The sequence below is a fragment of the Peromyscus leucopus genome, chromosome 1 (assembly GCF_004664715.2).
Source record: "Peromyscus leucopus breed LL Stock chromosome 1, UCI_PerLeu_2.1, whole genome shotgun sequence".
Taxonomy (NCBI): Eukaryota; Metazoa; Chordata; class Mammalia; order Rodentia; family Cricetidae; genus Peromyscus; species Peromyscus leucopus.
In genome coordinates, this window is record NC_051063.1 from 87964959 (window position 1) to 88025906 (window position 60948).

Below are 60948 nucleotides of genomic sequence, written 5' to 3' on the forward strand. Positions count from 1 at the left end.
TGGAGTCAAGGTACTATACCTGGTGAATTTTGGGAAGTGGACTTCACTGAAATCAAGCCAGGACTGTATGGATAGAACCATCTGCTGGTCCTTGTTGATACTGTCATGGGATGGGTAGAGGCCTTTCCATCCCTGATGGTCCAGGTAGTAGCCGAGAAATTGATAATGGAGATTATCCTCAGATTTGGCCTCCTTCTGTCTCTAGGGTCTGGCAATAACCTAGCCTTCATGGCCAAGTTGTCTCAGTTGCTCTTTAAGGCTCTTAACACAGATTGGAAACTCCATTGTATGTATGAACCTCAGTGTTCAAGAAAGATAGAAAGGATGGATAGGACTTTAAAGGAGATTTTAAATATATATACTCTTGAGACTGGTGGTAACTAAATTACCTTATGATTTCCTGCCTTATGCCCTTCTCAGGGTCCTCTGCACCCCCTATAAAGAAGTTTACCCCATATGAAATAGTCTACGGAAGACCACTCCCCATGATTCCTCAGGTGCATGCTGGACTGTTATCAGATTGCCCCACTCCAATCTCTGAGTCTTTAAAAGGATTGCAGTTAACTTCGAATAAGATTTCCCCAAGTCCAGGCAGCTAAGCCTGTTGAATACCAGCCCGCTAATCACCAGCTCCAGCCCAGAGATGCTCTGCTGATTCACTACTTCAAAACTAACAGGCTTGAACCCTGGTGGTTCAATTCTCCAGATTCTCCACTTGCTGTCCAAGTCACTGATATTCCTACTTGGATTCATCACTCTCACTTTAAGAAGGCACCAGAAGATCAAGAAAATTCAAAAGAAAAAGGTAAAGAGGTGGACTGGGACTGAACCTGGCCCCTTAAAAGTAGAGTTACTTCTAAGATTTGAGATTGTTCCTACTTTCTTACAGCTGCCTTTAACTGTCACTATGATTGCTCTTGGCTAACAGTTATGCTCCTATTGCCTTAGGATTTGACCCTCACTGTCTTTTAATTGGGGGATTGAAGGTTCACCTGTTACAGGAAATGTCTTAATATTTAAGGCCAAGGACTATTCCCACCCACCAGATCCTATTATTTGGCTGAAGAAAGGAAAACAAATTTCTTCTTCACCCAAATGGAAAGAGGGCAATTGGGATGAACTAATTTGACTGGCCAATTCCAATATAACTGTGTTGGTCTGAATAGGAATGGCCTCCATTGACTCATGTGTTTGAATGGTTGGCCTATAGGAAGTGGCACTATTAGGAGGTGTGGCCTTGTTGGAGTAGATGTGAGCTTGTTGGAGGAAGTGTGTCATTGTGGGGGTGGGCTTTGAGGTCTCATATGCTCAAGCTATTTCCAGTACACAGTATCCTTCTGCTGTGCTGTGGAATAATCTTTTTTGACACTGTAAAGATGTGTCTTTGCCAAAGCACCTTCTGATTGGTTTGATAAAGAGCTAAATGGCCAATAGCTAGGCAGGGAAAGGGGTTAGGTGGGATTACTAGGGACAGAGCTGTGGGAAGAAGAAAGGCAGAGGCACCATGAGACACAGAGTGAGCAGAATGGGCAGTACATAGATGAAGTAAATGAGCCCTGGGGCAGCACATAGATGAATATAAATGGATTAATTTTAGTTATAAGAGCTAGCTAAAAGAAAGTCTAAGCTATCGGCCGAGCTTTCATAATCAGTAAGAAGTCTCCCTGTGGCTATTTGGGAGCTGGTGGGTGGGACAGAAAAGTCTGACTACAAATGCCATCCATCGTCTGGCCACATATATCCACATAAGACTTGCAAAAGCTTTAAAAGGGGTTTCTAAACACACAAAAATGGAGACAAATGTGGCTTCCCAGTCTCGTGTCTCTCAGGCCAGCCAGAGTGCAGAGACACATCTCCCAGCAGCTGCCTGTTTGCTTGAGCTGCCAGCACACCATGAGCTAAGCCACATGGTGGATTTAAGGCTTTGCTCATGCAGACAGAATAGGTTACAGATACACAGTAAAGCAGGTTCAGATGGGAAAAACCTCTAAGCAAGTTACAGTGTGTTTAACAATGTAGGTGGGCTTAAGAAAAAAATGGGTATAGACAATCATAGAAGAAAATAGTTTAAACATAATAAAGTCTTAGAGAGTAAAGTAATTTTAAAAAAAGAATAAGCCACATAGAGATGGGAAATACAGAGGGAGTCTAGATCCTGTATGTTATTGTGTTGTCTTTGAATTTTTTGATTGCTGATGAGCAAACAATAGCTGCTGAGAGACATTGGATAATGGAAACTGCTAAATTAAATCAACCTATGTATTTTTTAAATGTCTTAACTTCAAAATGGAATTCAGAAAATATGTTATGTTGGAGAAGAGGTTATGCTTTTTGTTTCCATAGAAAATGAAAGGCTGTGGATTCCTTCAAGGTTAAAGAGGATCAAGTTTGATCAAAAGAAAATCCTGAAAAAATCCCCTGAAAATCCTGGCTGCAGATATAAAGAAATAAACCTAGGAAAACCCGCAAGATGGGTGACATATGTTTTACCTGCTCAAACATAAAACAAAAAAACATCTTTGGCTGGCTTGTGTACAATATACAGTTTACACTTGCAATCACACACATATGTATGTTACCTTTGAAATTTTATGTGTTTTCAGAGCAAGGGGACCAGACACCAGTGAAAATGGGTGGCCCAGGTGATCCAGCCTCTCAGAGTGCCTCTCTTACAATTTCCTCAGAGTTCTGCATCCAGAACAGCTTCAAGGCTGCTGGCTGAGATGGTCCAGCCTCACAGACTATTTTAGCCAGGACTTGAACATTATCCTAATTTTCTCAGGATCCCCCCTCAAAGATTCCAGCATCCCAAGACAACAGGAAGCAGTCTATAGACCACAGTGCCTATATTCCCAAGAGATAGGGTGGGTGGTTTTAGGTCATTTGGGGGGTTATGGATGCTTGTCATTGTTATGGGGAGGTGTTGATTACAAATTGTTATTGGCCATGGCCAGAAAAAAAAACTGAACAAAGAAATTAGAATCAGGGATCTCTTCCTGAAGAAAAAAATGGGGGATAGAGTATAAACATGATGGGTTAAAAGAGTAGACTGTTGAGTCTACTTTTGAACAACCACTAGTCTCAAATATTTTACATTGGTATTTTTTTATATTGATACAAATTTAAGGTTATTTTTGTTAGAACATACTCTATATATGTTTCTGTTCTTATTTAAGGTATTGTACCTATGCAGCTCATTTAAAAATGTATTGTAAAGTTCTAGTCTTTAAAAGTTATTATTGCAAACTATTTAGGATATTAAAAAATACAGGTTAATAGTTAGTCATCTATAGCAATCAAACTTATAGTCATGTTAGGTATGTTTTCAAGGTCATACAGAGATATATTTTAGGTAGATAGATGGTATTCAAAAGGCCTGCAAAATATGGCATTTAAAATGTTTTAATAACAAAGCTTTTCTTGACAATGAGACATATCTGCTCTTGGCAGTACCAATTTACTTCAAAGGGGAATGATGTGCATCAAAGAACCTCCATATTGAGTTTGTTTTCTTTGTGGCAAGAGCTAGCCATTTGAGCAAGAAACTGTCCTTGCCTTGACTGCAGACAGTATGCTGTCCAAACTGGGATAGCAGGACACAAAGAAAAGTGACTGCTGACTTACAAAACAGACTTTAGACTTTCTATTGCTCAAACAATAGAAAAATGGTGTTGGAGTCAACAATTCCCTGGGATTCATTATTTTAATGTATCGTATTCCTTCCACACCATTGATAACCAAATCAATGACTTACATAGGGAAATAAACTCTCCCAGGCACAGGTTGACTGGCCCTCATGACTGAGATGGTTCTCTCCCTTCATCAGTCCCCTGAGAGTTTTCTTTTTCTTTCTTTTTTTTTCCCCCCCGGAGCTGAGGACCGAACCCAGGGCCTTGTGCTTGCTAGGCAAGCGCTCTACCACTGAGCTAAATCCCCAACCCCAGAGAGTTTTCTTATTAACCATAATATCTGGGCCCTGTGTTTCTCAATGTATTACTATTCTTATCACCTGCCGTATATCGAATGCCAGAGTCCTGTCCACGTGAAAACATCAAACCATGCTTGCTCCTTTGGCAAAGATTTGAAAGGGTTATGCACACCAAGGGGAGAATGTGAAACCAGAACAGGAGCCATGTTGGTGTTAAGTCTTCATACTTTGCAGGAATAGGGTTTCATTTTCTAAACCTAATGTACGTACAAAACTTGCATTTCAGGTTGCACTGAACTTGTTAACTTATGATGTATGACCACCCTTTGCCTTGCTGAAATCATGACTCCATGATGTATGATTGCCCTTTGCCTTACAAAATATGTTTTCAGGATACCTTGATCTATACTGATGACCATCTACTCCATAATGTATGACTACCCTTCCACATGACATATATTCTTGCTTTTATCCTTACCTTTCATTGTATTATCTTGCCCCTGTAAACATGCTTACAGCTGTTGTGTTTTTCTATCAACTTTAACTTTTCCCCATAAAAGGGACCTCAAAAACCCAGGGAGGGGCTGCTCTCTCAAATCCGGACTTAGGATGAGACAGCTGGCTGGCCAGTCCCAGGTGCACTTCTAAAATAAATCTTGCTTTAATTGTTTGTTTTTGGGGGTTTTTTGGTTTGGTTTGGTTTGGTTTGGTTTGGTTTGGTTTGGTTTGGTTTGGTTTGGTTTTTCAAGACGAGTTTTCTCTGTGTTATGTAGCTTTGTGCCTTTTCTGGAACTCACTCTGTACCCCAGGCTGGCCTCGAACTCACAGAGATCTGCCTGCCTCTGCCTCCCAAGTGCTGGGATTAAAGGCATGCGCCACCATGCCCGGCTATATCTTGCTTTAATTGTGTAGTCATGGATTTGGTCTTTCTACTCAAATATCCAGGTTTAACAACAGCGCCACTTGACAAAATGAAAACAAGACCTAATCCATCAACGTCCATAGTTCTGGGGAAGTCCCTAAAGGTGCTAACTTGCTCTTTGGCTTTTGTAGTTCTGTTTCTAGCTAACTGTTCTTGCTTACTGAGGTATGTCAACCCAGGATATGGTTTTTGTGCTTAAATGCTCACCCTGAGAAAGGCCAGGGCTACACTGGGATCCTAAACCACCCCGTGTAGTCACTCCCTAACTAGTAAGACTTTTTACTGGCTTAAACTTGTGTCCAAGTAGTCTTCTCTGGTAGATACGCTACATTTCTGGAGGTCCCACTGAGATTCAGAGAACAGACTTCAAGACACTGGGGGTCTCAGAGCCCCTCAAGGCAGGGAAGAATGTGGTGGTCTAAGGACTCCTAGGGAGTACACACCCTGAAGGCATTCCAGGGCCCCAGGAATTGCTCTCTTCAGAGCACTTGCTCTGGCACTTCCACCACAAAAGGAAACATATTCAAAAGTCATCTGGTCTGTCACCTCTGGAGGTAAGTTTGGTTAAGGTGGCTTCTGTTTAGGACACTAAAGAGAGGTTGACACAGTGTCCGGGATCTATGGATTCCCCTGGTCTGTTCAGGTTGATGGATATGTACTTCCCCCCACCCCACACCGGCCCCCGGTTGTCTTTGCTGTGTGTCTCTGTCAGTTCTGTCGGTGAGCAAAACAGAGAACTGAAAAGGTGAGTAAGCCATCCCAGACAGCAACTGCCCAGTGCTTCCCCTTGGGTGGCATCCCTCAGGCTCAAGGACAGCACTGAAGTAAACTCACCTTCTGGCTGTTGTTGCTATGGTGACACCAGCAACAGTGGCGTGCATGGGCGGCCATGTCCCAAAGGAGAGTTTTGTATAAGAGGATAGATATGATGTCTGTTTCTCATTCGGAAGAACTCCAGACCGTCTGTGAAATCAATTGGCCCTCCTTTGGAGTCGGGCGGCCCAGTGACAGTCCAGACTGTCTAAAACATGAAGACCCAGCCACTCCAACCAGTTTCCCTGTGTTGACCAGAGGACTGCCTCCTGGCTTAAGGCCTGGCCTCTTGTTGGGGACCTAAATCTTTTTAGCCAGATCTCCCAGAAGAACCTCAAACCTGTTCTCTTTGTGGATTGTACCCTAACTCTCTTTGGCAGATGGATGTTACTCAGGTTCCCTCTTTTGGATGCCAAAAATATGTCCATGGGATTATTAATACTCCTCCATTTTCCTGTCAAAAGAAAATTCAAAAATGGCCATCTTTGCTATGGAAACCACCATGTTAGTCATGGGGGTTCCTTATTCTATCAAAACAGATAATGGCCCCACCTACAAGCTCTCAATTTAAAGTCTTCTGTGCTGACTGGAACATTGCTCATAGTACAGGTATTCCTGACAATTCCTAAGGACAAGCAATTGTCCAGCATGTGAATGCTTCACTTTAAAAAAAAAATTACAAAAAGGGGGATATGGCACTCATACATGACCACAAGAAGAATTAACATCAGGCTTCTTTATGTTAATTTTTTTAAATTTTGATGAATCAGAATTAACCCCTGCTTATAAGCACTGGGGAGCCATGCTCCCTCCCACCATTACCACTAATCCTCTGGAGAGACCCACAGATAATCAGTGAGGGTCCTGCCCCACCACTAACAACAGGTTGAGGTTTTGCTTGTGTTTTCACAGAAGGAGCAGAACAACCCATTTGGGCTCCTGGCTGAGCCATCAAGCCACACATGGAGTATGGGGAGACTACAATGATGATGGACCGCCTGTCATTGGACGAGGGGTAAGAGGATTCAGTTCAGAGAGATAACACCTCCCCGGGGACACAAGAGCCAGGAGGAGAGGACCCTAGAGGCAGAGACATCACTGCTGTGGATGACCTACACCAGCTGCCCCTGTAACTTGGGGAGCCCTTTTAAACCTTAGTAACTCAGGCCCAAAACGTGTCACTGGAGGAACCGGAGACAGGACCTTATACCCTATTCCTGCTTATATCGCCATTGTTACTGCTAATTCTCAGGTCCAGCCACAGTTAGAGCCCCTCCATTTCTAAGGTCAGTCTCCTGGGACTCTCACTTGCCAATCACACAGTGACAACCCTAAAATAGACAATCCTCCTCTCTGGTTAATTCGTCTATGCTTTCTTCTTTAATGGCTCCTTTCATCTGGAGCCCAGTTTGGTTAGGTTTTGCCTCCATGAGGCTGCCTGTCCCTCCGATTTTTTCCTCTTAGCAAAGATAACCACAGGAGATTTGCAAATTGGATACCTAGACAATACTAGGGAGAAGAGTCCTTTGCAATACCACGCACCTCCCCGATGGCACCGAGGAAAATACGTTCAGAAATAGATGTATGGCGGGTATCAATTGTACTTTCTGGTACAATGCCAAAGCCTAAATGCTTTTCCGATCCCCGTTTTGACTTCTCACCCCGAATTCCACTGTTTATGTGATTACAATCTTTGTGGTAGTTGTGATGGCTGCCCCAATGGATTCCACAATTTCAAGGGTGTTTGTCTGTCCCCTGCCCTCTGCATCAATCCTTCCTCTCAGCTTTCTGGGGTCAATCCTGCCAAAACATCCACAGGAGAATACCTCCCGTGTTATCTGCGGGATCCAATGCCTGATTACAGTGGGCCACGCCGATCAGTTTGGGGCTTTCCGTGTATTTGTGGCCCATGGTCCTGTTTAGATTTCAGACCTTTTTTGGCGAAGCAGGGAGCTAATTTTTATGCCTCCACTTATAAAGGAAATAACTCACAGCCTTTCGAGAAAAGCTTCCACTCTGTCAATAGACCCTTTGGGGGCCTGCTATTAACCTCGTCTACACAGGACATGCCTGTGTCCAGTCACCCTTCTTTTTATTGTCTTGGTTCTCACACAATGGATCTACTCTCAACTGCTCTGAGGTAATGAATTGTACCCTCACCCCGTGCTAGGACCCTAATTATGGCAACACCTCCTCAACTATGCCACCCTCCACTCATATGGCTTCCTGTTAATACTACAGAGGGATAGCAAGGGGATATGACTTTTAATAACAACCTCCCCGCTGTGTTACAAAGACGTAAGAGGGATGCTGGTATTTGAGCCACAGTAACAGCTATAGCCTTGGGTTTGACTGCTGTGGCAGCAACAGCCACTGCAGTAATTTCCCTGCAAAATTCTGTACAGACAGCAGCGGCCTTAAACACTAAGTCAAAGTCAACAACCAAAGTGTCGGATACCCAACTCCAAGTTAATCAACTCCTCTAAGTAGGCCTACTAAACCTCCATCACCAGGTAGCTATTACACAGGATGAGGTGAACAGCCTCGGGATTCAGCTCAAGTGAACTTTGACCCCAATATACTTGTATTTGCCTCTCCCAATACCAAACACATCTTAACCATTCCTCAGCCCTTAAGCTCCAAAGACAGTACCTTACTGGGACATAGAGTGATCATTACTCACTCTTTTCCAACCATTACATCAAGAAATCACCCAAATTAATGCCACTGGGTGAACATCATAACTTTGATATGACGGACTTGTTTTTAAAAAGGTAGCTCAAGAACCTCATCTCCATGGTCTCTCCAGAAAAGCTTGTCATATATGTATTATTCCTTCTGCTTTGGGGGGTAGGTATTGCAATCTGGAAGGTCATATTACATACAAGAAAAAATCAAATACTCAAAAGTTGCCCCTCGTGGAACTATTTAACCTTGAAATAATAGAAAAGGGGGAACCAGAGGGAACAGTCTCTGTCCAGATGGTGTCACTAAAAGACAGGGAACGTGGGAGGCACAAACGACTCTGGCTACTTGAGCAAACCTAAGTCCCTAGCATACTAGACAACACATGATGGAGTCCCAGCACAGCAGAGACCCACAGAATGGTGCCAAACCCAGGGCGTTGTCTGCTTCCTGCCCATTGTCTCCAGACATACTGTCAAGACATGCCGCACCCCCCCACCCCCGCCATGTACACCCTCACATGACGTGGGTTGTATGCCATTCAGACTCATTGGATAACAGCACATTATTAATTAACTGACTAGATAAAAATGCATATATGCCAGTGAACGTCCGTATTAAACTAGAACTGCCACCCAATGCTGGTCTCTGGAGTCTGCTTCCTGGGTAACTTGTTGTGACTCTGTCCCCCTCACCTCACTGAACTGCCGGTGCAAACCCCCACACATATACTAGACAGTCACCACTGAGATGCCCCTCCTGCCTGGAATTCTCTCTCTCTACCTCCTAAAGACTGGATACTGCATATCACACTGCATGTGCGGATCATATTTTGTCTAACCAACCTACCCTCGGTGGGCATTCATTGGTTGCCTGCCCTCAGCTATGGGAAGCAGTGTGAATACTCACCCCATAAGTTTACCTAGCTCTCTGTGCTGCTATCCACCACACATGTGTTCACTAGTTCTTTGAGATTCTGCTTCCAGTGGCTCACATACTAGGAAGCATGATTTCTGACCCCTTTGGGACAGAACCATTACCTAGATAGACAGCTACAGTCTAATCCTCGCATCTGCAAAGGGCAAAATGTCTCCAGGGAAAGTGAAAGCCAAGCCCTCCATCTTTATATCAAAAACATGAGTCTCTGGAGGTCAGGGGTTTCTACATGAGCATGGAAAAAATCCAGAGATTTTTATCTCCACACAGCTCACGTGTGAATGTAAAGCGTGCTGGCGGAAGGGTGGCAAAGAGCAGCAGGTCCTCATGGGCATGCTGGGAGGCAACGACAGCAGCCATCTCAAAATAAGCGGAGATTCTCCTTCTGCCTACACATGGCTCAGGCAACCCCTCTGACTGCAGTAGGCTCATTGTCAGGTAAGGGGAACTCTGGGGCCAGAGAGCCAGAGTCTACTGTTAGGCCCCATCATTCAGTTTACAGGCACCACAGGACAAAACACTATCTGATGAAGAGCAAAACCATTAACACAGTCTACTAGACACCCTGTCACCTGGCCTCCTCAGCCCTCCTGTTTCAAAGTCAGAGTTCGTAGAGAGGTTTACTCATCTCAGAAGGAATTCCAAAGCTTTTATTGGACTTTCAAAAGTGCCTCTGACTCACACGAGTTTATATCACTCTGTAGCACAAATCTCTAAAGGTCTTATTCACAAAAAACCTGGGGCCAGGTATTGGGGTGAATGCTGGAAGATCAGAGAAGCAGAACAAGACACAGCTTCCTCACCTCGCCAGTTCCTCAGCTGATCCTGTTTCCTCAGACTGGAAGCCTCTGAGTTCTCATCCAAATGGATCTCAGCTGAACTGCTGCTCAAAAGCTGAAAAGCTTAATCAGCCTCTAGTTCCTGGTCCTCATGCCTTATATATACCTTTCTGCTTTCTGCCATCACTTCCTGGGATTAAAGGCATGTGTCACCATGTCTGGCTGTTTCCAGTGTGGCTTTGAACTCACAAAGATCCACATGGATCTCTGCCTCCAGCATGTTAAGATTAAAGGTGTGTGTGGCGCCATTTTCTGGCTTCTACATCTAGTGGCTGTTCTGTTCTCTGACCCCAGATAAGTTTATTAGGGTGCACAATATTTTGGGGAACACAATATCACCACATCACTCTGATAATTAAACAAAATAAACAAAAGCCTGAAGTGTGAGCCTGGGAAGACAGCTCAGGGAATAAAGCACATGCTGTGCAAACATGAGGACCTGAGTTCAAATCTCCAGCACCCACACACGGCCGAGTGGAGTGGAGCATGTATATAATCCCAGCCATAGAGAGATAGGAGGTGGAGACAGGAGAGTGCCTTGGAAGCTTTCAGGCTAGTCTGCTATCCATAGTAATAACCAACAAAGATGTCTTAAACAAGATGGAAAGTAAAGACCAACACTTGATGTTCTCTAATCTCACATGCTGGTAGTGGCATGTGCATGCCCATACTCACACAAATATATATGCACACATGACGGGGACGGGGACACACACACACACACACACACACACACACACACACACACACACACATTCACTTGCTCACATGCACATGACAAAAAAATAAACAAAAGCCTGAATAGTGAGATATTGGAAACACCCCAAAGATGAAATCACTCCAAAGATGCATGCACAGTATGCCCCACATTTTTCTCCAGCAATTCATATGGTATCCAGTACACAGTAAGTGCTTAGTATAAACACATCATTAAATAAGGAAAGAGTGATCTGCTAAAAGCAAAGCGAGTGTGTGGCTAATGACATAATGTGTGTCAATGAGACACAAAGCTGAAACAAAATTATCAATTTTCCTCTTTGCTGAGCAAGCACATTGCTGTTATACTCAAGGGTAAACACCGTCCGTCCCAGGCTGAGTCTTTCATTTATCAGTCCATGCATTTATTTATCCACTTAACAGATATTGATGGGGATTATTTAACTCTGTACCAGAGGGAGCACCTCACGAGTCTCAGCCTCAGAGATGCTCCCTTCCCAGCACAGCTGGGGAGATGGACCCATGGGTGAATCATTTGCCATGCTGGGTTGTGATGTCAGTGTTGAAAAAGGTGCTCAGGACTGGTGCTCCTGGGGAAGAACCAGTGAAATCACTCCAAAGATGCATGCACAGTGGATCTGCCTTCAGGGGAGGGCAAAGAAGCCCTCAATAGGAAGGGACACTCCAAACCAGCGTTAGAGAGATAGAAAGCTGATTATTGGGTGTCTGGGAGAGCAGAGATGCAGCCCTAAGGTCTGGCACAGGAAAAGGTGACAGCAAAGCTCCTCAGATGTGCTGGTGCCCCTCTTACCATTGTGTCTTACAGGATTAGTGAAGAGCATGGCTTCTGGGCCTCCCATTGTGGAGGATTAGGTTTTACACACAGGACCCACTCTAGCATTGCAGTTTCCCTGAACCTTAAAACATCTTCCACACTAAGCCAAGGATATCAGGCATCTCCAACTCCTTTTCGGTAGGCCATCTTTTAGCAAATGCTTCAGCCAACCATTCAAACAAACTTTTGACACCCCTTTTAACTGTGTGAGCTTCCAAATTAAACCTAGAATCTCCACTCAGTGGGTCCATATCAATAAAATCAGGCCAATTCAGTTTTATGTTCCTTCTTCCAGTATCCCACACCGTTAAAATCCATTCCCACACATATTCCCCTGACTTTTGCTTGGATGAATTAGCAAACTCATTAAGCTCTTTAGCAGAGTAGTCCCTCCTCATGGCCACACTTTCTCTCTCTCCTCTAGGAGCCTGCTTAGCCTTAAGTCTAGTTATAGGTCTAGAGGCAACTATTGGTGGGCCCCACGGGACATCAATATTGTTGTATTTGAATCTCTTTCAGTGAAAGTCACTGCTGGTTTAGCAGACAATGAAGGATTAATTTCCTCAGGCAAAGGTGGAAAAGGCAGTATTTCACGGGGTAGGGGTGAGAGCAAATCTTCTGTTGAGGTGGAGAGATCATCCTCAGGTCTTCAGGTGAGACAAATCCTTGAGAATCTGAAAGTTCAACATTTTCATCTTCAACCAGGTCCTCCCACACACCCCCATCCCAAATTACAGTATCCCATTCTTTACCAAATAATGTCCTTACCTTAACCACCAGTGACACACTCTGATGAATCTGGGTTGTTTGTTTGTTTGTTGTTTATAACTTGAATTTTCTTTGTAATTCAGCTTTGAATTTTTTTGTAATTCAACTTTAGAATGGGGGCTTCAGTTGGATTTTTCACAACTTGAGCTCTGTGGCTGCTGGAGAGAAGGTTCTCTCCCAGGGCACTCTTAGAAACCTTTATAGTGTTTATGCACATCTGGAGCTAGTCAGTTTTATCACTGCGTTCATTGTTGTCCTTCACTGTATTCTGAGATGCTTAGAATTTGGTTAATTGTATCCTGGAGTTCATTCTTTTCCTTTGTCAATTTATCCAGGGATGCTAGGAGCAACCAACCAACATCATTATTTTCCTTATTTTTCTACAAACTGTCACAAGTTTTGTACAGAGTCACCAAATCCATTGTCTCTCACAATTGGTGAAACAGAATAAGCAAATGCATGTGTCTCCTTAAGTCTGGAAAATAGTTCACACTATTGGTTTTCAATACTCCCCAAGCTTCTAGAAGAGGTTTGAATACTGGAGAAATTTCAGTAACTATAGGTATGGGCAAATTGGAAAGCCTATTCCAGATACTTAAACAATTCACCCTTATATTTCTGCTGCTGTAAAACTACTTCTGGTACCCAAATCTGTATTACTTAGGGTTCCCAAGAGGAAAAGAACTTATAGAATTTTATTTATATAAATAAAATTATATATATATATATATGATTTATTAGAATGGCTTGCAAGCTGTGGTTCAGCTCATCCACCAATAGCTGTCTACCGACAGAAGGTCCAAGAATCCAGTAGTTGTTGAGTCCACAAGACTGGACATCTCAGCTGGTCTTCAGTACACACCGGAATCTCAAAGTAGGCTCTAATGCCAGTGAAGGAATGGACACTTGTCTGTGAGAGCAAGAGCAAACAGGCAAACAGAGAGCAAGCTTCCTTCTTCCATGTTCTTTACATAGGATGCCAGCAGAAGGTTTGACCCACATTGAAAGTAGATCTACCCACCTCAAAAGATCTGGATTAGAAATTGGTCTTCCCATTTCAAATGATTTAATTCATAATTATAATAAACCCCTCACAGGTGTGCCCAGCTGCTTGGGTTTTAGCTAATCTCAGGTGTAGTAAAGTTGACAACCAAGGATAATCATCACACAAGTACTTTGTTGGGAGTGGATCCAAATGGAGGGGAAGAAGGGAGGAACTAGGGGCATCGGAGGGAGGGGAAAGTGTAATCAGGATACATTGTATGAGAAAAGAATCTTTCAATAAAAAGGAAAATTATTAAACATAATTTATAAATGGAAAAAAGAAAATACTTGCATCTACATTTATCAGGGAGATTGGACAAAAATTGTCTTTTCTGACCTCCACATCCATGGGTATGCCAACACACAACAAGTAAATAAAAGCATTTTTTTATATTTTCCTTTGTTTTTATGTCTTTATCTGGTTTGGGTATGATACTAATGCTGGTTCTGTAAGAGAGTTTGGTAGTGTTCTTTTCTTTCCTACTTATGGCTAGCTTCAGAATTGGTGTTAGCACTTCACTGAAGATCTGGTAGAATTCACCAGTGAATCCATCAGGTCTGAACAGTGCTTTGTTTGCAGATATTATTATAACTATTATCATAACTATATATTGGCTATTATTATTTGGAGATATTATTACTATTGTCAACATTATTATTACATCAGCCTCACTGTTCCTAAATAGATCTGTTTAGATTATTTATCTTATCTGGGTTTGATACTGGTAGATCATATACACCAATAAACTCATCCATTACTTTAAAAGTTCCAGTTTTGTGGAACGTATGTTTTTAAAGAATATACTTGTGAGTCTCTAGCTTCTGAACCACTACTCTTTTCATCTCTAATTTTATTAGCATGAGGCTTTGCTTTCTGTTGGTCAGTCTGGGTAAGGGTTTGTTGACCATATTTACAAAGGACAATTTCTTTGTTCCTTTGATTCTTTACAATGTTTTTTTTCCATTTCCATTTGATTAATCATTGCCCTGATCTTAATTATTTCCGACTACCAATTTGGGGTTTGGCTTGATCTTGTTTTTTCCAAGGCCCTAAAATTGAGTTATTTATGTTAGAGTGCTCTGATCGCACAATGTAGGTATTTAGAGCTGGAAATGACCCCCTCAGACTGCTTTCACTATAAGTGTTAGCATACTGTGCTTTTATGATTACATATTTCACTTAGAAAATAATCCTAAAATTTGATCTTTTAAACTTACAGTTTAAGTTTTCTTAGCAAACAGCAAATCAAAAGGTTGAGTCCCCTTTTCCTTCTGTTAGTTTGTCTTGTCTAACTTCAATGTGGTAGTTTTTGTTTCATCTTATTACATTCCATGTTGTTGTATTTCATTATTATCTCTTAGAAGCCTGTTCTTTTTCTAATGAGAAGCAGAAAGTGAATTCAGATTGGAGTGTAGCAGGAATCTTTAAAGGTCTTATTAATAAAAACAAACCCAAGGCCAGTTATTGGGGTGAGTGCTGGAAGATCAGAGAAACAGAACAGGCCACAGCTACTTCACCTTGCCAATCCCTCAGCTGACCCTGTTTCCTCAAACTAGAAGCCTCTGTGTCCTCATCCAGAATGAATCTCAGCTGAACTACTGCTCAAAAGCCTAAAAGCTTAACCTGCTCTAGTTCCTGGTTTTCACGCCTTATATATCTTTCTGCTTTCTGCCATCACTTCCTGGGATTAAAGGCTCACTTCCTGGAATTAAAGGCATGAGTCATCATGCCTGGCTGTTTCCAGTGTGGCTTTAAATTCACTGCCTTAGGAATGCTAGGATTAGAGGTATGTGTGCCACCATTTTCTGGTATCTATGTCTATCTAGTGGCTGTTCTGTTCTCTGACCCCAGATAAGTTTATTAGGGTGCACAATATTTTGGGGAACACAATATCACCACATTGGAGGGGAAAGGGAAGGATCTTGGAGGAGTAGAGGGAGGGAAAACCATAATCATGACATGTTTTGTGAGAAAAGGGTCTATTTTCAATAGAAGGGAGGGAGTCAAGGGCTGAAGACAGAGCAAAGACAGAAGAAATGACTGTGCAAAGATCTAGGCTGAGCCACAAGCTTGGTGCCTGTGGTGGTTTGAAAGAAAATGGCCCCCAAAGGGAGTGGCCCTATTAAGAGGTGTGGCCTTGTTGGAGGAAGTGTGTCACTGTAGGGGCAGGCTTTGAGGTCTCTTTTGCTCAAGCTTCCCTCAGTGTGACAGTCAGTGGACTTTCTGTTGCCTGCAAGATGTAGTAAGCACTCTCAGCTCCAGCGTCACATCTGCCTGCACACTGCCATGCTCCCCTTCATGAGCATATGGATTGAATCTCTGAACCATAAGTGAGCCACCCTCAATTAAATGTTTTCTATCAGGGTTTTTTGGGGGTTCACCCCTTCAAACCTCTTTCACAGTCCAAAGAAGGTGCTGCAACCAGTGAGGAAAATCTATAGGATCTGAGGGCAAAGGGATGAATCAGCTCACACATGTCTTCTTCTTAGCATGTCTCCTTATTCTTCTCCCATGCTGCAAAGTGTCCAGTTCATATACACACACAAAACAAAGGCAATTCTCTGGTAATCACAAAGTTACAGACCTAGAATTTCTCTCAGGGTTATAAAGCAGATAGGAGATGTCCCGAGTTGACACTGTCAGCCTTTTTATGGTTAGAGCTGGGGATCAGCTGAGGAAGGACCAGGAATCAAGCGAGCTTGGCCATCCCTTTGTCTCCAAAGGTCCCAAATGTGATCTATTTGAAAGAATCCTTTCCTAACCACATGTCCTACCAAATGGGAAATAACTGCAGGGAGCTGGATTCTAATGTTTATCTCAGGGAACAGAGTGGAGATTAGGTTGTGGGAACCAAGATTATTGACTAGGTGACTAAATTCTCTCACTGGAGGTCCCATAGACTGAGAGGGGGGGGCGGGGAGTCACTCAATATACCAACAGATGGGAGAAATTGAACCCAGTAAAAGATCAATACACTGCCGAACTATGGGAATAAATCCCAAAGTTGTAATAGATGGGAGAAAGCTTATGGCTTCACACAAGAAATCTACAGCAGGAAACAGCCAATTCATTCAAAAGGCAATAACTCCAATACTTGCTGCATTCTTGGTTTAATCCTCCATCAGAATCCTTGATTCTGGTGAGTTGACTGCTGTGAGATATCTTTCTGTATGCTGTGAATATGTGTTGCTCTGATTGGTTGATAAATAAAGCTTCATTGGCCTATGGCAAGGCAGCTTAGAGAAAATCCAAGCAGATATACAGAGAGAAGAAAAAAGAGGAGTCTGGAGAGATGCCAGCACCACCAGGAGAAGCAAGATATGAAAGTACTGGTAAGCCACAGGCATGTGGCAACTTATAGATAAATAGAAATGGGTTAAGTTTTGTTTGTTTGTTTGTTTGTTTGTTTTGGTTTTTCAAGACAGGATTTCTCTGTGTAGTTTTGGTGCCTGTCCTGGATCAAGCTCTGTAGACCAGGCTGGCCTTAAACTCAAAGAGATCCACCTGGCTCTGCTTCCCAAGTGCTGAGATTAAAGGCATGTACCACTGCCACCCAGCAAAATGAATTAAGTTATAAGAGCTAGCTAGCAAGAAGCCTGCCATAGGCCATGCAATTGGTAATTAATATAAGCTTCTGAGTAATTATTTTATAAGTGGCCGTGGGACTGTGGGCTGGGCAGGACCTGAGAAAACTTCTGAATACAGTTGACCTTGTAAATGACAGCTGAATTCTCACTGCATAATTCTGCTGCCTGCAGAAGTTTTCTTTATAAGAGTTGCCATGATCATAGTGTCTCTTCACAGTAATAAAAACCTAAGATAGCACCTTTTTCAGTTAAGTATTCCTGCGAGATGATGATGGGTACCTGTGGTGATATTGTGTTCCCCAAAATATTTGCACCCTAATAAACTTATCTGGGGTCAGAGAACAGAACAGCCACTACATATAGAGGCAAAAAATGGTGGAACAAACACTTTAATGCTAGAATTCCAGAGGCAAAGATCTGCCTGAATCTCTGTGAGTTCAAAGCTACACTGGAAACAGCCAGACATGGTGACACATGCCTTGAATCCCAAGAAGTGATGGCAGAAAGCAGAAAGGTATATATAGCGTGAAAACCAGGAATTAGAGTCTGGTTAAGCTTTTCAGCTTTTAGCAGCAGTTCAGCTGAGATCCATTTGGGTGAGAACTCAGAGGCTTCCAGTCTGAGGAAACAGGATCAACTGAGGAACTGGCGAGGTGAGGAAGCTGTGGCTTGTTCTGCTTCTTTGATCTTCCAGCATTCACTCCAATACCTGGCTCTGGGTTTGATTTAATTAATAAGGCCTTTTAAGATTCGTGTTACAGGTACCTGGATCAGAGCCAAAGAAAGACAAGAAAAAGAAAAATTGTCAATGTCACAAGAAACATTTATGCACAACTTTATGCACAGGTTTCCCATTGGCTCAGCAACACTAGGAAAATAAGCCCAGGAGAGAGAGAGAGAGAGAGAAGAGAGAGAGAGAGAGAGAGAGAGGTGCACCTGCATGAGATTATCTGTACCATGTGTGCATGAGCCTGTGAAGGTGAGAAAATGGTTTCAGGATGTCATGAGCTACCAGGTGAATGCTGGGAAATAAATTCCAGGATCTCCACAAGAGCATCAAGTGCTTTTAATTGCTAAGCCATCTCTGCAGACCAAGCAGTCCTTGTTTTCTTGACTGACTACACCAGTTCTTCTAATGCAGTACAATGAGAGGCATTAGCCTTGCACAGATTTTGCCTTAGCAGGCCCATAAATAACTAAGAACCTTTTAACTACCTAGAACATTCTAATCACTACATTTACACTGCTCTCTGGAGTTTCTAAAGCAGTTGCACTGGCCCCTTTGTTTGGGTGATCGTGCAAGACATTAGTTTAGAAACATCTAACAGGAGTTAGAAATCCTTGGTCAACACTGAAAACTTGTGGTCAGTTAGCCCACTGAGGTGTTAACAAAATATGAGCAATTAGGAGACTGACTCTCTCCACTGAGAATTTTGTGACAGAACACTACAGTCTACATGTAGTTCAGCCCTGGTCTCAACTAATAACATGAGGAGCAATTCACAGTGAAAATCATTTAGTAAAAGTGGTATCCTGTGGTCAGACAGAGGGAGGCTCCACATCCTTCTCCCCAGAGACCAGATGAGAAAACTCTTTCCTAAAACAACCTAGGAAAACAACACAGAACACCCCAGCACCCATCCCCAGACCTCCCTGACACTTTCTGGTGACTAAAATCATGAACATGTGGAGCCAAGTTCAAGACACAGGTCTTGTAGGTTCTTACCATCTCCAAAGAACATAAGCTGCGGGAAGCAGTAGAAGAGAGAAGGCCAAAAAGACAAAGTGCACATCCTTGGCTCCTGGAGAAAGAGGTAGATAAAGATGTGCTGTAGAATATTATTCTAAGGTGTGTTACTTTTGTTTATGTTGCATTTGTTTAACTCTGTCAAGCTGTGATAATTTGCCTGCCTAAAACACCTACTGGTCTAATATAGCTGAATGGCCAATAGTGAGGCAGGAGAGAGAAATAGGCAGGGCCGGAAGGCAGAGAGAATAAGAGAAAAGGGAAGAGAAAAAAGAGCAGAAGACAGAGCAAGAGAACAAGAATGCTAGGGGCCAGCCACACAGCCACACAGCCAGCCACAGAGTAAGAGTGAAAGTCAGATTACAGAACTAACAAAAGGAAAAAGCCCAAAGGCAAAAGGTAGATGGGATAATTTAAAGTTAAGAAAAGCTGGCTAGAAACAAGCCAAGCTAAGGCCAGGTATTTACAATTAAGAACAAGCCTCCATGTGTGATTCATTTGGGAGCTGGGTGGCAGGACCCCCCCAAAAGAGTAAAAAAAAAATAACAACAAAGATGTTATGATGGTTAATACTGTCCATTTGACACGACTTAGAATCACCTAGGAGGCAAATTTCTGTGCACATCTGCAAAGATTCTCTACATTAGGTTAACTGAAGTAGGAGGACCCACTTTTACTGTGGATGACAGTGTTCCAAGGGTTGGGGTCCTTGACTGAGCACTCAGTGTCCCTTGTGTCCTGACTGCACACAAGCTGATGACCACCTGCCTCAAGCACCTGCTGCCATCACTGATCTGCCTTGGTAGACTGTATCTTTAAATAAGTCAAAAATAAACTTTCCTCATTGAGTTCCCTTTTTAGGAGTATTTCAAGACAGCAACAGGAATAGTAATTAATGCAAACACTAAGAAAAAACCTACTGGCAAGGGTCAAAGATACCATAGGACTTATGCTAAAATCTGTATAGCAAATGCCATTTCTTATCAGAGATCTACTACCCAGCCTCTGCTAGGTATTAGCATTCTTATCACAGACATCCTCGAACACCAGAGTATTGAGCTGAAGTACAGTATGATGATGTGCATGGTGGTACACACCTGCCAGCCTAGCCCAGAAGGGATAGAGCTAAGGGATTTGTGAGTTCAGACCAGTTGGGTTACAAACTGAAACAGAAAGGAAGGAAGGAAGGAAGGAAGGAAGGAAGGAAGGAAGGAAGGAAGGAAGGAAGGAAGAAAGGAAGGAAGAAAGGAAGAAAGGAAGAAAGGAAGAAAGAAAGAAAGAAAGAAAGAAAGAAAGAAAGAAAGAAAGAAAGAAAGAAAGAGAGAGAGAGAGAAAGAGAGAGAGAAAGAGAGAGAGAGAAAAAGAGAGAGAGAAAGGAAGGAAGGAAGGAAGGAAGGAAGGAAGAAAGAAAGAAAGAAAGAAAGAAAGAAAGAAAGAAAGAAAGGGGAAGGAAGGAAGGGAGGAAGGAAGGAAGGAAGGAAGGAAAGAAAGAAGGAAAGAAGGGAGAAGGATCCCCTCCCCCTCAACCCCAGGCTTCAGATTCCAGCCTAAAATGTCAGAAAAAGAATGGCTTTACTGAAGGCCAGGCCGAATCTAGGGACCCAAGTATCCCATCCCCTGGGCTCCATACTCCAGACACTACCCACTGCCCCCTAACACTCCTTAAAGCCCACCCAACACATCAAGACTGCACCCCATCCCCTGGGTTTCATACTCCAGACTACAAACTTGGAAGAAAACTTCGGCTTTACCTGAGGTCAGGCAAGATCTCGGGCCCCAAGGCCCCAAAAACCTCCTCAGAGACACCTTACTGGACCTGAAAACTCACTAGTCACTAGATCGCTGGCTACTTAGGACAGAAGACCAGAGAGGAAACAGAAACCAAGGAACAAAACACACATGCAACAAAGACAAACACAGGAATCGACACCTACACCTGTAACCATCCCAAACCCAGATGCCTAAATGCCAGTATAAGAACACAATAACAGAAAAGGCAATATGGCACCACCAGAACCCAGCTATCCTACAACAGCAAGACCTGAACAATCCAACACAACTGAAGCACAAGAAAACAACCTTAGAAATAACTTTATAGAGATGATAGATGTCCTTAAAGAGGAAAATGAAAAAAAAAATCTCTTAAAGAAATTGAGGAAAAGACTGTCTTAGTTAGAGTTTCTATTGCTGTGAAGAGACACCATGACCACAGCAACTCTTATAAAGAAAAACATTTAATTGGAAAACATTAAACTGAGGTGGCTGCTTACAGTTTCAGAGGTCCAGTCCATTATCATCATGGTGGGGAGCATGGTGGCATGCAGGTCTACATGGTGCTGTCTACAACTTGATCAGAAGGCAACTGGAAATTGTTGTGCAAAAGAGGCCTCAAAGCCTGCCCCCACAATGACACACTTCCTCCAACAAGGCCATACCTACTTCAACAAGGCCACACATCCTAATAGTGCCACTTTCTTTGGGGGCCATTTTCTTTCAAACCACCACAAAGACAAAAAAAAATCAAGGAAATCAATAAACCCCTTAAAGAATGCCAAGAAAGCCAAGAGAAAATAACTAAACAGGTGAAGGAAGTGGTTCAAGACCTGAAAATGGAAATAGAAACAATAAAGAAAACTCAAACTGAGGGAATTTTTAAAATGGAAAATCTGAGTAAGTGAACAGGAGCTACATATTCAAGCATCACCAATAAAATACAAGAAATGGAAAAAAAAGAATCTCAAGCATTGAAGATACAATAGAGGAAATAGATTAATTGGTCAAAGAAAATATTAAATCTAAAGAAATTCCTAGCACAAAACATCCAGGAAATCTGGGACACTATGAAAAAAACAATCCTAAGATAGAAATAGAAGATATGAGAATCACAGATCAAAAACCTAAAGAATATATTCAACAAAATCATAGAAGAATTTTTTCCCAATCCAAAGAAGGACATGCCTATAAAGTTACAAGAAGCTTAGAGAACACCAAATAGACTGAACCAGAAAAAATAAGTCCCCATGCCACATTATAATCAAAACACTAAACATACAGAATGAAGAAAGAATATTAAAAGCTGCAAAGGAAAAAGACCAAGTAACATATAAAGGCAGACCTATCAGAATTATATCCAACTTCTCAATGGAGACTCTAAAAGCCAGAAGGACCCAGACAGATGTCTTGTAAACTCTAAGAGATCATAGGTGCAAGCCCAGACTACTAAACCTAGCAAATTTTTGAATCAGCACAGATGAAGAAAATAAGATATTTCATGAAAAAAATCAAATTTTATCAGTATCTATCCACGAATCCAGTCCTACAGAAGGTACTAAAAGGAAAACTTCAACCCAAGGAGGGTAACTATACTCATGGAAACAGGCAATAAATAATCTCACACTAGCAAAATCCAAAGAAGGGAAATACACACACACACACACACACACACACACACACACACACACACACAACTAACAGCAACAAAATAACAGGAATTAACAATTATTGGTTAATAATAATCTCTCAATATCAATGGACTCAATTCCCCAATAAGAAAACACAAGCTAACAGAATGTATATGAAAGTATGATCTATCTTTCTGGTGTATACAAGAAACACACCTCAACACCACAGATAGACATTTCCTCAGAGTAAAGCCTTGGAAAAAGATTTTCCAAGAAAATGGGACCTAAGAAGCAAGCTGGTGTAGCTATTCTAATATCTAAAAAAAAAAAAAAAAAAAAAATGACTTGCAACAAAAATTAATGGAAAAGTATGGAGACGAATGTTTCATATTCACCAAAGGAAAATTCACCAAGAAGGCATCTCAATTCCTAACATCTATGCCCCAAACACAGGGCACCCACATTTGTTTAAAAAAAAAAATCATTAAAGCTTAAATCATACATCAAACCTCACTCACTAATTGTGGGAGACTTTAATATCACACTCTCACCAATGAACAGGTCATCTAGACAAAAATTAAACAGAGAAATAATGGATCTTACAGATGTTATGACTCAAATGAACCTAACAGATATCTACAGAACATTTTATTCAAACACAAAAGAATATACTTTCTTCTCAGCACTTCATGGAACATTCTCTGAAACTGACCATATACTCAGTCACAAAAGTCTCAACATATTCAAGAAAATTAAAATAATTCTTTGTACCTCATCAGACCACCATGGATTAAAGCTATAACCCACAAGGAAATAGAAACAGTCACTAAGAGTCTTGTAATTAAAGAAAGCCCAGGGTCAGATGGTTTCAGTGCAGAATTCTACTAGACTTTCAAAGAAGAGCTAATACCAATACTCCTCTAACTATTCCACAAAACAGAAGAAACATTGCCAAATTCATTTTATGAGGCTACAGTTATCCTGATACCCAAACCACACAAAGATTCAACAAAGAAAGAATGACATACCAATTTCCCTCATGAAGATGAATATAAAAATACTCAATAAAATACTCAAAAACCACATCCAAGAACACATCAAAAAGATCATCCGCCATGATCAAGGCTTCATCCCAGAGATGCAGGGATAGTTCAACACACAAAAATTTGCCAATGTAATCTACCATATAAACAAACTGAAAGAAAAAAAAACACATGATCATCTCATTAGATGCTGAAAAAGTCTTTGACAAAATCCAACACCCCTTCATGATAAAAGTCTTGGAGAGATCAGGGATACAAGGAACATACCTAATTATAATAAAGGTAATATGCAGTAAGCCCATGGCCAACATCAAATTAAATGGAGAGAACTTAAAGCAATTCCCCTAAAATCAGGAACAAGACAAAGCTGTCCACTCTCTCCATATCTATTCAATGTAGTACTTGAAGTTCTAGCTAGAACAATAAGATGGCAAAAGGAAATCAAGGGGATACAAGAAGGAAGGAAGTCAGAGAAGGGGAAAGGAAGGAGTCAAAGAATTGCTATTTGCAGATAATATGGTAGTATTAATAAGCAACCCCAAAAATTCTACCAGGGAACTCCTACAGCTAATAAACACCTTCAGCAAAGTGGCTGGATAAAAAATAAACTCAAAAAAATCAGTAGATCTCCTATACCCAAATGATAAATGGGCCGAGGAAGAAATTGGGATAACAACACCCTTCACAATAGCCACAAATAATATAAAATATCTTGGAATAACTCTAACCAAGAAAGTGAAAGACCTGTATGGCAAGAACTTCAAGTGTTTGAAGAAATAAGTTGAAGAAGATATCAGAAAATGGAAAGATCTCCCATGCTCATGGATTGGTAGGATTAACATAGTAAAAATGGCCATCTTAGCAAAAGCAATCTACAGATTCAATGCAGTTCGCATCAAAATCCCAACACAATTCTTTACAGAACTTGAAAGAACAATACTCAACTTCTTATGGAAAAACAAAAAACCTAGGATAGCTAAAACAATCCTGTACAATAAAAGGAACTTCTGGAGGTTGTTTTAAGAATTTAGCAGAATCACTGTATAGGATAGATATTAGAATGGACAGCTGTTTTTTTAGAAGTACTTTGACCTTGAAGAATCCTTGTGGAAAACAATAATTGTTCTGCTGAAGGGGCTTCATTCAGCCATTCCATGACTTTGGTCACAAGACACCCCAGGTACACCTGAGGCTCTTGTATTATTGTGTATTGCATATGATACATAATAAAGAACTAGAGTTGTGGAGGCATGTGATGCTCTCCTTCAATAAGATGTGTAAACTAAGATTAGGGACCTTGGTAGGAGGAAATACTTTGTGCAACAATCAATAAACATGCCTTTATATGGCTTTTCGGTGTTCAGTCCATCAGAAGACGCTGGACCTTCCTGTTGCCACATAGGCCTTAAAATTTCATCTTGGAAGTGTCTTCTTTCTTCAACTGACCCATGCTACATGGTGAACCCTTGTATTGCAGAACAATAGTAATAAAAACCCAAATGGTATTGACATAAAAACAGATCGATTGATTAATGGAACTGAATTGAAGACCTAGATGTTAATCCACATATCTATGGACACATGATTTTGATAAAGAAGCCAGAAATATACAATGAAAAAAGAAAGCATCTTCAACAAATGGTACTGGTGGTTGTCAGCACGTAGAATAATGCAAGTAGATACTTATATATCACTCCACACAAAACTCAAGTCCAAATGGATAAAGACCTCAACATGAAGCCAGACACACTGCATCTGATAGAAGAAAAGGTAGGGAATAGTCTTGAACACATTGGCACAGGCAACAACTTCCTACAGGCACTAAGATCAACAATTAATAAAAGGGACCTCATGAAACTAAAAGCTTCTTTAAGGCAAAGGACATCATCAAAAGGACAAAATGACAGCCTACATAATGGGAAAAGGTCCTCACCAAGCCCACATCTGATAAGGGGCTAATTTCCAAAACATGTAAAGAAGCCAAGAAACTGGACATCAACAAATGAAATAATCCAATTTTAAAAAGGGGGTACAGATCTAAACAGAGAATTCTCAACAGAGAAATCTCAGCTGGGTGGTGGTGGTGCACGCCTTTAATCGTAGCACTCGGGAGGCAGAACCAGGTGGATCTCTGTGAGTTCGAGGCCAGCCTGGGCTACCAAGTGAGTTCCAGGAAAGGTGCAAAGCTACACAGAGAAACCCTGTCTCAAAAATCAAAAAAAAAAAAACAGAATTGTCAACAGAGAGATCTCAAGTAGCCAAGAAGCACTTAAAGAAATGTTTAACATCCTTAGCCATCAGGGAAATGCAAATCAAAGGGACTCTGACATTCCATTTTACACCTGTCAGAATGGCTAAGATCAAAAACATGAGTGATAGCTCATGCTGGCGAGAATGTGGAGCAAAGGGAACACTCCTCCTCTGCTGGTGGAAGTACAAGCTTATACAGCCACTTTGGAAATCAGAAAACTAGGAATTGACCTACATCAAGACCCCGCTATACCACTCCTGGGCATAAACCCAAAGGACACTCTACTATACTGTAAAGACACTTGTTCAACTATGTTCATAGCAGCTTGATTCATAATAGCCAGAAACTGGAAACAACCTAGACGTCCATCAACATAAGAAGGAATAAAGAAAATGTGGTACATTTACACAATGGAGTATTATGCAGCTGTTAAAAACAATGACAGCATGAAATTTGCAGACAAATGGATGAAACTAGAAAAGATCATCCTAAGTGATGTAACCTAGACCCAGAAAGACAAACATGGTATGTACTCACTATATATGGTGGATATTGTGGTGGATATTAGCCATAAATTAAAGGATAACCATGTTACAATTCACAGACCCAAAAAAGCTAAGTAACAAGTAAGGGCTCAAGGGGGCACACATGAATCTTACTACGAAGGGGAAATAGAATAGACATCACAGTGGACAGAGGAGAGGGGTCTGGATGGGGAGTTGGCATGGGAACAGGAGGAATCAGGTGGGGGAAGGATGGAGGGAGAGAGTACTGGGAAAGACAACTGGAAACAGGAGCATCTCTGGGATGAGCTAGAAACCTAGTACAATGGAAACTCCCAGGAGTCTATGAGGGTGACCCTAGCTAAGACTCCTAGTCATGGGAAATACAGAACCTGAACCAGGCATCTCCTGTAACCAGACAAGACTCCCTGTGGAGGGATTGGGACCCCAACCCAGCCACATAACATTTGACCTACAATTTTCCCTGCCTATAAGATATGTTGAGGTAAAGGTGGAACAGAAAGTATGGGAATGGCCTACCAATAACTGGTCCAGCTTATGACCATACCACAAGAGGAAGCCTACCCCTGGCACAGCCTGGAGGGCCAGGACCTGGGATAGACCAAACATGACTGGCAAAAAAAAAAAGGGAAAAAAATCAACTAAATGATTCCTAATGATATTCTGCTATACGCATAGATTATTGCCCAGCCCAATTGTCATCAGAGAGGCTTCACCCAGAACAGATCAAAACAGATGCATAAACCCACAGCCAAACTTTAGGTGGACCTCAGGGAATCCTGTGGAAGAAGGGGATGAAGGATTGTGAAAGCCAGAGGAGCCAAGGACACCACAAGAAAACCATAGAACCAACTAACCTGGGCTCCTAGGGGCTCACAGAGACTGACCTGTCAACCAGAGAGTGTGGTGATATTGTGTTCCCCAAAATATTGTGCACCCTAATAAACTTATCTGGGGTCAGAGAATAGAACAGCCACTAGATAGACATAGAGGCCAGAAAATGGTGGCACACACGCCTTTAATCCTATCACTTGGGAGGCAAAGATCCATCTGGATTTCTGTGAGTTCAAAGCCACACTGGAAACAGCCAGGCATGGTGACTCATGCCTTGAATCCCAAGAAGTGAGCCTTTAATCTCAAGAAACGATGGCAGAAAGCAGAAAGGTATATAAGGCATGAGGACCAGGAACTAGAGCTGGTTAAGTTTTTAGGCTTTTGAGCAGCAGTTCAGCTGAGAGCCATTCAGATGAGGACACAGAGGCTTCCAGTTTGAGGAAACAGGATCAGCTGAGGAATTGGTGAGGTGAGGTGGCTGTGGTTTGTTCTGTTTCTCTGATCTTCCAGCATTCACCCCAATACCTGGCTCCAGGTTTGTTTCTATTAAGACCATTTCAGATTCATGCTACAAGGGAGCTTACATGGGACTGACCTAGACCTAACGCATATATGTGACAGTTGTATAGCTTGGTCTTCTTGTGGGACTCCTAACAGTGGAAGCAGGGGCTGTCTCTGACTGTTACCTGCTTTGGGGACCCTTTATTCCTACTAGATTGCCTGGTATAGCCTTAATAGGAGAGGAAGTACCTAGCCCTGCTGAAACTTGATATACCATGGCTAGCTAATATACATGGAAGGCTTTCCCTTTTCTGAAGAGAAAGGAGGAGTGGATGGGGGGGGTAGGAGGTTGGGGGAGGAACTGGGAGGAGAGGAGGGAAGGGGGGAAAACTGTGATCAGGCTTGGAAAAAATAATTAATTAAAGATGGAGGGTGGCATGTAGCTCCAATGGTAGTTTGTCTGGAATGCACAAAACCCTGGGTTTGGCTTTATGCAGCCTCAGCACTGCATGAAGCCAGGTGTGGTGACACAGGCCTATAATTGCAGCCTTGTGGAAGTGAAAGTTGGAGGATCGACAGTTCAAGTTCATCCTAAACAACATAGCAAATTCAAGGCCTATTGGGATGGCTCAGTAGGTTAAGGTGATTGAGTTGGGTCCCTGCTATCCACATAAGGAAAGAAGTGGCTCTACAGATTTGTCCTCTGGCATCCACACTCGCACCATGGTGAATGTCTACACATATATACATATACAAACACAGCATAAATAAATGTAAAAGAAAGAAAGAAGTGGAGAAAGGAAGAAAAGAGAGGAAGATATATGAGAGAGAAAATACAGTCTAAGAAATATCAAAGATAATATGTCACACACAACTTCATGAGTTCTAGACTATATCATATAACATGTGCACCCAGATAAAAATGCATATTAGACACACAGACCATCTTTGATTTACACCCACACATGCTTCCAGTCCTTACTCTAAGAACAATCCCATCTCCATGTAGAAGCATCCACAGCTCACCTGGCACGGATACATCACATCACATCACATCCCCCTGGGACCCTATTCAGCCTTTACCTTCTTCATTCAGTTCATGAAGATGTGTCTGATTATCAGGATCAATTGCAGAGAAGTATATGAGCTCAAAAACCTCCCCTTCCCAGGAAAACCATATCTACAGTAGGTGTGTTAGCCTAAGAGTTTGGTGCATCTGTAGGAAGTCTTAGCTTCTACATCATCAGGACAAGTTTCTGTGGCCTCCTCATCTTGACACACAGCCCACAGGAAAGAACTACTGATTGGCTTTAAACATCCAACAATTGCTGATGGAAACCTATAGCCTGACTAGAAAGGGTGCTGGTAGGACTGGTCCCTAGACTGTTACCCCAGAAGATGATGCTGGCCCTAGTCTCCAAAGAGCTGGCAAGCTTCCCACTCCCTGCCATGGGAACAATCCAGATTCTAATGCAGTCCTGAGCCCTGATAATGCTACTTCCCCTCTATATCTGGGCTGCTGGCCCAGGTACAGGATATAAACCTGAACTGCTGACTCCAGGGTCTGAGTTGAGCTAGACTCCAACTTCCTCTCCTTCCCTAACAAAGATCCTAGACCTCTCAGAATCCCAAGTGTTCAGTCACATGTCATCGAGTAGGGAGAGCATGGGAAGAAACTTACCTTTCTCAGACAGAGTGACATTGAGCCTTCGGGGGACAAGCAAGGATCTGTGCAACACCACACACTGGTAGGTAGTCCCATGGTCTTCCAGAGATGGCTTCAGAGTCAAGCAACTGGTAACATTGAACGTGCCATCATCATTCTTCACCGTGGGATGAGTGGTATTGCCCTCAGTAATTTCTTGGAACTGGGAATCCTTCAGGGTGTACTTCCCCCACTTTATGCTAAAGGCTTCTGGGTAGAATCCATATAGCTCACATATAATATGTTTCTCTTCATCATTTCTCACTGTAGTTGGTTTCACAAATAATCTAATGGTTGGGTTAGCTGCCAGAGAAGAGAATCACACAGTTCAACTCACATCAACCATCCCTGTCTCTTCTCACACCACACTTGACTAGCTTCTACCTCAGCTACGCAGGCTGGCAAGAGAAACTAGATCATGTTCACTCACCCAAGATGGACACTCAGCTTGGTCAGATGCAGGCTTTCCAGCTACTAAGGAGGTCACAGAAGAAGAGATGAGTACAAAAACAGTAGTGTTATATAGCCAGTTCAAGGTCAGACTGGGCAACTTAGGAAGGAAGGAAGGAAGGAAGGAAGGAAGGAAGGAAGGAAGGAAGGAAGGAAGGAAGGAAGGGAAGGGAAGGGAAGGAAGGAAGGGAAGGAAGGGAAGGGAAGGGAAGGAAGGAAGGGAAGGGAAGGGAAGGAAGGGAAGGAAGGGAAGAGAAGAAGAAGAAGAAGAAGAAGAAGAAGAAGAAGAAGAAGAAGAAGAAGAAGAAGAAGAAGAAGAAGAAGAAGAAGAAGAAGAAGAAGAAGAAGAAGAAGAAGACGACTGGGGATAGAGCCGGGTGGTGGTGGCGCACACCTTTAATCCCAGCACTCGGGAGGCAGAGCCAGGCGGATCTCTGTGAGTTCGAGGCTAGCCTGGGCTACCAAGTGAGTTCCAGGAAAGAGGCACAAAGCTACACAGAGAAACCCTGTCTCGAAAAAAAAAAAACCAAAGCAGAAGAAGAAGAAGAAGAAGAAGAAGAAGAAGAAGAAGAAGAAGAAGAAGAAGAAGAAGAAGAAGAAGACTGGGGATGTAGCTGAAAGGCAGAAAACTTGCTTTAGCATGTTCAAAGCCTCCATTTGATCCCCAACAGCAAAGAAAAGAAACAAGTAGAACTGTAATCATTCCCAGCAATGGGCTGGAGACCTGCCAATTTACCACACCAGACTGGGGGCTACCTGAAGGTAGACAGGGAAGCTCTTGCCAAGCATGGTGGACCCCTGGCAAGCCTCCAGGGTGGGATAGTGAACATGTTGGGACTGTACTTAGTTAAATATTCTGGGTATGTTGGTAACAGTGCCAGCAGGGTGCCGATATGCCATGACCCCCATTCACACAACTTTGTCAGAGTTTATGAAGCTATTGTCAGACTACTTTGATGTTAAAATATTTATAATACGTGGGCTGACTCAATTCAGCAATTCTTTTCATAACTCAATGTTGTTTCTGTTTCATTAGCATTAAAAAATTTTTAAATTAGTAGGGCATTAGCTTAGTCTGTCTCTGTGGGGGGGGTCCTCATATCCCTCTTCTGTTTAACAAGCATCGCTTTATAAGGTCTAATTGCTGTGGGATGGTCTGTATGTCAAATTACTCTGATTGGTCAATATATAAAACACTGATTGGCCAGTGGCTAGGCAGGAAGTATAGGTGGGACTAACAGAGAGGAGAAAAGAAAGAACAGGAAAGCGGAAGGAGTCACTGCCAGCTGCCGCCAAGAGGCGCAGCATGTGAAGACGCCGGTAAGCCACAAGCCACGTGGCAAGTTATAGATTTATGGAAATGGATTAATTTAAGCTATAAGAACAGTTAGCAGGAAGCCTGCCATGGCCATACAGTTTGTAAGCAATATAAGTCTCTGTGTGTTTACTTGGTTGGGTCTGAGCTGCTGAGGGACTGGTGAGTTAGAGAGATTTGTCCTGACTGTGGGCCAGGCAGGACCAGAAAAACTCTAGCTACATCTAATCTATCTATACAAGCATTTTGTAACTTACATTTTACCAAAGCTAATTTTTTTTCAGCCTCAGCTGTTAAGTATTTTGGACTGTTTAAATCTGAGTCACCTTGTAGAATTTGAAACAAATTAGTTAATTCTTGAGTAGGCAATCCAATTGTAGGCTGCAACCAGTTAATATCACCCAATAATTTTTGAAAATCATTAAGAGCATGGAGTCAATCTCTTTTAATCTGTACCTTTTGTAGCTGTTTATAATTGGTCATGTCTGATTGCTCTAATCCCTGTTTGGATGAGACCATTTGCATAAAGTGAAAGCCACTACTACCTCCTCTGATGATGAGACACAGTTAACTTAAAGATACCCAGCAAAAGTTTGGTGTCATGTCCTCTGTCAGAATGAGCTGAAAGTCCTCCCTCCAATCAAAAGATTGGACTGGCCCAATATCAAGTTCCTGTAATAGTTCAATGATCAGTTCTGCTTCCCCCATACAGATTAAATGATACCCAATGACTCTGGAAGCAAAAAGGGGAGTTGCAGTCCATCTTGCCCAGTTTAGAGAGACAGGCTTCTTGGTGAGCTGCCAGTCAGACCTCTCCTGTCTGTGAGAAAGAAATCTGGGACCTCTGATTATAGACCTGTGTAAGATCTGAGGAAAGTGAATAAGAGGGTCGAGACTATTGACTTCATGGTCCCCAACCCATACACTCTCATGAGACTAAATCCTCCAGAGAAACAGTTGTACACTGTCTTAGGCCAGAAAAATGCATTTTTTTCAGTCTTTCATTGGCAGAGGTAAGTCAACTCATATTTGCTTTTGAATGAGCAGACTTAAAGGCATATTACAGTTGGCAAGGCAACTTGCCTAGATCAGGTTACCCCAAAGATTTAAAAACTTTCCAACCATTTGATGTGGCACTGAGTGTTGACCTCTTGCCTTTCTGTCAGAGGTTTCCAGGGACCATACTCTTATAATATGTAGATTACCTCCTTCTAGACTCTGAAACTGAAATAGATTGGTTCTTCTTCTGACTGGATTAACGGTGGGGCCCTGCATCTTAAATTGTATGGCCAATTATGTAAAACAAAGGATTGGTTAAGTCAAATTAATGGTCCTTATGACCAATTTTACCTCTTTAGAGCAAGATGAGCCCACTATTTGACTCATTCACTAAGACCAATGAGAAATGTGAAAGGGCAAAGATTCCTCCATCTTATCTCAGCTTTGGTTTAACCTGAAACTGATTCCCACCTCCTTTTTCTACTCCCCACTGTGAAAAATCCTCTGGGAAAGTACCCAACCCTATTCTAGAAACTTGGGGTAGAAATGCCCCAGCTAACTGCATGTTCTTGGCTTCTGTTAAACTGCTTGCTTGCTTCCCCCTGCAACTGCCAACAAGGGTGTAGTTTTTCTGTGTTCTTTGCTTTTAAAAGCTCCCTGTAAAATGTATTTGAGACTGTTCTGTGAGAACTGTTTCTCTCCAGGTACATGCTGGCGGGCTTATTACAGACTCTCAATTTGGACTTCAGTCATGCTGAGTGGTCTTTTGGTCTCTACCCCACAACAGTTGTCAAACTGCTTTAGCTTTCTTTAATTTGGGCAATAGTGGGGGTTGAAGCCAATCCTGGCCAACATTTTACAACCAAGCTACAGACAGCTCCACACAAAAGGTGTAGCCCCAGGTTACCTCAAATTCAAGATCCTCCTGACTCATCCTCTTCAACATTTCCCTGTTGACATAGGTTGCCAAGAACAGAAATGAAAACCACGTCCCCCTGACTCTTTCACTCATGTTCTAACTCTCCCCTGCTTGGCCATCCACATGTCCACCACTAACCCCAGCAACATCAGAACCACTGGGCACTTCCATTGAGTACTTACCCACAACTTCTAGAATGGTCTTTCCCTCTGCCTTTTCAGGGGTGACCACTAGCATGCATCGGTATTCTCCTGCTTCCCCCAGCTGGACCTCAGGCAGATGGAGTGAGGCATCTCCTGACTCCAGCCCCGACAGTGACACCATGGCTCCAGGTCGGAATGACTCTAGATGATTTCCATAAAATTCAAACACCTTGACCTCAGAGTCATCCAACTCATTCTTCCCAAACCAGATGATTCCCACAGTCTTGATGTCAAGTCGTGGGGAACCAGGAATTTTGCAGGCTATGGTGACATTGTCATGTAGGAATACCATCTGTGTCGTCCCTGCCATCTCCACTTGCAGCCCACCTATAGCAATAAAAGAACCCAGTTACAGGAGGCTCTTGGCACCCCATCACTTGGATAGAATGAATAGCCCTTGAGGGGAAGGGGTGGGCTCAAAATAGCTCTTACTTTCAGCCTCTTGTTAATCCAAATAGATCCCTTATCCCTGTCCTTTCTTTTTGGACTATTTTGGCTGTTAGGGATCCATGCACATTTTAGAATCAACTAATTAATTTTTAATTGAAAAATTACATTTACTGGGTGTATACATGTGTGTACCACAGCAGCTATGTAGAAATCAGAGGACATTTATGGAAGTAAGTTCTCTCCTTAAACCATGTGGGCTCCAAGGAGCAAAGACAGGTCATCAGGGTTGGTGGCAAGCACCTTAAACTGACAAACCATCTAACCAGCTCCAGCTTATCAACTTCTACAAAAAAGTCTGCTAACATTCCAATAAGAATTGTGATCTGTAGAATCTATAGATCAAATAGGGTGTACTGTCATTTTAAGGATGTTGTATTTTTCTATCCATTGATATGTTTGGTGATATGCTATGTACAGAATTCTTCATCCTCCCAAAATTTATATGTTGAGGCTGAATTTCCAGCATTTAGAAGTAAGGACTTGGGGAGATGATTAGAACATGAGGCTGAAGCCCTCTAAATGGGATTAGAGCCATTGACTAGATCCACTGTGTGAACCCGGAGCTAGACCTCTCTGTGTCATCATGACAGAACAGGAAGCTATCCTAGAGCTGAACCAGCCATTCCCTTATCTTAGGTTCGCAAGCTGCAGAACTAAGACCTATAGAATGCTACCAAGAAATGAAAACTGCCCCTCCCTGCCTCTGCAAAAAACTTCGGTAAAGATGCCTTGATGAGACAAAGCTGGAGTTTTTCTCCAACTTTGCCCTTAGTTCCCACATCATGGATGGAGAAGTAAGGCCCCGCAAGGGATGCAATCAAGGCAAACTGCACACTATAGGTCTTAAATGCACATCTTCAGAATCAGTCAGCAAATCTACACTTTGCAGAGATCTCATCGTCCTGGCAGGCCATAGCCACAGAAAGTGGGGCCCCAGGAGACCACCAGGGATGATGGTTCCTTCCCATTCCATCCATATCCTACCTGCCATGGGCACGTGCCGCAGAAGCACCAACAGCAAACTTGCCATGAAGTCAGCCTGCCACCCTGACGCCCATGGTGAGCCCATGGTGCTGAGCTGGACTGGCATGGAGGTCTCCTTCTCCTCCATCAGCTGAGTTACCAGGCAGGAGTTCAAGGTGCAAGTACCTTAGTGAAGCTCCTACTGGCAACAGGAAAAAACAAAACAAAAAACAAAAAACAAAACTTTCACTCCTCCCTTCTCTGAATTATGGCCGAGTTTCTTCCCTGAGAGCTCGCTGCCTCCCCACCTCCTTATGTGGCCTATCCTACCCCTTGCCAATCAGACAGTAACTAAGAACAATCAACGGGCCCTCTTGTAAACAGGGACCTACTCTTCTAGCTTGGGAATGTTAACTGCTTCAGGCTAAATTGATCAGAACTGACAAGAAGGTGAATTGCTACCCAGGCAATAGATGACAATGAATCTCAGTCTTGGGACATGGGAGCTAGGCATCTCTAGTCTCTAATCTCTGTGGTAACTTGGAGCTGCAGACAAGCATGCCCATGTCCTTTTCTCAGCCTCCACTTAAAACCCTTGCTATATGTGGTTTCTTCTACCACTTGCTGTCAGCTACTTGCTGACTCAGCCTCTTGCTTGCAGGTTAATTTTATTTACTCAAACACATTTTTGAATTGTTAACAAAAGCAGTAGGAAAAAATGCAACACACTTTAAAATAATTTTCCCCAACAGTTGTTTCTTCAAAGGAAGGATGTATAACTAGTTTTCTGCTCAGATGGCTAGGAACGAATGTGTTTTATAGCCTGGTGACCTCTGCGGTCTCTGTATGGCCAGGCCATACTGGCTGTCCCAGACCCTTATCTTGGGCTTGTTTACTTGAGGCTGTTTCCTCAAAGGCAAAGTGGAGAATAACAGAGGAAGGTACCTCACATTGACCTCTAGCCATACCCAAACACACAAATGTGCAGTCTTATATACCTGGCACAGAGGCCAGCTGAGGATGTCTGTATAAGCCAGAAAGGAAGTGTCCGAATCAACTATGATATGTGTGCTCGGAATTTGCAGGTGTGGTATCCTGTGTTCTCTTTGCCAGTATTGTCTGACTTAACTCTCTGACCCCAACTATTTTTTCTCTTGCAAATACTATATAAGATGTTGTACAAACTTGTTTGGCGTAAGTCACCAGTTCATACGAGACCTACTGGTCCCAGCCATTGCTTTTGTCGTCTTTATTTTTCATCCCCAGCCAACTCGCCTTTCAGGACCCTTATTCCTGTCGGTTCAGGATGAGCAGAACACTGGGGGAATCATCACGAGTGAGTATGGCCATGGTGAGTACATAAGAATCAGATGAGGGGATGGTCCAAAATTAAGTAAGTAGAGTAAAGGGAAAGAGAGGGAGGGGAACACCTGGGATAGCTGGAGTCTGGGGAGCGCTTTTTTCTTTTTCCTTTTCCTTTCCATGCGCTGTTCACTTCGGCATCCTTGTTCTTGGGATGGATTGCTGAAGCACTGAGAGAAAGCCTTTCATTTCTAAAAATCTGCCTTTGGGTCCTTGAACAAGGTTCCGTACACCTAAAGACATAGATCCCCCCCCCAATTAAAGCCTTCTGCCCTTCATTTGCTGAAGCCAGATGGGCCTGAACCCTCTGAAACATTATTTTGAACAAAATGTTTGTTTTATTTTTATTTTGATACAGTTTTCATACAGTATATACTAACAATGAGAACTACCACTTTGAGATTGACAGATTTCAAGGAAAAACAAAAAACAAAACAAAACAAAAAACAAAGAGCACTTACAGCTGCTGCCACCAAAGAGCTCTTCTGTTTTAAGATGGTCCATAGGGGGTCACACTATTAGGATGTGTGGCTTTGTTGGAGGAAGTATGTTTCTGTCTATCTGTCTGTCTGTCTGTCTGACTGACTGACTTTCTCTCTCTCTCTCTCTCTCTCTCTCTCTCTCTCTCTCTCTCTTTGTGTGTGTCTCTCTCTCAGGACCCCTGTACTGTGGGGTGCTCCCTTCTGGACACAGATCACACCCAAACACCAATTTTCAGCACAAAGAGATCTTTTATAGAGCAAGGTGGAAAGAGACTGGCTGAATCTGAATAAGGCAGAAACAGCAGGGATGGGGGGGGTGGAAGTGAGAGGGTGGGAATGGAAGGAAGAGAGTGGAGAGTGAGGGTGTGGGGGTGAGGGCGTGGCTCTAGAGCTGGACTAGGATGCATTGCTTAGTTCTGATTGGACATGTTGGTCAGTATAGAGAAATAAGAAATTTTGATAGCTGGACCTTGGTAGTTAGCCCCAGGAGTGAGGAAGCCTAGCGGCTTAGCAAGGAACAAAGGCATGGGGAGGGAGCAAGACCCTGCTGGCGCCATTTCTGAGCCTGTCAGAGCCTTTCACTCTCTCTATTCTACCTCCTGTGGATCATGACATATCTCAGCTACTGCTCTAGCACCATGTGTTCCTGATGTAGAGAGATGGAAGGCAGTAAGAGAGGCTTGGTCTGACCTTGTGTACCTGCTGTAGAGAGACAGAGAGAGAGGCTTGGACTTTAGGCAGAACTTGAACCATGTTGATTCATGGCAGTATGCAGATGGCCACCCAGCATGCCCTCAGTGACCCAGCACCAGTGGCCACATCATCACCAGCTGCCACTTGGGACACATTGCTGCGACACATTTCCACTGTCGCCATGAATTGAATATTCTCCCTATACCCATGCTCTATGCCCCTTTAGAAAGTCTCTAACGCCTTTAATCCCAGCACTTGGGAGGCAGAGGCAGGTGGATCTTTGTGAGTTCGAGGCTAGCCTGGTCTTCAGAGCAAGAACCAGTAAAGGCTCAAAGCTACACAGAGAAACCCTGTCTCGGAAAAAAAAAAAAAATAGAAAGTCTCTAAATGGACCACTCTCTGTGTCTCTTTCTCTGTGTCTCTCTGTTTCTGTTAGTTATTATTCGGCACTGTGAGGTCATAAAGGTGGAGGTTCTTTGGAGTCAGAGATTCCCCAGGTTCAGGTTGCATAGCTAGGAGCATGTGGGCAGGAGAGAAGGAATCCAAAAGGAGGGTTTAGAGTTTAGGTAAAAAAAAGCTTGGGGATGGCCGGGCGTTGGTGACGCACGCCTTTAATCCCAGCACTCGGGAGGCAGAGGCAGGCGGATCTCTGTGAGTTCGAGGCCAGCCTGGGCTACCAAGTGAGCTCCAGGAAAGGCGCAAAGCTACACAGAGAAACCCTGTCTCGAAAAACCAAAAAAAAAAAAAAAAAAGCTTGGGGATAAGGTAACTACAAGAATGATAAGCGGTGCTGGTTACCAGCACTGGTTACCATGCGGAAAGGTCACGGTCACACTACCCCAGTATCAGTATCAGAGCTTTATTAGGAGAATGTGGAGGGGGGGGCAATAACAAGAGAACCAGGCCTGGGGAAGGAGCACATGCAGAGAGAGAGAGAAAGATGGTGGGGGAAAGAGAGATCATAATAGAGAGAGAAGATGGAGTCTGAGTCACAGCTCTTTAAGGCTCGGGTGGGCTTACAGAGCTACGTCACGCATGTGCAGATTGCGTGACCGCATGGCACATAGGTAATCACCAGTGCACACTGATGATGTAAGACGCAAGACCCTTTGCTCACCTCCTGAACTGCGCATGTGCAGTCATGCAGCTGGAGTGAGGGCGGAATTCTAACATTAACTCTTTTCATTTGCCCATTCGCTGGTAGAAGGTAGATAATTCCCATAAAATATCGGGGTCCAAGGAGCCAACATAAAAATAGGTAGTCATTTTTATTGTTATCTAAGGGATATTCAAGGCATTTCTCAGAGGAGGAGTGGGACTAATGGGAGGAAGTCTTATTTCCCATGACCATGGCAGAGAGAAAAAAATTTAAAACTTAAAGATTAAAAAAAAAAAATGATCAAAGACTGTAATCTCAGGCGTCCCCAAGATCAAGTGAGGACTGACAATTGGTGCAAGTCAACCAATGCTTTGTCGAGCAGAAGGGGGAGGGCCAAGGTGTGCATAGCCAGAGGACCCCCCAGAGGGTCCGACAGCTTTCAATGCTTCCTCAAGAGAGAATGAGTGGGTGTATGCAGCCCAAGAACCCCCCTGGGGGTCCGACACGGATAACAATATCTCATACTACAGTCATGGGAAGTGGCTAGCTAGACATTGAAGCCTGTTGACGCTGGCTGGAAAGGGAAAAGTCACCAATTGAAGCAGCCGGTGTTGTGCGAAGTGGTCTGGCGGTCGGGCAAATAAAAAAGTGGGCAGTTGTAGATCGAACAAACCTCAGTACAGGGTCCCAGATGCAGAGCACAGGGAGGGCCTGCTTCATCTCAGCACCAATGTTAGTTATTATGCGGCGCCGTATAATTCATTAAGTGGCGCTGTTTATCATGCGAGAGAAGCCACAACGCACAACAAAACCCACTATAAGAGTTTATTAGGGGAACAGAACAGAAGGGAATGCTTAAGCCTATGAGAAATGGTCACACAAGGAGAGAGGGGGGAGGGGTCTGTGACCCAATTTTTATGGATTCCCCCACACATGAGCATATGAGCTTACACAGCTATGCCACACATGCACATAGATTACATGATCATGCTGCACACAGATTATGTAGCACATAAGGCCCTGGAATGACTATAAGCATCTTGCCAGCACATGTGTGGCCATACAGCTGGGGAGTGGCCAGAAATTCCAACACTCTGAAGTTATGCTTTCCCTTTGTCCCAGCATTCAGCTCTGTCCCACCTACTGGCTCCCAAATAACCACAAATAGACTATCGTTATAAATGCTCAGCCGATATCTTAAGCTTGTTACTAATTAGCTCTTACAACTTTAATTAACTCATATTTCTATCTATGTTCTACCACATACCTTATCTCAATACAACAAGTTCGTCTCTTTGTCTGCATCTTCTCAGGACTCCTTGGCTCCACCCTTCCTCTTCCCCCAGCTATTAGAATTCCTAGCCACTCCCCCAGCTACATGACCGCCCTTGCACTGTCCAGTAGCCAGGCAAGATGCTTAGTCATCCCAGGGCCTTATATCCTATGTAAGGCGTGTTCTATGTGATCACGTAATTTGCACGCAGCCTGATCACATGATCTATGCACATGCGTGGCGTAGGTATGTAAGCTCATATGCACATGTGCAGGGGGAACATTTTAAAGTGGGTTCCACCTATATCTCCCCTCTTCCTGCACAGTCCTTCCATAGGCCTACGCACACTGCACACCCCTTCTATTCCCTTCCTTTAATAAACTCTTTTGTGGGTTTTGTTGTATATCATGGCTGCTCTCTCATGGTAAACAGTGTCGCTTAATAAATAACATTGCGCGGCTTAATAAATAACACCGCATTCTCTCTGCTCCAAAAATCCTGCCTAGCTATTGGCCAGTCAGTTCTTTATTAACAATGAGAGCAACACATCTTCACTGTGTACAGAGAATTATTCCATAGCATCTCTCTCTTGTGTGGTGTGATCTGTGCAGCATTCCTTGACCCCAGTCCACCAAAGTACTCTTCTGCGGCAGAAACCCTAACAACGTGTCCTCTTACAACTCTACACATAAGGGAAGCTGGTTAAGTGTAGTCTTTCAGGTATCATTCTTAACTCTGAGAGAATATAAAAATGCATGGCAGGGAACATTATAGCTGTTTTCCGTTGAGGAGAGTGTGTGTCAAAGGCAGCAGCTCTGAGTCTAAAGAAGAAGGGGTCTTCGGGTCATGTAGCGGGGGGGGGGGGGGGGGGGGGGGGGCCGGGGGAGACTCTTAACTTGATTAGCTTCAATGAATCAGGCAATTGCTGTCCTATATTCCTGAAGAGACTTGAGAATAATTATTAGATGGTTATACACAGATGATTAAGGAGTAAAAAAGATATTTTCCCAGGAAGGTTGGGGAGTAGGTGCGGGGTGTTTTCCCACCCACCCCACAGTTCCCCAGAGTTTTCTTGAGTGAGAGCATCAGGAAATATTAGATAGAAGGATTTAGATTGTGGAGATGAAAATAAAGGACAGCCTCTAAAGGGCCTGGAACCTATTCCAACCAGGCCTGACTGTCTCTGGCCCAGGGTATTTATAGAGATGCCAAGGGATGGAGCAAAAGACCTCCCCCAGCACAGCCAAGTGCAGACCATTTCAGACACCTGCACTCAGGCCCATAGCCTAATCATCCTCTCTATGCGGACCTGCTAGGTAAAGCCATGAGGAACCTGAAAACGGGCTCCTACAAGTAGGGAGAAGTGGAGGCAGGAAAGACAGAGTGGGACAGTGAGAGAGCTTGTGTGGAATGTTATGTTTGGGTATATGGTGAAGTTGAGTAGCTTAAACATTTAAAAGACAGATATGATGTCTTAAGTATGAGGACAGTAGGAGGAAAGAGAGATAAAGGTGATAAATTGAGTTACCAGAAAAGGCTAAAGCCAACTCCTTCTTTTGTTGATGGGCAGATCTCTAGATCACCACAGACTGATGGCAGTAAGCATATTTCTCAACATTTTCCTATTTAAAAATAGAATGGTTGTTAAGAAGCATAACTTATAAAGCAAGATAACTAAATTAAATGAGCTTTTGTCTTTTAGAATTTCTTAGGAACTATCTCTCAAAAAACAGAAAAACAAACAAAAGGCTGGTGGTTGTGGTATACACTTTTAATCCCAGCACTTGGGAGAAGTAGGCAGATCTGAGTTCAAGGCCAGCCTGGTCTATGTGATGGTTAACATTACATCTAAAGTTTAAACTTGCTATGCCTGAGAGACCAAAACAAAAAATGCCTCTAATATGTAATTCCCCTAGCTTGAACAGGCTGTAGCAGCCCCCAATTCCCAGACATTAAACACTATTCTTTGTTTCTTTCTCTTTTTTCTTTTTCTTTTTTCTTTTTTTTTTTTTAAACAGAGTTCCTCTTGTAACAGTCCTGGCTGTCTTGGAACTCGCTCTGTAGACCAGGCTGGCCTCGAACTCGAGAGATTCACCTGCCTCTGCCTCCCAAGTGCTGAGATTAAAGGCATGCGCCACCACTGCCCAGCAACACTATTCTTAAAATTGACTGATCTTGAAAAAATTTGCTGTTCTTGCAAGATAGTAGGTCATTAAGACTGGCATTTCTGCTTCTGTAATCAAGCTTGCATACTCTGCTCAAAAAGACAATTGTAAGACCCAAGATTATAAAGTGGTTTTTGCTTTTATAAGCCCTAGGCTGATATGGCTAGTGGCTGCATCTCAGATGCAGATGGGAGCACTCTCAGATGCAGATAGGAGCACTCTCAGATGCAGATGGGAGCACTCTCAGATGCAGATGGGAGCACTCTCAGATGCAGTCCTGGCACCAGGCTTGACTGCTAGTACCTAATTTAAAAGCTTCTTTTTAAAATTTATTCATGCTTATGGTGAATCTCTGAGCAGCTCAAAACCATTAACAGTCTACAGAGTTCCGGGACATCCAGGGCTGCATAGAGAAACCCTGTGTTGAAAACCCAAAAAGAAGAAGAGGAAGAGGAAGAAGAGAAGGAGAAGGAGGAGAAAATATTTGCAAGCACCACTGCCCAAGCCTAACCCTGTACACTATGTGTCTCTCTGTGTGACTGTGTCCCTCTGTGTATGTTGCTGTGTGTTTCTATCAGTTCTGTTGGTTGGAGAAACAGATCTAAAATGGAAGAGGGAGTGAGCCCCCCTAAGACTGAAGCCGCAGCTGCCCCTGAGGCAGCACATGATTTCTCACAGGCTCACGGGGCACCTCACCCACAAACCTGTGGTGCCCCACTTCTGGCAGTGACCTGCAGTGTCTGACTTCTGTTGTTGCTATGGCAACACCAGCAGCACAACCCCACCCCCAAGGAGCTGCAGCTATAGCTACCTGCTTCCCTGTAATAATCAATGGCTTCCCTTGGTACAAGACCTCCACCTTGGTTAAAGACCTGTGGCTTCTTGTTGGGACTCAAATCCTTTTGTCCCACCCAGGTCACCAGAGAAACCTCAATTTTCTGCCTGCTCTCTCAGCCCTGACACAGGGAGAAGGAAATAGTGTTGGCTACTCATGCTGACTTGGGCAGCAGTGGCACATTGGGGGGGGGGGCGTGGAAAGCACACACACACACACACACACACACACACACACACGCACGCACGCACGCACGCACACACACACGCGTGCACACACACACACAAACACCACCTTCCTTTGCAAGTCCCGCCCCTGGAGATCTCCAGCATCCAGGGTCTAACTCTAGACTACTCTGGCAGCTAGGCCTGACCTTGAGGCTCAAAAGTGGTCAGTGCCTCCCCCTAGCTCCAACAGCCGGGCACCACCCCCCAGATTTCCCTAATAGCTGTTCCCCTATTCCCAGCCCCTCAAGGCCACAGAGTGACCACCCCCCTATGGAAAAATAATCCCATCTATCCTTGAGCTTGCCCCAAGATAATCCCTCTAATCTGAGGCCACCCTGTAAAACCCCACCCCACCCCCGCAGAAACCCTATATAAGCCCTGCCTTCTGCTCAGTTCTCTGCTGTTTCTCACTGAAGCAGAGGCAGCCACCCTCCTGGTTTTTCCCTCCCAATAAATCTCTTGTGTGAGGTCTGTTGTGCAGTGTGACTTTGTGGTATTCCTTGGCTCCCAATTGCCAGGATACCTTTCTGGCCCAAGATGTAACACTTACAAATAGTTCCCAGAGCCCTAAGCTTCCCTTCCTGCTGTTATACCTGGGGAGGGGGAAGTAATTCCCAGTCCCATGGGGCAGGAGAGTAGATGTTTAGTTCTTTCTCTCTTCGTGGTTTATGTCTCTTGTTCTCTACCAGTGACTAGTATAATTGGAAGACCCAAACCCTCCATTTTCAGAGATACCTTGGACCCTTATCTGTCTGTTGGGAATTGATTTAAGGTAAGAAAGCATTGAATTTTTTTTTTTACCAAATATTATTGTGATGATTAAAAGCATCAGCCAGAAGACCTACCAGCTTACTTAAGGTTACTCAGGTTACATGATGAATTACCTGCTTTCTGGAAAGGCTCTGTGAGACATATCAGATATTTATCCCCATAGTCCCAGATGTACACAAAAACCAGTGAGCCACTAATATTGCCTTTGTCATGAAGTCCAGACATCAGGAAAAAGCTCCAGAAATTAGAGGGATTTGAAGAGATTAATGGGTTTCAACTTTTGGAAATTGCTCAAGATGTTTACTACAACTGAGATTTGGCCAAAGACAAACAGAGAAAGACATTCTTCTATGTGGTGACCACTGCTCTTGGGGAAACAGTCAGGAGAGGAAACAGACTAGGATAAAGGGTTCATGGACTTGCCAGCATCATTTGATGGGGCCCTGGGTGCAGAGCTGTTAAATCCACAAAAATATCCACGAGACACCTTGCTCCAGTGTGTAGATGGTTCCCTCATAGCCCCAACTACTGAGGAATGTGGACAGATGACAGAAGGCATTTTTAGATATCCACCAGACCCTGGGTGAGACTTCACCAAGAAGGCTCATCTGGGTGTCCCTCAGGCCACATACCTAGACTACCCTAGAGGAAGATAAGCAAATGCTTTTCCATGACTGCATTTCAGCTATCCTTCAAATACCCACTCCCACATTGACCTACGGGTGGTTGGATGCTGCTGGACACTGATAATGGGATTTTCTGAGATAGCCAAGCCCCTCTCTGCCAGCACCAGGAGTACACAGCCTTTGGCATGGAACAATATGGAGCAGAGGGCCTTTCAAGGCCTTAAAAAAGTGTCTGCCCCAGCCCTGGCCCTCCCAGACACTACTAAGCCATTCTACTTGTATGAGGCCAGAGGTATAGCTTAGGGGGTCGTCATCCTCACACAAACCCTAAGGCCCTGAGAAAGACTAGTGGTGTATCCACCCAAGAGACTCGACCCAGTCACAGCCAGATGGATGGCATATATAAGGTCCATAGCTGCCACTGCCCTGCAGGTAAAGGAAGCTGACAAATTAACTTTAGGGCAAGAACTGTTCCTGACAGCCTCCCGCTCTGTTAGGGCCCTCTTGGGGAGGGCTCCTGAGAGATGGATGTCTAATACCCAGCTTACCCAATACTTCTGTATTAACCGCTCATTCAGTCTCATAAGACTATTGGGCCTCAACCATGCCAGTCTCCTGCCAAACAATGATCCCCTGAGATGACTGACCTGATCCAGTCTGTTAGGCTTGATCTGACTAACATCCCATTGGTGACACCAGACAAGGTATTATTCAGTGATGGGAGCAGTTTCACCCAAAAATTGGGATCAGGTATGCAGGGGCAGTGGTGGTGACCCAAGGTAAGACTACTTGGACACAATTTTTAAGCAGAGGAACCTCAGCTCAACAAGCTGAGCTTTTATCTTCGACTCAAGCACTCCACTATGGGGAAGACAAGGCTATTACCATACACACTGATAGTAGATATGCTTTTTCCACAGCCCATGTTCATGAGGCTCTTTACAGGGAATTGGGATTGCTAACTTCTGTAGTAAAAGAAATAAAATAAAAAAGAAAGAAAGAAAGAAAGAAAGAAAGAAATCTTAACCCATTAGAAGCTATATGGTTATGGTTAGGTGGTGGCCATTGTCCATTGGAAAGGACACCAGAAAGGTAATTCCCCAGAAGACAGAGGCAACAGAGCATCTGACTTAGCTAACCAGGAAGCCTAGAACCAGTGGGGCCTCTCCAAGTCTTGGTAGTCCAGCCTAATGAACCTCACAGAATACACCCCAGAGTGAAAATGACTGGGTGAAATAAGAACTGGCCAAAAAGGATAAACAAGGATGGTGGATGCTGCCCAACCTTAATTCTGGGAAAGTGACTGGTTATACATCTCCACCAAGCTACCTACCTAGGAGACACAAAAACTGCTCAACCAGAACCAGGTATTATGTTCCAAATTTGGAAAGCCTGATTAAAGGCATCACTTTCAAATGTGCCACCTGTGCTCAGGTAAACCCCAAAGTGGAAAGGAAGACCCCACAAGGGATCTGGGCTCAAAGGAATGAGCCTGAGGAATATTTGGAGTTGGACTTTACTGAAATCTGAACTACTGTTTTTGGCTGCACATATTTGCTAGTGTTTGTAGGCACCCTCTCAGGATGAGTGCAGTCCTACGCCATCCATACATAGATTGCTCCCCTAGTTACTAAAAAGCTTCTTCAGGAGATAATTCCTAGATTTAGGCTGCCTCCTGGCTTTGGGGTTCAACAATGGCCCCACTTCCTCAGTCAAAGCATCTAAAAATCTGGCAAAGATATGAAATATTAATTGTAAATTACATTGTGCATAAAGGCCATAGAGCCCAGGTCAGATAGAAAGAATGAATAGAACTCTTAAGGAGATTCTGACCAAATTGTTTCTCGAAACTGGCAAAAAAAATTGGGCCATCCTCCTCCCCTCTGCCCTGCTCAGGGCCTGATGTCCTTCTTACTGGGAGGGGCCTACTCCTTTGAATTAAGTTTAGGAGACCACCACCCATCCTCCCTAAACTCTAAGATATTCCCTTTACAAGTCCTTGCAGGTTTTGCAGGAAGCTCACCAGGCTATTGGCCAGACGTGAAGGGAATCCTGCCATCTCCCACCTCTGAACCTACCCACCAGTTCCAGCCAGGAGACTTGGTTTGGATAAAAAGGATCCATGCCTGGACTCTGGAACCTGTCTGGAAGGGGACCTACCCAGTCATCCTCACCACCCCAACTGCTGCCAAAGCAGCTAGTGTCGTCCATTGAAAAAGGCTGCTTTGGAAATGATGGAATAACTGTCACTTGGACAGTCACAGACCCCTTAAAGATAAGACTGACCAGAGTTTACTAACCTGGGATACACAATCCCCATCACCCCCAAACCTGGATGTGGGAATTCAGAAAAACCAGGGATGGGAAACTCTATCTTTCAGGTGGACCTCTTCTCTCTTATGTCCCTTCCAGAATGGAACAATATGGGTCCAGGAAAGGGATGGGGGTCAGAAATAAAGTTGTGGAAAAGACAGGCAAAAAGGGGGCCTTCAAGGGTCACAATTTTATGCATGCTCTGCCAAGGACAAGAGAACTGCACCATATCCTCAGATTCACCTGGCTTGCTTGATAACAGTTTGGCTAAATGTGCATCCTCTGACTCACCAGAATCACACCCCAACTCTATGTATATTGGTCTCTGCTTATTCCCCTAGGTATATGCCTATAATGGAAAAGAGGGAAGAGCTCATATTGGCCTTGACTCAATCTTAATGAAGGTTGTGGGCCCCAAGTCTGGTCCCAATCCTAAGAAGGGGCAGGAATAGCCAGAATAACTGTCATAGGCACCTCAGCCTTGATTGTTGGGAATCCGAAATTTTTAGGGGATTCAGTTCCCAGATAGACTTAGACCTAGACCATTTGGAGAATTCTATTTCCAGGCTGAAGAGTCAAATTGACTCCCTCACAGGGGTAGTCCTACAGAACTGAAGGAGACTAGACTTCCTTTTATGAAACATGCAGGAGTTTGCATGGTCTTAGGAGAAACTTGCTGTTTGCATGCCAACCAGTCAGTGGGACCAATTATAAAATTAGGGTTTTATAAATGTATCTATGTTAAGTTTGAGTCTTAAAAATTATATTTATTGAATTAAAGATTGTTTAGTATCAAAATAAACTGTAAATCATAAATACACTCCATAGAGAGACTGTTTTTTTTTTAGTGTACTATTACAAAATGTCAGTTTTTTATATGACTCAGTTTCTTCAAATACCTAAAGCTTAACAAATATAACAAAAATATCGTTTTGGGTATGGTCCAATTTTAAAATAAACCATCTTGGAAGCCTGGTGTTGCCTCCTTCATGTAAGGAAAATAAAATAAAACAAACCAATTCAGTGGTCTGTTATTACCTCCTTAGTCTAATAAAAGGGATATACAATAATTAGCGGATGGCTCTAGTTGTTTTGTGGGTACCACCGTAAGTAATTTATACCACATGGTCACTTTAATCAAGATATCAGTGAAGTCACATGGCATGTCCTTTCAAACCTTCATAAAGATGATAGCTGAGGCACATGGCTGCCAAGATGGCAGCAAGACACTTGGTTGTTATTTACTTGAAGATAACCTTAGGTCATCAACCAAGATAGTGGCAAACCACATGATACTACAAGGTGAGCCCAACAGGTACACAGCCATTTCCTAAACAAGAGTTAAAGCCAAATTACATACATGATCTGCTATAGGAAATTAAAATTATCTATACATCTGTTTTAAATCATAATCAACAAATTTACAAATCCTAAAATACAGAATTTCAACAAAACCAAGGAAAAGGGAGAGAATTCAGAGACTTAAACATCTTAACATTTGTAGCCTCTGAGGGAAATAATTTACTTCTCAGTTGTTCTCAAGTGTCTTTTCCTGGCTATTCTGTTTTGCTCTCCTTTTCCCTGTCACAGAGTCTGATGGACAGTCTGACCTAGGACAAAGACTTTGGAGGAACTTAAACAAACATGCTGTGTCTGGAACAGATGGGCCAACTCCAATTTCCAACTCTAGTGCTAGGCTTTTCAGTAGAGTAGAAAAGCATGAAACAATTTTTCAATTTTATCCATACCAAAAAGACATTTGAATCTCTGTAAGACTGAATGTCTCCCTGGTTTCCAGGGTAACTGACCACAGAAATGCCCCCATCTGAGGGCAGCCAATGAGAAATGGTGGCGGGCAACCACTCCCTTAGAAGTAATTTCTAGAAGTCCCTAGAAGCGAGCCAATCAGAATTGTATCCATACTAGCACCCCTAAATGATGTAACCTTGTGACTTTTTCCTTTAAAAACTGAGCTTGCAGACAGGTGGGCACTTCCTCCAGCCTCCACTGCGTTGAATGTATTGGACAAAGTCCCTGCCTAGGCTTGTATTGCTTTTGGATATCCAGAATTAAACCTTGCTTTTGCATTCTGGCATGTTCATCTTTGGTGGTCTCTCTGGGGGTCACGATCTGGGCACAACAGGTATGAGATATCCCAAATGGAACTTTTTAGATTAGCCTGCAGTCAAACTGAGGATGTGTACTTTGGAATGAAGAATTGGGAACACATGGCTGGACACAGAACCAAGGTAAAAAGATAGGGATTGATGTCAAGCTTCTTAGAGAGTACTCTAAGTCCAGAAAAACCACATGCTCCTGGAAAGTAAGAGGGCATCCCAACCATTACAATCCCAGGGTTAAGAAACCACAGAGTCAGTGGAAGGTTATTAATTTTTTTTGACTGATCAAGAGGTAGGCCAGCGGAGAGTTCAAAGAATTATAATTCTTAGCCAAATTTTCTTGAGTCAGTGGAAAGTCTCTGGTCCCTTTGCCTGAGCCAATTTTAAGACAGCCACATGGAAACTCCAGTGTGAATGAAAATGAGGACATGACACCTCCTAAGTATGGTTGATGAGAGGTTTTATTTTTCATATAAGGGCTAAAACAGCCAGAGGCATCTAGAAGGGTCCAGACTGAACAGGACCATGAGAGAAGGAAGGGGAGAGGGGGCAAGTGGATCAAGAGAGGGGCCATGGACCAAAAAGCCAAGAAAGAAATCAGGATCCAAAATATCACATAGCAAAAATGGCTGAATTATATTGGGAACAGGCTGGGAGAAGGGAAGCAGAAGCCCAGTCCCTGGGAGGGAGGGGTTTAGGGTAGGGGTGGGGTGAGGAGTGCTGGGAGGAGCCACAGATACTGAGTGAGCATTGTCTGGGGTTTCTTTTGTCCTAACATTCCAGCATTTTATAAATGATAAGAGACAGCATAATCTCTTCTGTAACTACTTCCTGCTGAAATTGGGATGTCATTGCCAGGGGGCCCAGGAAACTGGAATGTTAATCAAAGCCAAGGAGAGAGAAGTGCAGGCTGGGGGACATCAATTTTGCTCACTATCCTGGTTCTGTGGGACTACCTGAAACTAGGAAAGTTCAGGCTGCTTTGGAGCAGTTTGAGATGCAAGTTTGGAAGGAACACCTGAGGCTGGTGCATAACAGGCAGTTTTGGAACAGTCTGAAGTTTATTTGAAATCTGCTGGGACAGATCTAGACCAGGGACAGAAGGTAAAGTTAAGGAGCTTAGGGGAAATTTTTTTATGTTGGGTGTATACTTGAAGCTTCCAGGCCCATGGTCCTGGTAGTTGGATGGGAGAATCCCAAGACCAGGGGAGAGAGAAAGAGATTCCATCCTCGGGAATAGTCAGGTAGGGAAACTTAGGCTGCTGGTTGACAGGAATATTTATCTGGAGTCTGTTTGTCCTGTGACTTGTGGACACAAGTCACCATTCCTTGAAGCTTATAAGATTTCTTTTTTAAGTTTACAAAAAGAGGTAAAAGTTTTAGACATATTAGCATTATTACTGTTTGTAATCTACTGAAATAAATATTGTAGAAAAAGCAATAGACTCACATGTTTGAGTCATAGTAAAAGCTTGGACTCAAAACACAATTCTGGGTTAAAAGCAATAACACTCTTTCCTATGTCCAGAGGGCTGGATATATAGATTGGACAGAGATGTTTTTAGCACTATGAGACGTGCTTTATGTACTTCTTACTATAACAATAGCATAGCCGGAGAAAAAAGGATTTGAGACATTTCTCACTTTCCATACACAAGTGGTTGAAACCTGTTTTGTGAGTTTTTATCTCTTTAAGAGTGAAGTCTGACAGCAAGGTAAAGTGCACCTGCCTTTCTCATCTGGAGACCTCTACAAAAGTGAGACCTGAGGCCTAATTTTACTATGAAATGAATTAAAAAAGCAACTGAAGCACTAGGGGGAGGGGAGTTGGGTGCCTGCTGCTGTCAAACTGACAAAGCCATAGTTAGCCTTGAACACCATCAGAGATCAGAGAAGGATAAATTATATCAGGAAATACTAATTAAAATGACATTGACTTACTTGTACAGTTACTTTAGACTCCCATGTGATCTTGGTGGCTTTATTGGGAGCAGAACTAGTTGGTCTTCAGCCACCACACAGAACAGCATTACATCTTTATCTGCTTTACAGGAGAACATCAAACTTTGACTGCCAGACCAAGAAGGTCTGAGAGATTTTTCTGTGGAAAAGGAACTTGGAAAAACTGATCTACCTTGGCTAGGCAGAGTAGGGCAATCAACCCAAAAGTGTCCACATTTTGGGCAGAGCCCTGGCAGCAGGTGAGGCATTAGGTAGTTCTTTGCCCATTGGTTAGCTTTAACAAACCAGGAGGAATCACTTGTGCTTTATTATCTTCTTGGGAGATCTCAGGTCGCCAATAGGAGCTGGCATTTCTGTCTATCATGAGCAGCTTTTCATTAAACATTCTAAATGCCAAATTCAGAAGATCTCTGAAGAGTTTTAGGACCATTATCTACTAAGTACACCTGATTTTAAACGAAACCTGACTTGTTTTTAGTTACTTGCTTTAGGTTTAACCTTGAAAACATATCAGAAAGCTAAATAAAGTTTGTCTCTGTAAATGAATTAATTACATTTGTATTTGGCATGGCTATGAACACATTAAAGAATTTGAGCATTAACAGAATATCTGAGCATTAACTTTGTGTCTTAATTATCTTTAACAGTTTATAACTGTGGGGCCCAGGGCAGCTTGACTACACTACTGCCATGACAGGCTCAAAAGAAACCAGAGAATATCCTAAGTTTCATTTTACTGTAAGGCAACACTCCATTCCAGGAAAAGTCATAAACTGGCACCACCCCAGAATGAGCCAATCAGCATCCAAGGGGAAAATACATAACATTCCAACCTAAGGGGAAATTGCCTGACATTCCAAACATTTTCGACCATTATAGATAAGATCACCAGATGTCCCTGAACCCAGCATGCACTTAACCCTTTCACCAAGATACCCCTAGACAAATGTCAGCCAATCAGGGTCCTGAACCCTGGAAATCCCCTCATCCTAACCACTGCTGTGATAAAAAAAAAAATCTTACCCTGACTGGGCTTGGGCTCTCCGCTCTCACCTCTACATCAGACAGATGGAGAGCCCAAACTCAAGCTTGAATAAAGGCTCTTTACTTTTGCATATGGATTCAGTCTCTGTGGTGGTCTTTGAGGGATCCCTGTAATCTGGGTGTAACAATAGCAAGTAAGTAGCTTTAATAAGATTGGTATTTTATAGTTTTATCCCTGTTAAGTTAGAGCATTAAAAATTTGAGCTGAAGATCCTTTTGTTGAAAATTTTTGCATCTATGTTCATAACAGAAATTAACTTGTAATTCTCTTTCTTTGTTGGGTCTTTGTGTAGTTCAGATATCAGGGTAACCATGACCTCATAAAATGAATGGGCATTGTACTTTGTGTTTCTTTTTTGTGGAATAATTTGAACAATATTGACATTGACTCTTCTTTGAAAGTCTGGTAGAACTCTTCCTGAAACCATCTGGCCCTGGGCTTTTTGGGGGCAGGGGCGGGGAGATACACTTTTAATTACTGCTTCTATTTCACTAAGGGCTAGAAAAGTCTGTTTTGTTATCTGATCTTTATTTAACTTTGGTGGATAGTATGTATCAAGAAAATCATTCATTTCTCTTAGTTTTTCCAGTTTGGTGGAGTATAAGTTTCTAAAGTATGTCCTTATGATTCTCTGGATTTCCTCCTTGTCTGTTGTTTTGTTTGTTGGTTTTAATGCAGCAGCACTATGTTATTCATTAAGCAGTACTGTTACTGTACAAGAAAGGCCACAAGACACAACAAATCCCAGTAAATTAGAGCTTTATTAGGAGAAGGGAGGGACAGAAGAGAGCTTGACCAGGCCTGTGGAAGGTATGTGCAGAGAGAGAGGAGGGGAGGAGAAGAGAAGAAGCGGGAGAAGAGTCTATGATCTGCTTCTTATGGATTCCCCCGCACATGCGCATATGGGCTTACAGAGCTGCACCACGCATTCGCATAGATTGTGTGATCACACTGCCTGCAAATTATGCAGTCACACAGCGTGGATTAAGTAGGCCGTAAGGCCCCTTGCTTGGCTACTGAACTGGGCATGTGCAGCCATATAGCTGGGGGAATGGCCAGGAATTCCAACAATGTTCCCTTTTCATCTCTAATTTTGTTAATTTGGATCTTCTCTACTTTTTACTTAATTTGGCTAAAAATGTGTTAATATTATTGATTTTCTCAAAGAACCAAATCTTTGTTTCATTGATTCTTTGCATTGATTTTTCTTTGTTTCTATTTTATTGATTTCAACCCCAAGTTTGGTTATTTCTTGCCATCTACTTTTGGGAGTGATTTCTTCTTTTTGTTCTAGAGCTTTCAGTGTGCTGTTAAGTTATTATTATTAGATCTCTCCACTTTTTCCCAAATACGTATAGAGTTTATTCATTTTTTTCCAACATACTATTTTTATTGATTATTTGGGAATTTCACATAATGCATCACGATCACACTCATTTCCAAGTCCCTCCAGGTCCACCCCCACCCTTATAACCTCCTCCCCCCCAAAAAAAAATAAAAGAAGAAAGAAAAATACTAATTCCATTTTGTGTTTCCCATATACTCACTGGATCATGGTCAAACTCCCAGTGACCAGCCCCTTAAAGAAAATTGAGTCCTTCCCCACCCCACCCCCACCAGAAGCCATCAACTGTGAAGAGCTACCCTTCAGGATCCCTATCACAATTTTTAAGAGTTCTCTTCAATGGCTTCCTGTCTAGACTTTCTTTCTTTTCTTCCTTTATTTCTTTTCTCTCTTTCTTTCTTTCTTTCTAGGTGTGTGTGGGGGTTATCACAGGAGCTTTCTACTGAAAACAATAAAAGGTTTAGCCTTTATTGTTTGCTCCCAGGGCCTATGGAAGAGTCTAACAACCAGCTGCGGATTCTAATCTGAGGGATATCAAATGAATCCAAGCACACTGGGTTCTTTAGTTCATTCCTTTATTCTTCTAAGTCAATTCTATCTACATAGTTTCATTTCTGTTCTCATACTTAGTTCCTCTCAGTCCCTTCTGCTGTTCTCTCATCATTCTGCCTAGTTCTCATCTCTGTCCTCATCTTTGTTCTTCTAAACCCATTTTCCAAGTGCTCTGGGGGAACCGGTGTATATATACACAAGCAGTAATTCTTTGACAAAGCAATTCGAGGCTTGAAGTTTTCAGGGTCACAGAGAGGGTGATAAGGATCCATACATAAAGCAATAATTGTCAGCTTCCAATTACAACCCAAAGTGGGGAGTGACTAAAGGGGAATTCTCTGGTTGGGTCAACTAAAGGCTAAGATCAATTAGGGAATTTATTATTTTTTTCAATTAGGGAATTTATGTCCTCCAACCATAGTCTAGAAATGGCTAGGTAGAATGTTAGGGGACAATAAGTCACTAGGAAGTAAACTATCTTTAGTGCTGCTTTTCCCCACTGGTCCTGGCTGCAGCTGTTTTCTGGTAGGGAGGGGGACATACGCTCAGTTGCTAGGCAACCTATGTCAGAGCATGTAGCATTTGATTAGTAAAAGCACTTTAGCTCAGAGTAATTGCTGAGGAGAAAATCCAGGAATAGCACCTGGCTAAACTTAATTTGCACAAGAAACAAAGTTTGACACCTATCATCTGCCTGGCCTTGTCAGAAATCTGCTTTGGTCAGTGGGAAATAACTATCTTAACTCAATAACCAGTAAGTGGCTAAAACATCATCCCAGGAATGTGAGCAGTAAATCTCTTAAGTCAGAGTCTTGTGTAAATAACCTGGGAAGAAGGTAAGGAGTTGAGGATTTAATTGCTAGTGGTTATTTTCTCTTATCTGTAAGTGAGATGAGCTAATGTTTATCTGCATTTGTCCTTGGATCAAAAGGTATCTTACACAAATACTTTTGTCTGGAGAATGACCCTGGCCAGACACATGTTAATGAAAAATAAACACAGCTGGGGAAAGTTATCCAATTACCCCCAAATGTAAAGTGAAAGTTGTGCCCAAGATTGAGATGCAATTGTGAGATTGCATGTACACATAACATGGAAATGCACAGTAAATGGGAAGAATGATAGCTGTTGTTGAACAAGAAGTTTACAAGAAACAGCCAATTCATTCAAAAGGCAGGAATTCCATAATGCCTTGAGTGATGGTTTCCTCCAACAGAACCCTTAGTTCTGATAGGTTGACCTTCTGAACTCTAGTTGTCACTGCTGAGCGGCTCTCAATAGCCTTCGATGTCTCTCATTCTCAACTCCGAGTCTGCAGTCATGGATACCACTGTAAAAGAAGCTTCCTTGCCCTCTACAGTAAGTGGCAGCATGGATTATGGACTTCCATGTGGTTTCTGCTGACAGCACAAATCATGGGCATCCATATGGCCCCTATAGTCATCACAGGCCATGGACCCAAGCATGGTCTCCAGCGGCAGTACAGACCACAGGCATCAACACAACCCTCAGCTGCAGTATAGACCACAGGTATCAACACGGCCTCCAGTGGCAACATGGGCTATGGACACCAACATGACCCTCAGTGGCAGCATGGCCCACAGACCAATTTTTTTTGTTTTGTTTTGTTTTGTTTTTTGAGACAGGGTTTCTCTGTGTAGTTTTGTGCCTTTCCTGGAACTCACTTTGTAGACCAGGCTAGCCTCAAACTCACAGAGATTCGCCTGCCTCTGCCTCCCAAGTGCTGGGATTAAAGGCATGCGCCACCACCGCCGAGCCCATTTTTTTTTTTTAATGTAGGCACATAGTGCTATGGATTTGCATCTTAGAACCACCTTCATTGCATCCCATAAGTTTGGGTATACTGTGTTTCGTTTTCATTCAATCCTAGAAAGTTTTTAATGTTTCTTAATTTTTGTCTTGATCCATTCTTTATTCAGTAGTGAGTTCAGTTTCCATGAGTTTGTAAGCTTTCTGTTGTTTCTCTTGTTGATATTCAACTTTAATTTGTGGTGGTCAGATAGGATGCAAGGTGTTATTTCAATTTTCTTATATCTGCTGATACTTTGTGTCCAAGTATGTGTTCAATTTTGGACAAAGTTCGATGAGCTGCTGAGAAGAAAGTATATATTCTTTTGTGTCTGGGTAAAGTGTTCTATAAATATGTTATGTCCATTTAGTTCATGATATCAGCTAGCTCTAGGATTCCTGTTTAGTTTCTAGATGACCTGACTATTGGCAAGAGTATATTAGGGTCAATGTGTGATTTAAGCTACAGTAATGTTTCTTTTATGAACTTGGGTACTCTTGTTTTTGGTCCATAATGTTAAGAATTGCAATATCTTCTTGGTGGATTTTTCTTTGATAAGTATGTATTGTCCTTCCCTATCTCTTCTGGTTAGTTTTGGTTTGAAGTTTATTTTGCCAGATATTAAAACCAGTACACCAACTTGCTTTTGGGGTCCATTTGCTTGGAATATCTTTTTCCAGACTTTTACTGTGAGGTGATATCTATCTTTGATATTAAGGTGTGTTTCTTGGTTACACAGAATGGAACCTGTTTCAGATCTATTCAGTTAGTCTGTGTCTTTTTATTGGGGAATTGAGGCTGTTGGTACTGAGAGTTATTAATGAGTAGTGTTTGTTGATTCCCATTATTTTGTTGTGGTGGTGTGTCACTATACATATACTTTTGATTGGTTGGTCCGGGATTATTTATTCCTTGTGTTTCCTTGGATGTGGTTAACTTCTTCAGGCTGGTTTTCCTTCCAGCACCTTCTGCAGGGCTAGATTTGTAGACAGATACTGATTAAATTTGCTTTTATAATGGAATCTCTTTCTTTCTCCATCTATTATAATTGAAAATTTTGCTGGGTCTAGTAGTCTGGATTGGCATCTGTGATCTCTTAGAGTCAGCAGAATATCTGTCCAGATCATTCTAGCTTTTACAGTCTCCATTGTGAAGTCAGGTATTATTCTAATAGGTCTGCCTTTATATGTTATTTGGTCTTTTTCCCTTGCTGCTTTTTAATATTCTTTTGTTGTTGTTCTGTACAATTAGTGTTTAAAAATATATGTCATGGGAAATTTCTTTTCTGACACAGTCTATTTGGTGTTCTGTGTACTTCTGGTACCTTGGTAGGCACCTCCTTCTTTAAGTTAGAGAAATTTTCTTATGTGATTTTGTTGAAAATAGTTTCTGTTCCTCTGACCTGGGTTTCTTCTCCTTCCTCTATTCCTATTATTTGTAGCTTTGGCTTTTGCATAGTGTCCTAGCTTTCCTAGATATTTTGTCCCTGAATTTTTTTTTTTTTTTTAGTTTTAACATTTTCTTTGACCAAGGTATCCATTTTTTTCTATCTTCTCAATACCTGAGATTCTTTCTTCCATCTTTTGTATTCTCTTGGTGAGGCTTGTTTCTGAGGTTCCTGTTCAAGTTCCTAAATTTTTCACTTTCAGTTTTCCCTCAGTTTGGGTTTTTCTTATTGATTCTATTTCCATTTTCACGTTTTAAACTAGTTTATTCATTTCATTCCATTGTACGTGTTTTCATAGATTTATTTAGTAGATTTACTCATTTCCTCTTTAAAGACCACTAATGCATTCATAACGTCTATTTGAAGTTCTTGTCTTATGCTTCAGCTATGTTGCATTTCTCAGGGCCTCCTGGAGCAGAATTGCTGGGCTCTAGTGGAGACAAATTGTGTTGGCTATTATTGTGTTTTTATGCTGACCACTAAGCATTGTGTTTATGGTGACTGTAATTCTAGGTGCTGATACCTGGCCTTGTCTTTGTTGGGTGGGTGTTTTGTTTTGTTCCTTGGTTTTTGTTGCCCTGTTTGGTTCTTATGAGAGTGTGGTACCTGTAGGTTACCTTGTAGGAAATGTTTCTGGAATCCTGTCAAGTATGGTCACTGGGGGTTCCGGTTAGAATGTTCTAGGTATTGGGAGCTGACACTCAGAAATGGGGATGGGCTACAAGAGGGGATTGCTGAGGAGATCCACAAAAGGGGGGAAGCAGAGTGTACCCCCAGATTCTGCTTAACCCCCTGGAATGAGGGCAGAGAGGGAGGACAGGCCATAACAGTTGGTCTGCTACAGGGATGGGGAGGAAACTGGGGGGTATATTTGGGGGGGAAAGGGGAGAGTGAAGATCTGACAATCATGCCTACCTCTCTGGCCTATTTGCTTCTCTGGCAGGCGTGATGGACAGGTTCCCAGGGAACCTGTGGGAACTGGGGGCTGAGACAAAGGGATGGGAGAAAAAGGTAGTAGGAGAAGAACTGCATGAACTGTTGATTATGGGGGCAGAGAGGAAGGAGAGGCCACAGCAGGTAGTTTGTTACAGATCTGGGGATGAGGCCAGGATTGTATTTGGAGAAGAGGAAAGTGAAGATCTAATTGTTCTTTCTTTCCATAAGAATAATTACATTAATGCCTTTAAATATATTATATATGCATATATATAATACATGCATTTTTAAAGATTTAAAGATATTTTTACTTTCATATTCTCTTTAAATACATACTAATAGTGGGCTGGAGAGATGGCCCGATAGTTAAGAGCACTGGCTTCTGTTCTAGAGGACCTAGGTTCAATTCCCAGCACCCACATGGCAGCTCATAACTGTCTATAATTCCAGTTCCAGGGCATTTGACATTCTCACACAGACATGCAGGCAAAAATCCAATGCACACAAAATAAAAATAAATAAATTTTTAAAAACACATACATAATAATAGCCAAATGGGTTTTTTAAAGATCCAACACAAGACTCCTGCACTATCTTCTAAGTTTAACAAATTCTATCTTCCTACCTTCAACTTTGCCACATAGACTAACCACAGCAAAACCTGTTAAATATTAATACACCTTCACAATAAAAGGAAATAAACAGACCATTCCAATCAATTTCATTTTAATAAATGGGGAGATATACCTTTATGATTATAAAAAGATATATTTTTTTAAAGTTGTTAAAAGAATAAAAGATATGATATCAAAATAAAAATGTTATAAGGATAAAGATAAGAGGCCATGTTGATGTCTATGGTCCATGCCGCCACAGGGGGGCATGTTGGTCTCTACAGTCTAGTGTCAGCTGGGGACCTTGTGGATGTCCATGGTCATATGGATGTCCAGGGGTGGTATTACCACCAAAAGCTAAGTGGGTATCTGAAGCCATGTTGCTGTCTGTGGATCATGCTGTTGCCAAGGGCCACGATGGTATCCATGGTCCATGCTGTGGCCAAGGACCATATTGATGTCCATGGCTCATGTTTTCCACCAAAGGCCATGGGAATGTCCATGGTCTGTGCTGCCACCTGAATCCATGTCAATTTCTATGGTCCATGCTGTAACTGGAGACTTTATGGATGTCCATGCAATGTGTTCCCACTAGGGGCCACGTTCATGTCTGTGGCCCATGTTACCCCTAAAGGCCATGTTGATGTGTGTGTGGCTGGTCTTGCCACCTGAGGTCATGTAGATGTCCATGGCCAGTGTTAACACTGAAGGCCATTTGGATGTTCATGAGCCATGCTGCTGCCAGGGGCCATGTTTTTATCCATGGCCCATGTTACCATGGAAGGCCATAGGGATGTCCATGATTTATGCTATCACCAGAATCCATGGCCCATGTTACCACTGAAGGCCATAGGGATGTCCATGATCTATGTTATCACCAGAAACGATGTGGAAGTTCATGATCCATGCTGCTGCTGACCACAAAGGGCAAAAAAGTTTCTTATGCAGTAGTATCAATGACCACAGACTCATAGTTGAGAATAAGAGACATAGAAGGTTTCCACGATAACTCCCCCCACCCCAAAAAAAAAAAGCAACAGTCTAGACGGAAAACCATTGAATAGACTCTTTGAAAAAAAATACGTGATAGACCCAGGTGGTGGCAGCGGCACACACCTTTAATCCCAGCACTCAGGAGGAAGAGGCAGGCAGATCTCTGAAAGTTCAATGCCAGCCTGGTCTACAAAGCGAGTTTCAGGATAGGCTCCAAAGCTACACTGAGAAACCCTGTCTCGGAAAAAAAAAAAAAACAACAACAACAAAAAGTGGGTAGAAATATTTTGCCGGGTGGGGTGGCACACACCTTTAATCCTAGTACTTGGGTGGCAGAGCCAGGTGGATCTTTGTGAGTTCGAGGCTATCCTGGTCTACAGAGCGAGATACAGGATAGGCACCAAAGCTACACAGAGAAACCCTGTCTCGAAAGACTAAAAACAAAAAAACAAACAAAAAAAATTGTGATAGCTTCCGGCAGGGGTGGGGGTGGGAAAGGACTCTTTTATTTAAGGGCTGGCCACCGGGGGTTTGACCATGCACCAGTGAGTACATAGGAAAGACAAATTGGACTTGATATTTTTTTCTTCTTCTATTTTGGAGATTTTGAGGAAATTATAAGTGGGGTGGACATGGGAGACTGAAGAGTGAATGTGATCAGGGTGCATAATGTGAAATTTCAAAATAATCAATTACGTTAAAAAATTAAAAAAGAAAATGTTTAAAATCTCTCAAAAATATCTGGCTATTAAATTATTATGTAATAGTTATAAATATCAGACTGAGGTAACTAATCTGGAAGTTTCTTATCCCTCTCTTTAACTACACTGGGATATCATCCAGGATTCCTGTTTGTCATTGGTGGGCCAGTATGTATCTATCCCTCTCATCTGAGTGACCCATAAAGCTTATGGATTTGGGGTCTGCGAAGGATTGGATATACAGTTTTTTTAGACACCATCAATTCATTCTCACTTGAGTTCCCAGTTTCTGATCACTCATAGGTTACCCTGTTGGATAGACATTTTCCAGTATGCAGTGAGAATCTGGTGCCCTGATTTCAGAATGGAATTCCCCCTTGGGTGGCATGATTCACAGTTCTAAAGAACACTGTGCTGCTGAGTAGACAACCTGAGGTTCCGGATGACTTGTCTTGCAGGCACCCAGCTGGTCTGGAGGAAGATGACTTCCCTCGATCTCCTCATTGTGCATATCCTGTTATAAATTGTCTCCAGAGGAAGGTTCAACCGGACATTTGGCTGTTATCCACAGCCCTGGACAATGTGACATCTATGGGACTTCTGGAAAAGATAAACAACTATGGCACGGACATCCTTTCAGGTTCAGACTCACTGTCTGTGTTAACCCTTGATAAACATTACTGACTGGGAGTCCCTCTACTCACAAAAGTGGGATACTTCAAAGTTACCTGTATCAATCGTTTCCTCTCTAACGGTTTTTACATTTTAACAGTTTCACAATAGTCACTGCTATACTGTATGCAGCTGCTTCCATGGTGGCCCTCACCCAACCACTGCAAATGATCCATTTCGTTAATCAGCTTGTTTGTAGCAACTTCTGTACCTTTGGCAACACAAGAACATATAGATACAAACCTAGAAGCCAAGTTAAATGCTTACAGTACAAACAATACAACATCAGTTCAAGACTTTACAGTTCAAGATGGCTTTGGTCTGTTTGTGTTACTCCTTTAAGCTATAATGAATCTGAATAAAAATGGGATAAAATAAAAAAATCACTTGCAGGGAATATGACATCATGAGAATGTTAGTTGAGATTTAGTAGCCCTCAAACAATTAGTTACTGACCTGGGTCATATTCATCTCCCAGCCAATTCCCCTTTGAGGCTGGCCAAAGATTATTACACAAGCTGCAAG

General features: G+C 42.6%; 1 protein-coding gene and 1 long non-coding RNA gene across 3 annotated transcripts; one reads left to right on the plus strand and one right to left on the minus strand.

Annotated features, from left to right (window-relative positions):
• Window positions 1-17802: 17802 nt before the first annotated feature.
• On the minus strand, window positions 17803-39800 carry LOC114703711 (natural cytotoxicity triggering receptor 3 ligand 1-like). 2 transcript variants are annotated; one of them, XM_028884579.2, is made up of 6 exons: window positions 39284-39800; window positions 34402-34579; window positions 32947-33294; window positions 29058-29384; window positions 18802-18877; window positions 17803-17840 (listed from the first exon to the last, which is right to left on the minus strand). In XM_028884579.2, the coding sequence occupies exons 2-6, from the start codon at window positions 34526-34528 to the stop codon at window positions 17831-17833; spliced, it is 888 nt and encodes a 295-aa protein (XP_028740412.1). In that variant the 5' UTR covers window positions 34529-34579; window positions 39284-39800; the 3' UTR covers window positions 17803-17830. The 2 variants fall into 2 exon arrangements, with proteins under 2 accessions (XP_028740412.1, XP_028740413.1); XM_028884580.2 differs by having other exon boundaries at window positions 34402-34582.
• LOC119089148 lies at window positions 35529-60724 on the plus strand. Its single transcript, XR_005092989.1, has 2 exons — window positions 35529-35731; window positions 60210-60724. It is a non-coding gene; the product is annotated as an uncharacterized LOC119089148 (long non-coding RNA).
• Window positions 60725-60948: the final 224 nt, after the last annotated feature.

Coding starts and splice junctions, on each gene's coding strand:
- LOC114703711 (XM_028884579.2), bottom strand. CDS start 34,528: ATGGAGGAGAAGGAGACCTCCATGCCAGTCCAGCTCAGCACCATGGGC. Junction 33,295..34,401: donor GCGGCACGTGCCCATGGCAG/GTAGGATATGGA, acceptor TTATTGCTATAG/GTGGGCTGCAAGTGGAGATG. Junction 18,878..29,057: donor TGTCACTCTGTCTGAGAAAG/GTAAGTTTCTTC, acceptor CTCTTTCTCCAG/GAGCCAAGGATGTGCACTTT.